Source organism: Gorilla gorilla, chromosome 4, assembly GCF_029281585.2.
Source record: "Gorilla gorilla gorilla isolate KB3781 chromosome 4, NHGRI_mGorGor1-v2.1_pri, whole genome shotgun sequence".
Lineage (NCBI taxonomy): Eukaryota > Metazoa > Chordata > Mammalia > Primates > Hominidae > Gorilla > Gorilla gorilla.
In genome coordinates, this window is record NC_073228.2 from 119393409 (window position 1) to 119465497 (window position 72089).

The window sequence follows — 72089 nt, forward strand, 5'->3', positions numbered from 1 at the left end:
ACTCCAAGGTTGTTCTAAAAAAAACAAAACAAAACAAAAAGCTAAGAAAAATGTATTACATTTAACCATATTCCCAAGTAGATTAAGCATAAGCCTAAAGGCTCAGATCAGCTACCACTAACATGCTCTGTAACTCTGGGGAACCCATTTCCCAAGAATTTTAAGTTACTCCAACTAAGAGAGAAAATACTGCTTAACAGAGTAACAGAAGTCTTTTATCACACTTTTTCAATCTATTACCAAACATCAGAGAAACACTCAACAAAGTCATACTGGAAGACTTACCTAATCAAAACAGGTCTGTCAATGCTGGTTTACTCAACACCAGTGCTTATAATTATGTATCAAACTTCCTGAAAATAAGTGGTAGACATTTAGAAAAACAAAGAAGCTGAACTCACCTTTGACACTTTTTCTATTAACATCTGCCCCCTTTTCAAGTAAATACTGAGCAATCTCTTTATGTCCTTTGTAACATGAAATCATCAAGCACGTATGCCCATGTCGGTTTGACACTTCCAAATCAGCTTTGTGTTCTACAAGGTACTTCACTATTTCCAAATGGCCATCGAAACACGCAGCTCGAAGAGGAGTTGAATTGGTTAAAGTCGTGTTGTTGACAGATGCTCCATGATTTAACAAGGACTGGACCACCTTCAGATGTCCTGCTGCAGAAGCGGCCCATAAAGGGGGAGCCCCCTCAATGGTTTCGCCATCAAAATTGACGGAGCCCCCAACTTCTATGGAGGCACTGCATTGCTCTAGGAGGAATTCCACCATGTCAAGGTGCCCATACCTGGCGGCCATCAAGAGTGGCGTGGCCCCATTTGTTTTTTCAGAGATCAAGGAGGAAACCTCCTCTTTGGATTTGCTTGCCAACAATTTGGTGAGAAGCCGGAGTTTGCCATCCCGAGCTGCGTTAAATACTGCTGTCTTTAGATCCATTTATGTCCAGTTGAGAGGCTGTGCTTTATTTATCTTTCAAAGCAGAGCTCCAGTTTAACTCTATCGACACAGGCAAGAGTCACAGGAACCAAAGTTCAATGTTAATTGCTGCACCCCAGAACGGATACACAACCACGAAGAGTATGTTCCGTCCTATTGCTTTCCAACATCTGACAACCAGGGCACCAAACTAGAGAAAGAAAAAAAAAAAGTAGCAGCATTTAATTTTCTATAGAAGAAGGCAAAACACTTCTTAATTTCCACTTCTGTGGGAAGAAAGGAATAAAAGCTATACTTCAGGCACTACTCCATCCCACACCCCCCCCCCACCCCCAAAGAAAAGGTGGTAAAAAAAAATACAGAAGGATACACAGAGACCCAAATGTTCTGGTCGCATGCAGTCTCCTCCATGTGCGGAAAATTTAAACACTACAGGCAGCCCGTTTTCTCGCCTCCAGCTCTAACCAGCCAAGCTTTGTTCTAGTTTTGCTTTGCACACGCCCAGGGAGAGTACAACCGAAAGAGGCAGGAGACTCGGGTTCAGAAATGTTTCTCTTTCTTGCAACTGCAGGAGAGCTGGCCAAGGGCGCCAGGCTGGAAGGCCTCACTGAGGCCGGGTTTCGAGAAGGAACAAAAAGGTCGGACACACCAAACCCCGGCTAAGGCCAAAACTGTGCCCCGAAAGATTCTCTTTCCTTTGAAACTACTCACGGCTCTCAGGAAATCCGCCTGCCTTTTAGTCATTAACTTCGCCCGCCCCATTTCGATCACCCCCCACCCCCCGCCAAGGGATGATCCGCAGGTTCCTCAAACCACAGTCGCCCCAACACAACCTTCCCCTCTCCCTGTTCCAGACAACGGCAGCCCCCTCCCCAATCTCCTCCATCGACCACAACCCCCTCCCGATGGGCCAAGCTGTGGCCTCCAGCCCGCTGCCCGCCTTCGGCTCCCCCGGCGCCCTCCTTCCCGCCCAGGCCTTCCGCGGGCACCTCAGGCCCCGGCCCGAGCCCTGGCAGGCCGCTGCCGCCGCCACTACCTGCCCGGGGACTAGTCCTCCCCGCCGCCGCTGGTCACTCGGGCTTTGGCCGTCCCCTTCAAAGGGAAACCGTTGTCCCCACCGCCGCCCGGGCCGCCCTGCTCCGCCTGCGGCCGCACAGCTCCTCCATGCTCCGCGCCCCACAGGAATGAATCCGGCCGCGCTGTTCGCCCCGCCCCGCCACCCGAGCTGCCTCCCGCCCTCAGGCGGCTTGGGCTGCAGCGGCTGCAGCGACTGCTGCGACGGATGGTGTAATGGGCTGCGAGCCGGGGGCCGGACAAGCCTGAGCGTCACATCACTGACTGTGCCGCCACGCCATTGGGCCGGGGGAGGGCGGCGGCCGCGGCCAGCAACAGCCTAGGCGCGGGGCGGGGCGTCGCGGCCGGGGTGGGGCGACGGGGAGGGGGCGGGGCCTGAGCTACTGGGAGGACGTGCCTGCGTGCAACGCGCTGGGGGGCGGGGCGCTGCGAGGGGGCGGATCTGTGCCCATGGAAGCGGCCCGAGGCAGCTCGAGTTCTGAGATCTCGTTGGCTCTTCTCCTCTCGGATTTTCGGGGTGCCCCCTTAGGGAATCTTTCGGTCCCATCTCAGAGACCCCGGAAGGGAAGTGTATTAGTGCGTTTTCACGCTGCTGATAAAGACATACCCGAGATTGGGTAATTTATAAAGATAAAAAGTTTTAATGGACTCAGAGTTCCACGTGGCTGGGGAGGGCCTCACAATCAAGCCAGAAGGGGAAAGGCACGTCTTACATGGCAGCAGGCAAGAGAGGAAAATCAGACCCAAGGAAAAAGGGAAACCCCATATAAAACAATCAGCTCTCGTGAGACTTACCACCACCAGAGCAGCATGGGGGAAACAGCCTTCTTGATTCAATTATCTCCCACTAGGTCCCTCCCACAATATGTGGGAATCATGGGAGCTAAAATTCAAATTTGGGTGCGGACCAGTATTACCCTCACACACGTGAAGTCTCTCGGACTAGTCTTCTCTCCTTACTTTGGTGGGCCCTGGAAATTACCAAGCTCATAATTACACCTCAGAACACACACGGAGGAAACTGAAATTTCAGAAAATGTGATTAGTTTTGGAGGCTGTCAAACTGACTCTCTTTCTAAAGTAGCCTCTAAAAAGCATAAAGGCTACGAGGAATGGTAAACCCTAAGAGCAATGTAAAGTCAATGAGGTCAGGTTCTTGAGCTCTGAGTAATAAATCGGGAACTAAAGCTTAAAAGGTTATATATATGAATGAAAAGAATTACTTCTTCATATAGTAGTTGATAAACCTCTGGAATTTGTGATGCTAAAGCCTAGGTTGCATTAAACTAGGATGAAAAAGTTTAAATGTGTTTGGGAAATAACGCCCATAATGAATCCTGATGAGAAAACAGAATTTTTGAAAATGGACCTTCAATCACTTTGTTTGAGGGAACTTAAGCTCACATAATTCCTTAGTACCACTAGGAGAAATAGAATATTACAGTAGGCAGTCTGACCCTCAGCATATGTAATCCATAACGTTATGTTAGAAGTCATGCAGCACTAAAAACATTTATAAAAAATCACAACTTCATTTTTGTATATTGTAGCGTTGTTCAGAAGTTTATGTAGTTTTGCATAATTGAAATAATTTTCATACAACTATATATTTTGCTTTTCCTTTCTATACTCTAAACGTTTCTTATGTTTTTACAGTCTTAATAATTTTTAAGTATAGCATAGTATTTCCGTTAGGTAGTCAGTATCAGACCACACTCAACATCAGATTCCCAAAACTGAAGTTAAGGTAATTTCCACTGAGAAGAAAATATAAAAGAATGGGGTATAAAGGATAAGATTGACCATCCATAAAAATTAACCAACCAAGAGGACTGGCTGTTTTATCCCCAGCATATGTGACAGTTCTATACTCTCCCAGGGTACAGATACCAGTGTACAGTGTCCCAATCAAGGCCTAACCTGAGCTGACCTGTCTCTCTCATCTAATTCAATAAGATGTAAACATTCACATCAGCCATCTTCAAACTGAGCTCTGTATCCCCCATGGGATTGTTAAGGGATAGATGGACACTTAGTTTAAAGGCTATTTCTGCTGTGGCTCACACCTGTAATCCCAGAACTTTCGGAGGCTGAGACAGGCAGATTGTTTGAACCCAAGAGGTTGAGACCAGCCTGGACAACATGGTGAAATCCCAACTCCACACACACGCACACACACATGCACGCACACGCACACACACACACAAAATTAGGCATGGCATGCAGGAGGCTGAGGTGGCAGGATCACCTGAGCTGAGCTGGGGAGATCAAAGCTATAGTGAGCCATGATCACACCACTGTGCTGCAGCCTGGGCCACAGAAGGAAACTTTGTCAAAAAAAAAAAAAAAAAAAAAAAGGCTACCAGTTTCTGAATCTTCGATTTACACCTACGTTCTTTCCTAAAATTGATCTGCTGGTAAAGGAATATGGTCAAGGTGTCTCATTTCCCAACTATTTCACAATAGCTGTATGTTTCCCAATTTGTAAAAGGAAAGACATTTGAGAATCTTACAGGCATTGCTCTGGGTTATAAAAGCCTCAGCAATCTTTGCCAATTCTTTATAAATTTAAAACACTGGTCTATATTAGAAAGTGTATACTTCTAATGACTGGGTAACAAATTCTTTTGCAAGTCAGATGATTTCCAAATAATTGCTTTGCACAAAGTATGACCTAAAGATCACTGATATCGATTAGAAGGAGTTCAAAGAATTAAGTGACATTGATATAATGACAAAACTCCTTATAGACCCAACTACTATTTTTTTTTTTTTTAGACAGGGTCTTTCTCTGTTGCCCAGGCTGGAGTACAGTGGCACAATCTCAGCTCACTGTAGCCTCGACCTCCTGGGCTCAAGTGATCCTCCCATCTCAGCCTCCCAAGTAGCTGGGACAATAGGCATGCACTACTACACCTGGCAATTTTTTTTTTTTTTTTTTTGTAAAGACAGCATTTCACCATGTTGCCCAGGCGAGTGTTGAACTCCTGAGCTCAAGCAATCCACCTGCCTCCCCCTCCCAAAGTGCTGGGACTACACGTGTGTGCCACTACACCCAGCCTCCATCTACTTATTAATGTGAAAACATTTTCTCAGAATTTATAAAAATGAAAAATTGAGAAAACATTGAATCTGAACTTTGTCTCATTCTAGTAAGAAGTAGTATTTAACAATAAATGTGTGCACTTAATTGTAAAACATCACATTTAATAATCAAAAAATTTATATTTTGTATTGTTTTGAATACTTGAAAATTACTAATAAATACAATGATGCCTCAATCTGGAAGAAAATGAGCACCTACGGTCTTTAGTCATAAGAAACTTAAATTTCAACTTATATGTATTTCTTTATATGTGTGTGTGTGTATATATATATATGTGTGTGTGTGTATTTTTTTTTTTTTTTTTTTTGTGACAGAGTTTTCCCTGTTGTCATCCAGGCTGGAGTGCAATGGCACCATCACGGCTCACTGCAACCTCTGCCTCCCAGGTTCAAGCAATTATCCCTGCCTCAGCCTCCTGAGTAGCTGGGATTACAGGTGCCTGCCACCACGCCGAGTTAATTTTTGTATTTTTTAGTAGAGACGGGGTTTCGCCATGTTGGCCAGGCTGGTCTTGAACTCCTGACCTCAGGTGATCCACCCACCTTGGTCTCCCAAAATGCTGGGATAACAGGCATGAGCCACTGTGCCTGGCTTTTATATGTATTTTCATTGCAGAGAAATATAATAGAGTGATTCATAAAACACATTCAGCTAGGCATAGTGGCTCACGCCTGTAATCCCAGCATTTTGGGAGGCCCAGGCAGGAGGATTGCTTGAGCCCAGAAGTTCAAGACCAGGCTGGGCAACAGAGTGAGACCCTGTCTCTACAAAAAACTTAAAAATTAGCCAAGCGTGGAAGTACATGCTTGCAGTCCCAGCTACTCCAGAGGCTGAGGTGGGAGGATCACTTGAGCCTGGGAGGTTGAGGCTTCAGTGAGCTGTGATTGCACCACTGCACTCTAGCCTAGGTAACAGAGCGAGATACTGTCTCAAAAACAAAAACAAAAAACATATTCAAACATAAAAGTACATTAATTAGGATATATTCCTGAGGAATGGGATGTGGAATGGAATTATAAATGCGAAGAGAAAATAAATTATGTAAAAATATCCTATAGGTAAATAATAATTTGTTCATATATTTTTTAAATGGTTGATAGTAAGCATAACTGCTATGATATTTAGATTTCGTTGGATTCATTTAAAAGCATGTTTTATTTAAAAATGTTAATTTTTACATTATGCGGAAAATTGCAACCTTTGCAAATACTTAAACTTATGATGAAAAATTTTAGGTGACATTTGAAAAATATGTAGGAGGGTAGATAGCATCTCATGTGCATGAGTAAAAATGTTTGAAGACTTAATCGAAATGTTTGGAGACTTATTCACAACCCCCTATTGGAGGTCATTTCCATTTCTAAAGAACATTTGTTCTTCCAATCTTTGATTTTTTTTTCTTAAATAGAAAATCAACTAAATTTCCTTTTATATAGATTTTACATTGTGTTTCTAAATGCCCACCTCTTTTCTACCTTCCATCAATGGGAGGGACAACTTTTTTGTTTGGTTTGGTTGGTTTGCTTTGGATTGGTTTGGTTATTAAGACTTTGATGTCTGGTTAAATCAGCAATTACTGTCTTCCTGAAAGCCACAGAATGCTATTGGGTCATAACAGGAAGACTCATTTTTAAGGGGTCTGTAGGTGGGAGCCAAAGACTGGAAAAGGGGAAAGGGACCAGAGATAGCCTCTGAATTACCCATTCAGGTAAGTGCCCAGAGATGACAGACAAAAAGGGGAACCACTTCCGGGAGCCAAGGTGAATATTCAGGCTTCCCCGACGGGGGAGCAAAGTGTTACTTGCATCCAGAGCATTTCCCTAGGCCCAAGGCTTTATAATGTAAGCCCAGAGGAGACATTACCCCTTACCTGAAAGGCTGATGGGGAGGAGGAATTGGATCAGCAAAAAGGGGACACCCTAATTATAGAACAATGAACATTTTCAGGCCTATAAGTTGTTTTCTTCTTCTCACATATTGCCTTGGGATAAATTTCCAAGAGTTGGATTACAGAATGTCTTTTTGGCTTTTCATATACATTGTTATACTGTTTCCTAGAAGACTTAGACCAATCTGTCACCACCAGCAAGGCACTATTGACTTCACCAAACATTGAACCCACTTGATATTATATTTTTTGAAAATTCTTACTAGTTTTGTATGTGTTAAATGATACCGCCAAGTTTCCCAAATTTACCTGGCTACCCTTGGCATTTTTTGGTCTGTGCAATATCCTTGAATTAGTAGAATATTCCTTCTATAGTATTCCTTCTGGGGATTGTCAAACATTTAATTCCTGCCAGTCTATATTTAAACCAGAAACCTCAGTGAAACAGTCTGCTTGCATGGTTTTGGTATACTTTGGTAACTTGTTCTAATTTGAGAAACGGCCAGGATGAATTTTTTTTAAATCTCCAGTTTTTGGTAACTAACTGGGCATAGTTCTATTTAGAAAAGTATGAAAAGAATCTACTTTCATGAATTTAAAAGTTACACAAAAATAGCATAGCAAGGTGTATGCTTCTTGTGCTATTTAGAAATGTCTTTCTCATATAAGTCCGCTTTATTAACACTGATAATTTGCTCAAGGTGAGATATTTTAATTGTCGTAAATTCATTCACCACCTTAAAAGTTATTGAATCCTGGAACCCCAGCACTTTGGGAGGTCTAGGCTGTCAGACTGCTTGAGCTCAGGAGTTCAAGACCAGTCTGGGCAACATAGCAAAACTCCATTTCTACAAAAAATACAAAAATTAGGCAGGCATGGTGATGCACACCTGTAGTCCCAGCTACTCAGGAGGGTGAGGTGAGAGGATGGCTTGAGTCTGGGAAGTGGAAGTTGCAGTGAGCTGAGATTGCGCCACTGCACTCCAGCCTGAGTGACAGAGCCAGACCCTGTCTAAAAACAAAACAAAACAACAACAAAAAAAACCCCAATAAAACGAAGTTATGGAATCCTATTATGTACTATGTTAGATGCTGGATGAATATGATATAATCTCTACTTTTGAGGAATTGATGGTCTGTAGGAGAAATGTAGCTATAAACAGATGAAAACAAAATATGTGTATAAACAACAGTGAGAGCCCAAAGAACAGAGCTGCTAACTCTGCTTGAGTAAATCTGGGAAGGAGGTGAAGGTTAAATGGAATTTTAAAGGATTAGTAGGAGGAAGCCTAGCCAAAAGTCAGCAGGAGGTGGGTAGGAGGGGGCACCATCCAGAATGCTGGAGCTGGGAGAACATGTGAGATGTTCCCTTCTTTCTTCCTGCTTCCCCCGTGCCAGGGAGAGAGTGGTGCCCTAAGCTACCCTCTGAACGACCAAAAATCCCTACTCCCCTCACTCAAAGTGTATCCTAATATTAACACACCATTTCCTATTCCTACAGCTCAACCAGCTTTCATATTTTCTTCATGCAGCTTCTCTCGTGCAGGTTTTAGGAGGAGTGAGACCCCACTTAAGGTTATTTACTTAAAGCAAGAATACTTCCTTGGGGTACTAACATTTTAAAAAGGAAACTTGTGAACCCAAATTAATTTTAAAATTGTAGAAATATGCAGGCAAGAATTCTTTTAGCAGGGGGATTTCCAGGTTCCCTTTGGGTAGTTTGGTCTCATCTTTACTTCTCTGAATGAAGCAAGATAAGGAGGCAGCAACTCAGTCACCAAATTCTGTTAATTTTCTCTTGGCCCAGTCTCCCTCTATAGTATGGGGTTATCATTTCACTCATCACATTATTACAAGCTAGAAATCTTATGTCATTATAAAAGTATCCATTTATTTCCTTTGTTATCTTATTTCCTGAAGTTGTCAGGGCCCTAACTCTAGCTCTCTAGCCACACCCTAAGTGACGAACTCTGGTCCTGAGTTCTCCATCACCACCCAGACTGATGTCAGATGGGGCCAGGTTCTTCTCAGTTTTCAACACATGCAACCCCACCCAAAGTCACTGGATCCACGCTTTATTAGAGAGGGATGAGTCAGATCTCTACTAACCCAGTAGTCTATCTAGGTCTCCATACAGAACGAGGACTCCCTATCGTCTCCCATACCTGGGTCAAGGGCACTCCCACCTCCTCTCCCAGGCCTGGGGAGAATGCCTCAGACTCCACTGCAATGCCCCTGTTGGCCAGGGCTAGACACTCGAATGATCTTCTGGTGCTTTCCTCTTTCAGAACTCACAAAACAAACTTTGATTTTACAGCCTCACTCTCTAGGTGTCTTCACATCCTGGCACCAGTTCCCAACTATATCAAAGCTGCCTTCTCACACACACACCAACACCATCCACACACAAGAGCTCCCAGCCACCTCCTCAGATGCTTAGCTTGAAGGCCCTCTTCCCCCTATTTGAATAGGAACAAATCACTATGGATGATTCTCTCTCTCTCCCAAGGTGATTACTCCAAATTCCAGAGCTGCTTCAACACCCCCCCCAAAGGGCTCTCTGGTCTAGGAACCTCATGCCATTCATCCTCCCAGTGGAATTTACTATGTTCTAGTGTGGAATTCTGTGAGGATCAGCTCCACCTCATTTCCCATCCCCCTGACTTTCTGGGCGTCTAGTGACTGTGTCCACTGACTCTGTGCCTCCCACTCCATCTTTAGGTCCTTCCTACACAGGCACAGGGTGTTCCACTGCTGCCATTCTCTGAAGAGGCCAGTGCCTCAGCAAGGTCACTTTCCCCAGCCCCAATCCCACCTGTTTTTGGCTTCTTTCTCCTGCTGCCAATTGGCAGTTCCAATATGTCTTGTCCATATCCCAGCCCTGAACTCAGTCATGACGGTAGGGACCTTCACTTTGACTCTTTCTTGTTGGAGCCAGCCATGAACCCATCTTCAAACTCCCAATACTTATGATTGGAAACCCCCTGGCCAGTTGTTGCCTGACTTGTAACTGGGGCTACTGTATCTCTTAATAATGACTCCCATTTGGCTCTTCCACTGGCTTTATTCTCTGCACCTAGGTTAGTTCTTCAAAGCCTGTCCCATTGTAGTGGGTAGGTCTCATGCCAAGTCTTGGCCTCTCTTCCTGCCACATGTGGCCATACATGCAATCAAATATTGAGTTACAACTGTTAGTCAGAGAGGATAAGCCCCTTAGTGTATGTTCTGTGAGTTCAGTGCTATTGTGGAGCATGCCTGAGGACCCATCTGAAGACTTTCATTAGTGATAGGTCTGTGCTACCTAAGGTTCTCCCCATGAGAAGCATAGATCAGATCCTCAGAAGCAGGCTGGCAGATGTGTCCTTGACACTGAGTACTGCTGTATATTTATCCTCTTTAAGCTCAGTACAGTCAATCTGTTTTCCATGATTTATTTTATTTTGGCTAAGTCAGTTTACTGTTATTTATTTTAACTAATAAGTAAGTGTTTTCCCATGTGCTTCAGACAAGCTTCAATTCCTTAGTCAGAGGCACCCAGTCCAAGGATACCTAAAACAGCCCTCACCTTCCGAGGCCTTATTGAAAGTAACCCTCTGATTAGCCATTTGTGGAGGGCAGGCATATTTCTTTCATCTGTTCATTCAGTCAGTCGCTTATTCTTTCAACACGTATTTATTGCTGACTGTGTGCATTGTGCAGTGCTGAGTGAGCCTGGAAATACAGCATGCATGAGCAAGATTGTGTCATCTATGCCCTCCTAGAAAATCCAAAGAACCTCCTCTGGGCTGGGGTGTGGTGGAGAGGAAGGCTTTCTAGAGGCAGTAATGATTGAGCAAATGCCTGAAGAATAGGTAGGTGCTTTCGCAGGTGAAAGTTGCAGGCAGAGAGAAATGCTTAGAAGCATTCATTCTAGATAAGAAGAGAAGGGTTGGCTGCTGAAGAACTAAAAGAAATCTCACATGGCTTTAAAATAACCCACAACAGGGGATCAGTGAAAAATGGAGAGTTTTGAAGGAGGCAGATCGGGGAGAATCTTAGGAAGTCATGTGAAATAATTTGAACTTGATGCTATGGCCATAAAACTTCCTTCAGGTGGAACCCAAACCTGGGCACAGGGGGCAAGGCTGGGCCCAGCTTCTGCTAACCTGGAGGGAGCCAAGTCAAAGTCAGCATCTGGTTGTCCTGAGAACAAGCTGGACATGATGTGGAAAACTATCCAGCTAAGTCCCTCACTCCTCAGGCAAAGGGACCCCAGAATCTCACAGTGTCCCTTACCTGGATCTCTACCTGGATCTCACGGTCTGCCTTCTGGATCACTGAGTAAAAGAAGTAATTTGCCCATGTTCCACCTCCACCTTAAAAACAAAAACAACAAAACAAAAAACATAAAAGCAAACAAAAAACAGAACACTCCTAAATTCTAATTCAGTGCGTCTATTCAGTAGGTTCTGGGGCTAGAATCCCTTATTTTCCCTGCCCAGAAGAATCCTGCCTATTAGGGCTCTACTTTATCCAACTTAAGAATAAACAATAATGCCTACAGTTGTTTGTTTCGATAAAATCACCAGCTTGGGTCCCTCAGTTACAATCACATACAGGCCCCACTCACGGTTCCTGGGGTAACATAAAGTTGCTATGCCCTGAATGAGAGGCCAAGGTGGGCAGACTGCTTGAGCTCAGGAGTTCAAGACCAGCTTGGAAAACATGACGAGACCCCGTCTCTACAAAAAATACAAAATTAGCTGGGCGTGGTGGTGTGCACCTGTAGTCCCAGCAACTTGAGAAGCTGAGGTGGGAGCCTGGGAGGTGGAGGTTGCAGTGGCCCGTGACCACACCACTGCGCTCCAGCCTGCGTGATACAGCCAGACCCTGTTTAAAAAAAAAAAAAAAAGGAAGAAAAGAAAAGAAAATGTCAGTTGTGTTGGAAAAGAAAATGTTTTGAGCAGTACCCTAGTTCTGTGGCTAGAGAGAGGAGAAAGAGCAATGTAATTTCCAGAAACCTTTTCTGGAGGACTAGATTAATGGAAGTGTGGATTCACCTAAGCTGTTGTTGGCTCTTAAGTTGGTTTTGTTTTGTTATCATTGTTATTGTTGTTCTTGGAGTAGCTTATAAGGTTTGAAGGATTTAGGGGAGAAGTCAAAGGCCTTGCTTCGGTGAAAAATTATGTGACCCTTACCTTCATATGAGAATATTAGGCTGAGAGCTACAGTCTCCCCAGTTGATCCTTTGCTCTGTCTACAACCTGTTCATCTCTATTTATGTCTTGGGAGGCAAAATGGTGAAAACTGTGCTTTTTACATCTTCCACAGGCTGACAGCAATCTCACACTCAACCTTGTACCTATCATCAGCAGGACACTGACAGTGATGATAATGATGCTAAACAACCACCAATATTGACATTATTTTTAAGAACCCATTGTTTTCCAGGTCCTATACCTTATTTTACATTCATAGCTACTCTAAGAAATATGTATTTTTAAACTGTTTGTAGAGGAAAACTGCTAGGATATACATGCAAGGTTTCTGTTGTCCCGTTTCAAAGAAAAATGTCTACACGTGGACTCAGGGTGGGGGTGGGCCCTGCCAATTTCCCAGCCTCTGTAGCTCCCTTGTTATAACTGGATGCCACATATTGCCCTGCCTACTTCCTCCACTCCCCATAGCTGCCATTGTGCCCTTTACTTCCTCTTTTAGGATCCTTGTGATGCTTTATCTATTTCCTTTATACAACTGGAAGGCCCAGGAGGGCAGGGGCCATGTTTGGATGTTCAATTCTGAGTCACCATAATTCAGCAGAGTGTGTGGCACACAGGTTGTCCTCAGTGAATATTTGCATAGTGAAAATGAATGAGTGGATGTGGAGACTCAGTCCACCTCTGTTCAGGCACAAGCTGGACTTTGAATAGGAAGATTCAGCCTTTCCCCTAGTTTCCAGGCCAAATTAGATACAGGGAGACAGGTTCAAATGTCTTTAGTGCACTCATCAGGCCAGCACCTCTAGAACAGCAGGACCCCCAACCTCGAGGAAGGAATGTATGAGCTGAGATCTGAATGTGGAATACCTTGTGCAAAGACCTAAAGAAGAAAGGGGCATGGCAATTCAGAGCTAGCAATGACAGCTCTTGTGCTGACCATGGGTTTCCAAATTGTTTCTCAGTTTCCTTTGTTGCTAATTAGTATTATAGTTTGCTGCTAATAATAGCAGTGAGCATTTATTTAGTGTTTCTGTGTGAAAGAGGCTGTGCAAAAAAGGTTTAGTATTGCTACGTTAATTTTTATAACAGACATTGTAAGTACTTCTCTACAGATGGAGAAACCGAGGGTTAGAGAAGTTGAGTAACTTAAACAAATTCACATGGCTAGTAAATGGCAGGGTGGAATTTGTCTGACTTTAGACAGTCTGGGCCAGAATGTAGGTACTACGTTGCCTCCCCAATATATTTCCTCAGTAATGGGTCTACTGTCTCCAATTTGCCATTCTCCATACCCCCTCAGTCCCTAGGTCCTGGGGCTGAGCTGCTATGTATAGTTATCTCCCTGAAGGACTCCCATCTATTTGGGACCTGGCCTGCAGCTTATAGCTTGCAGGACCACATCCCCATCACTGGAGAAACACCAGCAAGAATGGGCCCCACCACCTTGGTCTTGTTTTCTATCCTGAGCAGTTTCCTCTAACTTGCTTCCAACCTGCTTTCTTCTCCCATTCCTGACTGCTGGACACCTAATCCCTAGATTCACTGCCCATTTGTAGACTTATTTGCCCTTCAGATCTGATATGTGACCAGATTCTACTGGATCATTTGTGGATGGCTCATGTTGATTATGGTTTGCACTTACCCCTTTTGTTTTGCTGTTTCCAGCTTCTTTGAGTAAACACTTCATCTGGGAAATCCCATCCTCTGAACCCTGCCCGCTATGATAGGCTCCATGAGGATGTCCATGCCAAAATCAACATAACCGAAGGAGAGATGGAACCATGGCATGGTCTGAACCCCTAGATCCCGCCATGTCAGAGGTCAAATATCCCCTGGCCAGTGCCACTGTGTTGCTTGCCTCCAGAATCACTGAACAGTGCTCCCTGGAGTTAGGCAACATGCTAACCCTGTCCTAGCCTCTCGGATAGATGAACAAACACATCCGTCTTCCAACGCTTTTTGTTTTTTGTTTAGGCCAATTTGAGTTGGATTTCATTCATTGCTATCAAAAGATTTCTGACAAATAGTAAACAAACATAACATATACAAAGTGAGGTCAGCACTAGGAAGAAGAAACACATATGCTTTTGAGGGTGTGCAACAGAAGCCCTGACCTATTCTAAGGGGTCAACATGGGCTGCTTTGAGAAAATGTCACTTGATGTGAAAGCCAGAGGAGGAGCAGTTAATTAGGATGTGAGTAGAGCAGGGAGGAGGAGTCCAGGTAGAAGTAAACACTGTTTACTAAGGACATGTCTTGAAGTGAGAAAAAACTCAGTGCACTGTGAAAGCAAATAGAAAGCCAACACGTGTGGAGTATTGTGAATAAGAGGGAGATGTGAACCCCCCAAGCTAGAGGCAGGTAGGAACCAGACCATGCAGTCCACAGAACTCTGTAATCATGGAGTATCCAGACTAGTGATGAATGCAAAGTGTTTTTCACTTGGCAGAGAAATAACTTGGTGGCAAATGTAGGAGTGGTGGTGCCAGGTGACAGGGTTTTTCAGACGGTCCCATTAACCCTTCCAGACTGAGGCATTAGCCTCCTAACAGGCCTTCCTACAACTGCTCTTGCCTCCTTAACCAAATTTCCCCCAGCTACCCAGAGAGAAAGGCACATATGTCATGAGGCTCCTTTAGATTCAGCAGCTTCTCCCTGCTCTTAGGGAAAAGTTTACAAATATTCATGTGGTTTCCAAAGCCCGCCAGGCTCTGGCCTGCACCTGCCCCACATCCTTGATTCATACCTCTCTCCTCCCTGACAACTCCTCGCTGCCTTATTGGTATTGCTTTCTGCCTGCATGTCAGACTCTTGCTGGTTCCTCGGCTTCAGGCCCCACACGCACTCTTTTCCTGGCCGATGCCTACCTTGCCACGCTACCACTAGGCCTCCACTTAAATGCCCCTCATATTTGCCCTAACCCTAAGGACTAAGTTGGGTCCTAGTTTATTCTCATAGTCCCCAGTCTCCTCAGTGTTTTCATGCCTCATTCACTATCTGTGAATCTGTGAGCTCTGTGTGTCCTTTCCTGTCTCTCAGGGCCAGGCAGTAGTAATGCCAGGAACCTAGAAATAACTGTCACATTTCTTTTGTTATTCTGTGTGCTCTGGGAGGTGGGGGTGGGGGAGCGGTGAGAGGAAGTTTAAGGAAGAAAGGTTTACAACAGTTTGTATGTACTGTTCATGGAGACTGTTTTTTTGTTTTGTTTTGTTTTGTTTTTATTGTCAAGAAGTATGTGCATCAACAGAGAATTTTGAGAATGAATTCTTCTGAAGAGAAGGATATAGGTCATTTCTGGACCTTTCAATGTTAAACGCTGTGTTTTCCTTGCCTCCAGGCCCTAACTGTGTCCCTGCCATGTTTCTGTCATGTTCTTAAGGCCACTGAGTTTAGGTAGTTAACACATCATGCCAGGTGATAAGAGCACAGGCTTTAGAAGCAGATAATTCAGTTCAACACACATGTATTGCCTGCAGCAGGTTCAGAATAAGACAGAGTCCCACCCCTCATGACCTCACAGTCTGGTGTGGATGACAGACACATAAACAGGCAATTTCAATTTACTGGGTAAACAATGAAAAAAGTATGCAGAATGCTACAGAGGCAACCACCACTTCCTAATTGTGTGTCCTTGAGCAAATAATTACCTTTCTCAGAGCCCCAGTTTCCTCAACTTTCAAATAGGGCCAAAAGTTCCTACGGCCAAAGGATTTTTTTTTGCGAACTGAGTGAGATAACATTTGTAAAGCAAATAACACAGTGTTTTACACACAGGAGGCACGTGATAAATGGTATCCATTAGATTATCTAATAAGGTCAGAATCTGGAGTACTTATTCTATTTGTGCTGGCTAAATTTGTGTGATTCTCTCACCAAAAACTGAATTTTCACATAACCCTATGCACTGTAGTAATTGTAACAACAATCCATATGATCCTTGCCCTTGTTCATAGGAGAGACTGGACAAGAAATGATGACTATGTTAGCAGAAATCCATGAGTACTACTCGTATAATGCTTCAGAGAATATTCTGTGCTGACAGCATGCCAGGGCCATTGTTTTAATATACAAAGAACAAAATGTCCACATTATCACTGTAACTTCTTCTATCATCTTCTTCTCACTTCTGTTCACTAGTCCATTTTTTATTCTATTGCTAACCTTATCGCTGGCCGGTTGTTCCAACAATATTAACCCCTCTATTCAGAAATCAAAGATTCCCTCTGAATCAAAATCAGACACCTAACTATGTTCTAGGCTTCAAGTACCAGGTCGTCTTTACCTTTGCCCCCGTGTCTGCCATAATTCATTAAAGATTTTCTCTCTCTCTCTCTTTTAATTGATATATAAATAGCTGTAGATAATTTGGAGGGTACATATGATATTTTGATATATCTATAAAATGTGTAATGATTAAATCAGGGTAATTGGGATATTCATCACCACAAACATTTATCATTTATTTGTATTGAGAACATTATAGTTCTTTTCTTCTAGCTATTTTGATATATGCAATAAATTATTGTTAACTGTAGTCTTTTCTTTCTCTCTTTGGTCATGTCAGCCTTCTTATGACTTTGTCCAAGATAGCTTTACATAGAAGCGGTATCCAAGTGTGCATGATTTAAATGCCACTCCCAAAATTCCCCCAAAGAGTCTTCCATGTGCTGGACATTTTACCTAGATGAAGTCTTAGGGATCCCTTTCATATTAAGATCCATTTTATATTAAGAAATTGACTACCAAAGTGATATCTGGTTGGCTTTTTCTTATTGATGACAGTTAACTATTCTTAGAGAAAACTTAGCTTGAAAAAAATGCTAATAGACTTTGTTTAAAAAATTTATTGTGAATTTTTTTCTCAGTTCTTTGATTTCCTCATGCTTAATTATTGAGATCATCATCTATGAGATCACCATTACCAATGGAGGCCCCATAGTTTTAGAAGTCAACACTTATGAGATCACTGCTAGAGAATAACTAACAGACTTATTCATAATGTGGCATCTGGTGGTTGACGTTGTCATTCGTAAAAATTGCAGTGTCATTTCATTAGCTTTATAAACATTTGAGTTATACCATACTTGTCACTATATCATGTGTTCCTATGTATCTGCCATAAATTCTTTAAGATATATGAAACATGGGCTACACAAAAAATAGAATCATTGCTATGGTAGACAAAATTCTAAGAATGACCCCCAGTAACCCTCTCCAGAAGGCAGAACCAAGAGCCTGGGTGGGGAAAGCCAAGAGCCTAGAGGATGAAGTAGAGAGTCAGGGATAATTATTCCCAAGCTTTGAAATCCAATGGAGTTGGTACAGCTACATGCCAAAACTTCTTTGGACTGATAAGTTATTTGTACCTTCTTTTTTGAATTGGAATGCCTGTAACTGTCATCTTATGCCTGTCCCACTATTGTATGTTGAGAGTGTGGGACAGGTAACTTGTCTCTTTAGTTTCACAGGTCCATGAATAATGAGGAATTGTGCCCAGAATTAATTATACCCAGGAGCCACATCAACACCTGGTTTAGATGATGATATTTTGGACTTTTCAGCTGATCATGTTTAGATGAGATTTTTGGACTTTGAACTGATGATATATAGAGAAAAGACCCTTGGGAACCTTTGAGGGGCATGTGTTTTGCATGTGTCACAGGTGTGGATCATTGGGGGTAAGGGGGTGGAGGGTAGCAGTCAGAATTCTGCCCCAGTGACTCTCAACCTTGTACAATTGTCTTGCTTCTGAGTGTGGCAGGAACCTGTAAATATGAAACATCAGCCCAATGAGTACGTTATGTCATATGTCAAAAGGGGAATAATCCAACTAGACTCACAAAATTTAATTGCATGAGCCTTTTAAAAACAAAGTTTTCCCTGGCCCGTGGCAGCAGAGGGATAAATAAAGTTAGAGGGATTCAAACTCAAGGGAGATTCTCTTACTGGACTCAAAGTCTTCTGTTACTGTCATGTTGCAAGAGGGCCTGTGAGAAGGAATGGCCTCCAGGCATAGAGAGTAATCCCCAGCTGAAGGCAAGGAAACAGGGACCTCAGCCCTACAATCACAAGAAACTGAATTATGCCAACAGCTTGAATGAGCTTTGAAGCTGATTGATTACTCCTTAGTTGAGCCAACAGTGGAGAATATAACCCACTAACAATTGATTTTAGCCTCTGAGACTCTGAGCAGGGAGCCCAGTTCTGCTATGCCAGATGTTGACAGAACTGTGAGCTAATAAATGGCTGTCATTTTAAGCCACTAAGTTTGTAGTAATTTATTATAAAGCAAGAGAAAACTAATACAATTCCTAAATATTTATTGACTATTTCAATGTGAGTATGTCCCATGTAAGTGGAAGTCAATTACTATTCAAATCATCATTTGCTCATTGTCTTATTAGTTATGATGAATCAACCACTAACAATTCACGTATCTCAGCTTTAAAATGCAATCAAATCAAACACTTGTATTTTCCTTGAACCCCCAACAGAGATTCTACTTCATTATATTAATCACGGCAATGCAACTGAAACAAATTAGAGTTGTATAGGCAATAAATTTCATGAGGAACTTAGATGATGACAGAACAAGACAGGACAAGAATGGCTGGTGCAGGTAGAAGAGGGGTTGGCAGGCACTGCAAGTCATGCGGGTAGGGCAGGCAGGCTGTAGGTAAGCCCAAGAGAAGATGCAGCCTAAGAAGACTAGCATCCAGGACTCAGGCTCTAGATAAGAGGTCCAGGAATCAAACTTAGGGCACCATAAACAAGAAGGGACTTGAAGCCAGGTGTATTAGTCTGTTTTCATGCTGCTGATAAAGATATAGCCGAGACTGGGTAATTTATAAAGAACGTAGTTTAATGGACTCACAGTTCCATGTGACTGGGGAGGTCTCACAGTGATGGCAGAAGACAAAAGTCACATCTTACATGGTGGCAGACAAGAGAGAAAGAGAACCAAGTGAAAGGTATTTCCTTTTATAAAACCATCAGATCTCTTGAGATTTATTCAGTACCATGAGAACAGAATGGGGGGAACCACCCCCATGATTCAATTATCTCCCACTGGGTCCCTCCCACAACACATGGGAGTTATGGGAGCTACAGTTCAAGATGAGATTTGGGTAGGGACACCACCAAACCCTATCATCAGGCCACCTCAAACTGATCTCAGTATGTTGAAAGATTAGTCCTGAAAGGAGGAACATATAACCCACCTTGCAGGGAGTTCAACAGGTAATGCTTTAAATAATTCCTTTTCCAATAGAGTAATGTTTTCTAAAGTGTGGTTCCTGTATTAGCCGTATCAGCATCACCTAGGAAATAGGAAATTCTCTAGCCTAACTGAGACTTAAGGAATCAGAAACCCTTAGGGGTGGGGCTCAGCAAGCTGTATCTTAGTACATCCTCTGGGTCATTTTGATATGCAATAAAGTTTGAGAACCCAGCAAGCATTTTCACCTTTACCTTCTACTGATAAGCATCTTGAGATCCACAGAAACAAGTCATTAGCCTAGATAGAGCTCCCTCTGTTTTCACACTAGAGCCTGTCTATCAGGACACATGGAGGGGAGCAACAGCCTCCAAATGTTGCTCATCTTGCTTATCATCCTGGGTATATCATAAAGCACTGAGAGTTTTGTGCCTAGCTTGGGTCAGTGGTTCCATTTATCATCTAAGTATTACCTTAATTTTTTCTTCAGAAATGTCATTTACTAAAATACTTTTATTATGTCTCCTTGACTTTTTCCTATGTAGTTTTATTTTTCAGCTAGTAATCCAGAAACTTATTGCAGCTCTTTTTATCCCTACACTTATGTCTACATGGTTTATTATCAGTTTTCAACTGGCCACATGGCATTCAAATATTTCTAGAACTGAAACACAACTGAAGTTCATTTATGACTTATTATCTGTACATTAAGATGCTATTACCATGATATTTTAAAATCTTTTTCAAAATATAGAAATATGAATAGACACTAAGAGAAACCCAGGACAGTCAAAATATTTTTTTTAATTTAATTTACATTTTTTCCTTCATGAACAGTCATATTGCAAAAAAATGACATTTTAAAAAAGTAAATATAACTGGGATTTCATTGCCAAAAGTTAATTGTAGAATGACTAAAATATAGGTGGAAATTATCTTTTATTTGTACCATGATGAAGAACGCAACAAGTCTAAGACTATACCTTTTAAGGAAACATGTTTCTGCTCTTTTGTGGTATTCTCAGTCTAACTTCCTTAAATCATCCAAAGAGAACTATAGAACTTCTCCAGTGAGGACCATTAATAGGAACAACAACATTTTACTTCCTTTATATTAAAGTGCCATCACCTTATTGACTTTAAATATGAATTTTGAAATATGGCAATACATATAGAAAAGCAGATGTGCATTTTATATTGTTGTACTTTTCAATGAAAGGAAAACAAAAATTACAGTCCTTGACATTCAGAATCTCACCTTACACTAGGCCATATTATTCTCCTATTAGGCATAAACCATCACATAGAATACTGACTGCAGACAACATTACTCTAAGACCATGATAAAACAAGACAAAATAAGGACACTTCATAATTTTGTCTATGCACAGAAAAAAAATACAAAGTCAGCATGCAACCCACAAAATATAAAATGTCTCCTCTCTTGGCCAGAATAATTGACTACTACTTATTAACCAACTGCAACTTTATGATCATTCTAACTTCCTCTCCCTATAAATAAGATTTATTGATATACCCAATATACAACTGCCCCTGCTTTCTTACAGTCTCTAATCTAGAACAATCCCTCACCACTTTAGACCATTCCCCAAATCATTCTACCAAAGTCCAACCCTATAATGGGTTCCTTCTCATACCCTTTGCCTGAGGTGCTCCATGGTCTCCCATGGTGTATGTTCTCCCTCTCTGCAACAGGTAATAAACCCACTTTGTTCAGTTACACGTGTGCTTTCAGTGGTCAATTGTAAGCTATTTTAATTTTTTAAAATTAAAGTTTCTTTCATGTAGATGCCTACAATCCTTTAATATACATTATAAAACTTGAATAACTTGAGTGGTTCTGCAAAGCTAATTAATGATTGATGCAGCAGCTCATCTAGTAGTTCAATGCTCTGTGCTAACTCACCTAGCTATTACTTGGCATTATGTTTAATCTCTTGAGAAGTCAAACAGCATCAACTATTTGATTTATATATTACTTATATGCTTAGATTTGGTAAATTTAGAAATGGTGATTGGTATAGTTTGAGTATTTGTCCCTGTGAAATCTCATGTTGAACTGTAATCCCCAACATTGGAGGTGGGACCTAATGGGAGTTGTTTGAGTCACGGGGGCAAATCCCTCATGGCTTGGTGCTATCCTTGCAATAGTGAGTGAGTACTTGTAAGGTCTGTTTTTTTAAGTGTGTGGCACCTTCCCCCAGCCCCTAGCTACTGCTTTCATCATGTGATGTGTCTACTCCTGCTTCATCTTCTGCCATGAGTAAAAGCTCCCTGGCCAGGTGCAGTGGCTCACGCCTGTAATCACAGCACTTTGGGAGGTCGCGGTGGGCAGATCATGAGGTCAGGAGTTTGAGACCAGCCTGACAAACATGATGAAACCCCATATCTGCTAAAAATACAGAAATTAGCCGGGCATGGTGGTGTGTGCCTATAGTCCCAGCTACTTAGGAAGCTAAGGCAGGAGAATCACTTGAACCCAGGAGGCAGAGGTTGCAGTGAGCTGAGATCACACCACTGCACTCCAGCCTGGAGACAAAGCGAGACTCCATCTCAAAAATAAAAAAAAAAAAGCTCCCTGATGCCTCCTTAGAAGCCAAGCAGATGCTGGCACCATGCTTGTACAGCCTGCAGAACCATGAGCCAGTTAAACCTCTTTTCTTTATAAATTACTCAGTCTCAGGTATTTCTTTATAGCAATGCAAGAATGGCGTAACGTAGAAAGTTGGTACCAGGAGTAGGGCATTGCTATAAAGATACCTGAAAATGTGGAAGCGACTTTGGAACTGGGTAACAGGCAGAGGTTGGAAGAGTTTGGAGGGCTTAGAAGAAGACAGGAAGATGAAGGAAGTTTGGAACTTCTTAGAGACTGGTTAAATGGTTGTGACCAAAATGCTGATAGTGATATGGACAGTGAAATCCAGGCTTATGAGGTCTCAGATGGAAATGAGGAACTTATTGGGAACTGGAGCAAAGGTTACTCTTATGCCTTAGCAAAGAACTTGGCTATATTGTGTCCATGTCCTAGGGATCTGTGGAAGTTTGAACTTGAGAACAATAACCTAGGATATCTGGCAGAAGAAATTTCTAAGAAGCAAAGTATTCAAGATGCTCATGGCTGCTTCAAACAACGTATGCTCAGATGCAGAAGGAAAGAAATAACTTAAAGTTTAAAGTTATATTTAAAGGAGAAGCAGAGTATAAAAGTCTGGAAAATGTGCAGCCTAGCCATGTGGCAGAGAAAGAAAAAGCTTTTTCAGGAGAGGAATTCAAACGCACTATGGAGCAACCACTTGTTAGAGAGATATGCATGATTAAAAAGGAGCCAAATGCTAATAACTGAGAAAATAGGGAAAAGGCCTTGAAGGCATTTCAGAGATTGCAGAGGCAGCCCCTCCCAACACAGGCCCTGAGGTCTAGAAGGACTGAATAGTTTCCCGGACCAGGGCCAGGGCCAGGGCCCTGGTATCCTATACAGCCTTGGGACACTGCTTCCCATATCCTTGCCACTCTGGGTCCAGCCTTGGCTCAAAGGACCCCAGATATAGTTCATGCTGCTGCTTCAGAGGGCGCACGATGTAAGCCTTGGCAGCTTCCATGTGGTGTTAAGCCTATGGGTACACAGAATGCAAGAGTGAAGGCTTGGCAGCCTCTGCCTAGATTTCAGAGGATGTATGAAAAAGCCTGGTGTCTAGGCAGAAGCCGGCTGTAGGGGCAAAGCCCTCACAGAGAACCTCTACTAGGACAGTGCAGAGGTGAAAGGTGGGGTTGGAGCCCACACACAAAGTCCTCACTGGGGCACTGCTTAGTGAAGCCATGGGAAGGGAGCCACTATCCCCTAGATCCCAGAATGATAGAGCCACTGACAGCTAACCCCCTGCACCCAGAAAAGTAGGCACTGAACAACCTGTGAGACTGGCTGTAGGGTCTGAATCCTAAAAAGCCACAGCGTTGGGGCTGCCCAAGGCCTTGGGAGCCCATTTCTTGCACCAGTGTACCTTGTATGTGGGACATGATATCAAAGGAGATTATTTTGGAGCTTTAAGATTTAATGTCTGCCTTGCTGGGTTTCAGACTTCATGGAACCTGAAGCCCCTTTCTTTTGGCCTATTTCTCCCTTTTGGAATGGGGATGTTTACTCAATGCCTGTACTCTCATTGTATATTGGAAATAAATAACTTGGTTTTGATTTTGCAGGCTTATAGGTAGAAGGAACTTGCCTTGTCTCAGATGAGATTTTGGACTTTGGACTTTTGAGTTAATGCTGGAATGAGTTAAGTCTTTAGGGGACTACTGGGAAGGCATGATTGTATTTTGCAATGTGAGAAGGACATGTGATTTGGGGGGCCAGGGGTGGAATGATATAGTTTGAATGTATGTCCCTGTCAAATCTTATTTGAATTGTAATGAAGTTGTAATGAATTGTAATGAGTTGAATTGTAATCCCTAATGTTGAAGGTGGAGCCAAATGGGAGGTATTTGGGTCATGGGAGCAGATCCCTTTTAGCTTGGTGCTATCCTTGCAATTATTAGTGAGTATTCACGAGATCTGGGTAAGTAAGTGGCACCTTCCTGACTGCTCCTGCTCCTGCTTTACCTTCTGCCATGAATAAAAGCTCCTTGAGGCTTCCCCAGAAGCTGGGCAGATGCTGGAGCCATGCTTGTACAACCTGCAGAACTATTAGCAAATTAAACCTCCTTTCTTTACAAATTACCCAGTCTCAGGTATTTCTTTATTGCAATACAACAATGCCTTACTAGTAATGATCAAAAGCTACAAAATAAACACCATGCTTGGAAGACTTTGACCAAGAATATTAAAATAGCCTCTATTATTAAGCAGTTACTATATGCCAGTATTGTACTTAGTGTTTTACACAATTTAGCTCATCTAAAACTCAGTACATTTGGTTTACCTAGGAGTAACAGAATGTTCAATTAAAAGTGGCTTAAATACTGAATAAATTTAGTGTTTCACATAATTCCATGATGTTATTGGCTCAGTGATGTCAAAAAGGACTCCTTTACTTACCATTTTTCTGCATCTTATCCTCAGTGTGTTCGTGACATCTTCATTTTAGATTGCAAGTTGGCTAGAGTAGTCTCAGGTTTCACACGACTATATGTAATGAAAGTAGATTTCTAGCATCTCTTTTTATTAGAGAGGAAATGTTTCTCCTGCTGATTTCTCCCTTCGGACCCCAATGGCCAGGACTATGTCATGTTGTATTCAGGCCCTAGCTGCAAGAGCAACTGGGATCATGAGGATCTGGAATTTTCAGCCATAGTAATTGGAGGTGAGCTCCATTGGCAAGGAGTAAGGAGGGCAGGAGGGGTAACTCTTAGGTAGGAAGCCAACAGCATCATGCACAGGGGCTACCGTTATCCTCATTTTACAAAGGAGAAAACTGAATCTTAGACAGGTTATGTAATTTACGAACAATTACTCAGCTAGAACATGTGGTATTACAATCCAAATGCAGCTCTGTAGAATTCCAATGCCCAAACTCTTTAAGGACTTAGACTCCAAGTCAGATGGACCCAGGTTTACATCTCAACTCTGCCTCTTTTCATTGATGACTTTGATTTTTTATTTGTAAAAAGAAATTATTGTATTATCTATTTCATTGGAATATGGTAATGATTAAATTCATAATGTATAGGTAGATCTAAAGTCCTGGCCCTGATATTACTGCTATCATCATCATCTATCAGCAGGAGCAACATTATTACCCCACTCCACTGGATGAAATTTCTAGGTCATCGTTCAGAGTCCAGTTGTTCTTTTCCCATCTTTCATAACACCTCGTACATGGAATTTACTTTGCTACTATGTCCATACTCTAACTTGGATTTTGGTTTTCACTCATATAGCTCCTTGAAGGCAGGGACGATGTCTTATTTATTTTTATATCTTCAGCCTGTTGTACAATGAATGATGCATAGTATGTGCTCAATAAAATATTTTGCATGAAGCTGTAGGTGAGGGTAGGAATAGCACTATAGCACAACAATTGGGAGCTATAAATTCTATTCTCAATATTAGAGGAATCATCACATTCCAGAAAAACATTTGATTACAAATACATTATACAGGAAGGTCTACGATGACAGGCTTAGCATTTAAACAGCTATGTAATTTCTTTTTTTTTTTTTAGACGGAGTTTCGCTCTTGTCGCCCAGGCTGGAGTGCAACGGCATGATCTTGGCTCACCACAACCTCCACCTCCTGGGTTCAAGTGATTCTCCTGCCTCAGCCTCCCAAGTAGCTGGGATTATAGGCACACACCACCAAGCCCAGCTAATTTTGTATTTTTAGTAGAGACAGGGTTACTCCAAGTTGGTCAGGCTGGTCTCGAACTCCCGACCTCATGTGATCCTCCTGCCTCGGCCTCCCAAAGTGCTGGGATTACTTGTGTGAGCCACCACACCTGGCCAACAGCTATATATTAAAAAAAAAAAATTTTTTTTTATTCTCCCCAAACTCCAAAATGAAGGGCTACTATTATATAAACCTCTTTCTTTCATTTTAAACCTTGGTGTACTTTCATTCATTAAAATTTATAGTAAGATGTCAACAAATTCTCAGTTCAAAGTAGTTCATTGTCCAAGTCTCCAGAAAAATCCATGTGTATTAAAAACTGAAATACTTTAAAAATTCAGGAATAACATTTTAAAATTCAGCAATAAAATACTTCTTGGAATAAGAGGAAAATGCTTTCTAGAAACCTTTCAAATAAAACCAAACTTAAAAGAAATGTGCATTTCTTAAATTTGATTTCAAGTTCTCGAGTTTCCTTGTGTCTGAGGGTAGGAAACATAACTCCTCAGCACAGGATTAATAGCAGCTGGCTTATAATACTCACCCTGAGAGCAAATAAATACACTGTGGGAAGCAGATACTGTTCTAGCTGAAATAGATATTTCAGTGGCAGTCAAAACAGGGCAGACATATTGATGTCCTCATCTGCTCATCATCCATATCACAATCATAGAATTAACTTTTCTTTTTGCTAATTTATAGGTGGTTAAAGCTTTCTTTGACAGTAAAATTACAATGGATGATTTCTCTTTTTTGTTACTTTGTTTTGTTTCACAACAGGTGTATACTCATGCTACTGGCAAATAATAAAACTGTCCAATAATTTCTTTCCAACTACGCACACTTAATTTTACTATTTTGCTTCTTTAAAATAATTCTACAAGCCACTATTTTTAAAGTTATATTTTTACATATCAGTCATTCATTAATGAATCTATAATTTCAATAAGAGTTTCTTTAGGAAGAGTAGCTGTATCATAAATAAAATGAAGAAAACATCCAGCATTTGTAGGCTGCTCTGATTTGGGAAAATATTGTGTTTTTAAACTACCAATATACCTCTTATAAATGTCATTCAAACCCAACCTTGTTATGCAGCTAATTTTTTAGAATTTCATTATTTAGATATAAAATTACTGTTACTTGTAGAAAAGTTGGAAAGTACAACAAAACAGAAGGAAAAAAAAATTGTCCACAATCCAACCCTTGTAGATGGCTAATACTAACATTTTAGTTTACTGCCTTCTTGTCTTTTTTCAAAGCATATGTAATATATACATTCCACTTTTTAAAATGAATTCAAGCCATACTAAATATATTTTTGGTTTCTTGTACTATTACTTAACATTATAGCTGGAATTTTTATGTCAACAAATATTTATTTTAAAAAGTTGAATCACTGAAATGCATTTCAAGATAAGGATTACTGTAATTTAACCAAATCTTCACCTGTGGGCATTTACATCATTTCTAATTTTTGTTATTATGCTAAAAATAATATAAGCACATGTATACAATGCTTTCTTCATATCTCTAATTTTCTGGCTTTGGAAGGGAATTATTAAAATATATATTTTTAAGGTTCTTAATATTTTTAAATTAAAAATGTTTACTATTAACTTTAGAGACATAGCCATAATACAATGTCAAAATGTTTTGCTCAAGTCATAAAGTAAAAACTGTTGGTGCACTAGTGCAAGGCCTGCTTTAAACACTTGGCACACATAACATATACGAAAGCTTGGCATTTTTGTTAAAAGCACCCAGAGATGGCACATCTGTGTTGCCCTTTGGCATAAGATGTCTCTAGATGGAAAGACACAGCAACATAAAGATATCAAATCTCCCAGCTAAGCTGTAAATGGAATGCAGCCCTAATAAAAGGATTTTTATAGCAATATAAGCATATTTATATTAATATATAAAATTTATATTTCAGTCATATGCAATAGTAAACAAGCAAGCACAGAAGTAGAAAATTTTGAAAATGAAGAACAATAAGGGTAAACAAGCTTTCTCAGATACTAAAGCATATTATAAAGCTTAGGAAAAAACTCAGATAAAAGAAAAACTGATAAATTCTGCTACTTACAAATACAAAATACCTCCATGGGGAAAAAAATTACCATAAGCAAATCTAAACCTGCACTGTGAAAAATATTTGCAAAACACAGACGAGGGCTAATTTATCCAACATATAAAGAGATCCTATTCTTAGGAGCTCCTATTCATATAATAGTTATATAAAGACTAATAATCCAATAGAAACTTGGGCAAAGGGTATATACAGATATTTCACAGAAAAGGGAATACCAACAGCTCTTGAACATATGAAAAGATGTTCAACTTCACATCTTAAAAAAACACCAATTAAAACTTTGGTGAGACACTGTTTTTTACCTTTAGATCGGGGAAGTTTGGTGACACACTCTTCTAAGGCTCTGGGAAAACAGGCACTTTCATATAATGCTGCTGGGAATGTAAACTGATGCAACTTTTGTGGACTATCTGTAGAAATTTCATATCCACATGCTCTTAACCCAGCAAATTCACTTCTAGGCTTTTATCTTACTGATATATTCATTTATACATGTGCAAAATTTCACACATACATGGTTGCTTGTTACAGGGGCGCTGTAGTATCAAAAGACTGGAAACAATATAAAGGGCCATCCATCAACGGGTACTGGTTAAAATAAGTTATGATACATTGAAACAACTGAGTACTAGGCAGTCAGTAAGAACAAAATGAGGAAGCTCTTCATGCATTGGTATCGGATGACCTCTGAGATAGATGGGGATGGGTAGATTTGTATATATGTACATATGTTATTGATTGTATATGCATAAGGCATCTTGGCAGAACTCATAAGAAGCTTGTAATAGTAAATGGCTTTGAGAATGGAAACAAGGTTGCTGCATTGTACTCTTTGAATTTCAAGGCATTTGAATATATTAACTATTTTTAAAAATTAAATAGAACTGAATTAAATGTTTTAAGTTAAGTAGGCCCTTACAACCACAAGAAATAGCTTGGGTCCTAATGGGGCAGTCCAAAGAAGAATAAAGGAAATATCTCAGCAAAAGGCTAATAAAATAACCAGGACCTATTGTTCCCCTAAGTCCTCAATTGTTAGGTAGCCTGAATTCTCTACTCTCCATGCCAACCATGCAGCAGAGCACTAACCAGTGCCAGAATTTCTTTGGCGGTGAAAATCAGGCCTAGAGCTCTCCTCACCTCCTTCTTCTTGTTGCTGGCAACAGAGTAGCTACTATAGCACACACACAGAACTGACCAGTGAATGAATGGCTGGGAGCTTTCCAGTTCTGGGCAAACATAAAACTCAGGGAAACAAAGACAGTATTGGAGTCGCTGGGTCAGTGATTAGAGATCCTTATGTCACCCCCTTCAGAACACCAGCCCTGAGTTTTCTCTCAGCTGTGCACCAGTGACTGGATGCCTGACTGCATCAGCCACTACGACGAGAAGGAGGCAGTATAGATGAAGCCTACCATAAGATGGAGCTCATCCTTACAGAGATCTTTTCTTTAATTTTTTTTAAGTTAAAAGCAATAAATGTATTCTTAAGTGGTAGATGGATTGTTCTTTGGCTTTAGGCAAATGTATTAGAGGAAAGTAACACATATGGCCTTGAAGGGGAAAAATAGGGCAACTGTCAAGATCTGGATCTAATTGCTTAACTAGTCTCTTAGCAGTCAGCCTTGAATAATAGGCAAGGTCAGGATGAAAGTGACTTCTAAGAATGCCTTACTCCCCCTGTCCTAAGTACTGTATCTCTATTAAATCACTTACTTTCCAGAACACCTCTGAGGTAGTCATTCCTATGATTTCTACTTTACAAATTGAAAGTAAAGAAAGGTTAACTAAATTTGACCAAAGTTACCCAACAAATAAATGTACAACTAAAATTGAACCCAAATAATGGGGCTGCACAGGCTGTACTCTAATCAAAACATACGGCATTCAATATCACAGTAGTTTTACATAAAATCTAAGCATTAAACATAATTTTTGCTAGATCTATCCCACCCTGAAACTCACAAATCACAGTGTATGTAAATGTCAGCATTCGTTTCCTTTTGTTAATGTTTCCTATATTGCTGAACAACATCTTTGTTCTGAAACACAGAAAAGATGCACATGACTATATGCATACAGGAGCTAAGCAACACATTTTTCCTGAAATAAACACTAGTCCCACTTATTATGTACCCCATTTTTCTTCCTCCCTCTAAATCAAAGCAGTGTTTCATTTAACATATGTGTCATCTAGTATGAGCAAATAAACTACATAAAGCAAAACAAAACAAGAGTATTTGGCAACCCTTTAAATTATCATGCCAGACATAGTGGACTCCTTGTTCAGAGCTAAAAGACACTGACATCCTCCTCTCTCCCTAGACATAGACAGGGCTTACTAAGAGAGCATCATTTCCATTTCCAAAGGTCATGGAGTTTGTGACAAAATAGTGCTTAGTGATGCTTGTTCAAAAGCTGAAGTGAAGAAAGTACAACAAAAGAAGGGAAGCATTTTAGAATGGGCAGAGACCTTAGTTTTTAGAGCTCAGAAAAAAATCACACAGCTAGAAAAATATTAGAAATCAGCTACTGCAATACTTTGAGTCTTCTGGAGGAAAGTGAAGATTAGAAAAGTTAGCTCCACAGCAGCACAGTGGAATTAGGACGCATAGTTCCTGAGACTCTCTGTCATGAGTTGTGCATACTAGGCAAAGAAGACTAGAATTATGGCAACCTCACCATGTTATTTCTTTCTCACTTAGAAATTGCTATGGTTTTCTCTTTGTACTACTGGCCTCTCCTAATTTCTCCACCATGAGAAAAGCACACAGGTACATTGAGAAGCACAATTATGAAGCCTAAGACCCACAAGGCTTTGGAGCCAGACCACTGGATATTTCAATGACTCCATCCTCTACCAGCCTGTGATCTTGGGTATATTACATTTCCAGCGTCTGTTTCTTGGCCCAGTATTGGACACTGTATGACAAACCTTGTAGGAATCTGGAGAACACTGGAGATAATGTAAGTTAAGTGCCAAATACAGTAGATGATAAAAAATGAAACATATTATTACAAGCATATATTTCTCTACCCATTGACAGTCTTCATCTTTTTTTAGTTCCTCAAATCATTGTATGTGTAGGAAACATCTACAGCACTTAACATGACTACAAGTGTATGCTAATTTAAAAAATAATTATGGACTTTTTCAAACATACAGGAGAGCATGGAAAATAATATACCATCACCAACGTAAGTATCCATTAAAAATATAGAGCTGTCTTGTATGTTTTAAAACTTTATATAAATGTTATCAAATTGTCCATATTATTCTATAATTTACTTCTCCCCCATATTACATTTTAGAAATTTACCCATATTCACATATGTAGGTTTCCTAGTTATTTTTAATGCCCTATAGTATTGATTTCATGAACCTGCCATAATGTATTCCTGCATCCTCCTACTGATGGACATTTAGATTGTTTCCCATTATTTACCTATTACAAAGAATGCTGCATAGGCATCCTTCTCACTCGTGCTTCTTTGGGTACCTGTGAGAGAGCTTCTTTGGGATACAAATCCAGAGGTAGAATTGCTAGATTCATAAGATATGCCCATCTTCAACATTACTAGTCATTGCTAAATCATGTTTCCAAATCACTGTAGCATTTTATTGTCATCTTTGCTTGAGAGTATTTTTTAGGTTCTTTATTGAGATATATTTTACATACCATAAAATTTACCCATTTCAAGTATACAACTCAACAGTTTTTAGTATATGTGCAGAGTTGTGCAACCAGCACTGCAATCTAATTTTAGAACATTTTAATGTGATAGCGTTATTTATAAATACATATAAAATATATAGAAATCTGTAAAGCTTGTTATGTGTCCTGTCCAATATATACATGGAAAACCTCCGGAAGGAGCTAGTTTGTAGAGGTCCCCTACAAATAATAGAAAAAAACAATTTTCTTGATTTAAACCTGTAGTTTGAGTAGGTAGCTGAAAGCAACATTTCTAATTAGATTTGGAAACTGCTTAAATGCAGGTTCCTGTTATTTGCTAATAAAAGCATTTCTAATTATTCACCTCAGAGTGAAAATGACTCAGAACTCACTCTATCTGAAGAGAAATAGAAGTGTGTTAAACTAACTAAAGAAGTGATTTCCCCAGAACAATTCTTGCTCATGACAGAAAGGAAGGCAACTGTGAAGGAGTATAGATGTTGGAGTAAACAGTTGTGAGAGCAGGTTCATTGGCAGAGGAGAAGAGAGAGCAACTGTCTTTCTTGTTTTCCACAAGTTAATTCGTTGAGCTTTTTTTTTTTTTTTTTTTTTTTTTTTTGAGACAGAGTCTCACTGTATCGCCTAGGCTGGAGTGCAGTGGCCCGATCTAGGCTCACTGCAACCCCTGCTGCACGGGTTCAAGCAATTCTCCTGCCTCAGTCTCCTGAGTAGCTGGGATTACAAGCACCTGCCACCACGCCTGACTAATTTTTGTATTTTCAGTAGAGACGGGGTTTCACCGTCTTGGCCAGGCTGGTCTTGAACTACTGACCTCGTGATCCACCCACCTTGGCCTCCCAAAGTGCTGGGATTACAGGCATGAGCCACCACACCCAGCCTCATTGAGCTTTTAATCAAATAATTTTCATGCTCTGAGTTATTAATTAATGGCACTTTCAAGTATTACTTACCTCAATCCAAACTTAATATGTTAATTGACAAGAGTATTGCCACATACGACATATATATATATATATATATATATATATATATATATATGAGAAAGTTGTCCTTATCCAGCCGTTAAGTGTTCAAAATCTAATAAATTTTTCTACTTGGAATCTCATAAGAAACATCAGGTCCATGGACAACAACATCAGTTCTCTGGTTCATTCCTTCTGGTCATTGGCTTAAGGACATCAACTTCCAGATGCTGTGGTTTTATTTCATCAAGTGCCTGACAGCTTTCTGAAATTTCCTCCTTGCCCTTCAGACCATCCACAGGAGTGGAGGGTACGTCACTTTCTGTGACAGCTTAGCAGATGACCTAAGACCAGGCGGTGTAAGACTGAGAAGAGGAGGAAAGTCACAGAGGCAGCGCAGATTGCTCAGGGCAAACACACGGAATCCCACCTTACCAGCAATGCAGCCATGGCAACAGCTTCTCACTAGCCCTGGGGCCAGCCCCACCACACTCATGGATCAATGGACTTTCTCTACAGTTGGGAATAGCCTGACTCCACAGCATGGCATGTGGTTTCTTTACCTGCACTGAGGTTTTTTACCTGCAAAATGTACAGATAAAGGACCTGAGATCCTTTGTCTGCACTGAAATGATTCTCCTGAATTAGATACTAATATTGAGCCACTCTACACCCGCTGAATACTTGGGCCCCAACTCAGATTTCCTTTGCAACAAGACTGTGAAAACCACTTTGATCTCTTTTTTGCAGGGTCCTTTGCTGGGCAGACAGATGACTCAGTGAAATCTAGTCTATTTATTTGTTACTGGAGAGGAAGTGATTAAGCTTTCCAGGCTGGAACAACATCCACCATCAGGAACTGGGATTGGGCCTTAGGAATGAGCTGTTGCAAATGAGAGGGCCCAGGGAAGTTATTTCTGTTACTAGTGGTGTTACCTTCTTTGCAGTGAAGTGGTTTTGACAACCAATGCATTAGGATCTGCAAAATTGAAGGATGAGGGACTGAAGCGGAAAACATCCCTGACTTGTGCTGGAAAGGGTTAACCCCAGCAAACAGCTTGTTGAATTCAAGGCAGAACTTAAGTTAGTCAGGAAAGAAAGGAGCAGAGTAGACTAGTGATACTCTTACTCCCTTCTCCACCCAACCCAAGGGGAACAGTATAACTAAACTCACACAGCCTATTCCCAAATGAGGCAAGATTGTCTGGGAGTTGCTAAGCCCAGAAAAGAGCTAAATTAAATGGATTACACCCTCTGCCCTCCAAAATCAAATGAACACAAAGTTGATCCACCATTTTTAAGTGTAAGGAGCAACAAAACTCCACTGAAGGCATCCAGGTCTGAGCCATTCTTCCTCCTAACTGGCTTCAAAGCTGGCACTCCTAGACTCCATTTTCCTGCTTTTCTAGTTTATGGCTCAACTTTCTACTTGTTAGAATCATGGCACCACGCTCTTGCATCCTTCATGCCACCAGCTTCCTCCGCACTCATACTCATCATTAACAGCTCACACATCTCTTGCTGATCAAGGGGGCTCCTCTGCTTTTCAGTGCCTGACTGGGGGCTGTACTGCACATGGGAACAAGGCCTGGCATCTTCCCTTGTCTTTGTTTAAAATCTATTCCCTACAAGTTGCGAGGTTTCCAAGGATAGGATTGCGGGTATGTAAAAATGCATATGTGTCCTGCCCGCCAACCCATGCTGCATATTGAATGTGTGTAGGCAACAAAAAATAGTTCTAGCAGCATAGATATGGTAGCTATATGTGAGGCACTAGCTCATTAAATCCTCAAAATGACCTTTCAGGGAGGTATTTATGATCTTTATTTTTAGATGAGGACATTAAGACTCAAAAAAATTAGGTGTCTTGTTTAAGAACATCACTTATAGAGGACAGAGGTGGAATTCAAATCCAGGTAGTCTGACTCAGAAACGGTGTTGGAAGATGTTTGGATGCAGGGAGGCTAGAAGGCGTCCACTCAGGGTAGGGGTAGGGAGAATTTTGAAATAATGGAACCAGCTGGGAGTCAGATGGCTCTTTATTATTACTGGGTATCAACAATTTTCAATAATGCAGTGATGAATTATTTTTTCCGTATGGGTGGACCACTCCTATCATCTTATTGGGCTGGTCACTGTCATGTCTGTATATGGTGTCGGACACTGGAGCAGCCAGGCTACACCTTGGAAGGGAGCTCAACTGAAACACTGAGAATGGAAGAGCAAAAAGATGGAAAGAACCTGGGTTTGTTTTTTTTACCTTTTCTTTTTTTTTTAATTACAAGTTGAGCATCTCTAATATGAAAATCCAAAATCCAAAACACTTCTGGTCCCAAGCATTTTGGATAAGGGATATTCAACTTGTATTGTGGTAAAATATATATAACATAAAATCTATCATTTTAGCCATATTTAAGTGTACAATTCAGTGGTATTAAGTACATTTCGCAATGTTGTGTGTCATCACCATTACCCATTTCCAGAACGTTTTCAACACCCCAAACAGAAACTCTGTACCCATTAAACAATAGCTCCATATTCCTCCCTGCCCTCAGCCCCTGGTAACCTCTATTCTTTCTGTCTCTGTGAATTTACCTTATAAAAGTGGAATCATATAATATTTGTCCTTTCATATCTGGCTTATTTTACTTAGCATAATGTTTTCAAGGTTCACCCATGTTATAGTATGTATCAGAATTTCATTCCTTTTTAGAACTGAATAATATTTCAGTATATGACTGGGATTTTAATGACATATTTGAGCCCCTGTACCTTGGTGGATCTCTTGTTAAGTCGCATAATATTTTTTTCTTATGGTTTAGGCCACGTGGCATGGGGTTTTCCTAACTGATACATGAGGCTCAACTCAGGTTCTCCCCTGTAAAGCTCCAGGGTGGGCAATAAGGCCCACAGAGTACTCAAAATGAAAGCTCCCCAGCATAGTGCAAAATTTCCAATATTTCCTGATATGTGTATGTACCTAGATATGTACGTGTGTGTATGGGTGTGTGCACACGCACATATGTACACAACACACAAACACATGACAAAGCCCACACCTTTACCTGTTTTCATCCTCAGTTTAGCTATTTTGTTACAATTGATAATTTCAACATATATAATAATTCAGCACTTAACATTTTTCTTTATCATAAAAAAATATGGAACTCCAAATTGGGTGAGACATTGTGTCTGGTGCTCTATGAAGTACAAATCGATGCTTCATTTCAAAACACTCTTCCACAATCTTCATTGGAGTTGAAAATAAACAAGTTTAGTCAAGAGTAAAGAATAAAAACATTTATTTTAAAAATACCATTTAGCATCAATTGCCCCAAGTTTGGCAGGCATGAAGAGTGGGCAGTTCATGTTTTATTAGTATATAAAATTGGCTTTACAGGAAGCATTATGGCAAAAAAATGAATACTTATTATGAAAACTGAAAAAGAGAAGTGAGTAGTAAGCTACTATCAGAACGTTAAGGCTAAGAAAATGTCACTATGCAATGAAAACCATCTCATCCTCTAATAAGTACTAATAGAATAGGAGGCTTGACTTACTTGCATGCTCCTCATAGAACGTTTTGGTTCATGGCTATGAAGAGGTAACTGCAAAAAGATGTGTGCAGATCCCGGTACTGGTAGGGGATATACAAGTGGGGAATAAGAAAAAAAGAAATTAAGCAAAATGTCTTTACTCAAGGATCTCTATAAAAATTTATTTTTAAGGAAGCCTGAGTAAGCATGTATATTTTTTTCCTGTGACTTTAAGTGTAATGACAGCATTAAAAATAAATTATGCTGTCAGTATACAAAAAATATCTTTTCATTATAAGCATATATAAAGCCTTCTGCAACTATTATATATCACTTTATCGAATCCAAACTTTTTTGCTTGTTCCCTTTTGTGGTCCCTAGTTTTTCACATCCTCATAGCGGACAAAGGCCTTTAGAGATCCATCAATTCAACCCTTTCATTTCACAGATAAAGGAGGGTAAATAGTTTGCCCACAGTTACATTGATCCTCAGTGGCAGAAATTGGACTAGAACCAAGTCTCATGATCCTGAAGAGGGCTTTTCTCACTACATGACATGACCCATTCTCCACCCCATCCCTGATCTGAAGTGGACGATGCTCCCTCAATCTCAGATGGGCAGAAGGGCTGTGGAGGAAAGAAACAAGCCTGTTTGGGGCCTCTCTGGCTTGTTAGGAGCATGGGGCTCTAGAATAGGAGGTAATAAAATACATCTCCTTCTATCCAAAGTCTTTATAAATAACCTATCACACACACACATGCACACAGTCAGGCTACTTTGAAGACCTAAATGAGAAATACTTCCTGAGAAGAGAATTGTGTGTGAGGGAAACTTTTAAAGCTTCCATAAGAGAGGTTTTTGATTTAAAAAGTGAGTATCTGGCCACTCACACAGTTATACGCCTTTTAGAAGCTCTGCAAATAAAGCCGTAGTTACAAATGATGACTAATAAAAGAGCTTTAAGCCCCAGGGGACGTCTGAACACCACTCCACGAAGTCCCTAACTACCACACTATCAAATGGGCTGTGAATCGGTGGTGGGAAGTGCCTCCAAATATGCAGATTTCAGCAGAAAATACATTTGACTGGGTTCTTTTAAAAAGTTCCACCATTCTCATATCTATTTCTGATTTTATATGCATCAACGCTCAACATGCTAAATGTTCTATTCTGGCAATTCATATTTCTGGGTGATAGTACCCGAATGCTTATTGCAACATCCATGAGAGGTGCCTCAGGAGGAAGTGTGATCAGATCTCCTGGGGCCATTTTTTTTCTGTGTCCTTTGAGATCAAAATTCAGAGAATAAAAGTGTTGTCACATTTTTAAAAATGTCTGTCATACAAGTTTTTGTTCAAGGTTCAATATGAGGAATATGGATTGAGAATTCCTTTTTCATATCCATGAACTAGGAAAATTGTGAAAGAAAAGTCCTTGAAACTCTGACAATGTCAAGTTTACCGAAACATCAAAAAGTACCACAATTTTATAGACTGTCTTGCAGAAATTTATCTTTCTTGTGCTCCATAGGTTTCTTTAAGGCGAAGACTCTCTTTTATTTAAACATTTCCTAGAAACTGCTTTCTCAAGTGAAGATTAATCATTTGGTTTACAAAACAAGAGCCAGCCACATGTTATATGTTTCATCTCAGGCAATAAATTGTCTTTGTACCATATTTCTTGTCTCTTTCCATATAGTTTGTTGTGTCTTATACACAGACTCCTGAAAAATTCTTTCTACTTGTGTAGGAAAGCCACGACTTTCTTCCTCTAAGGCATTGATGGTTTGGAGGGCAAAGGGAGTCCTTTCTCGGGGAAGGGGATTGTTCAGGGGCCGCATGGGTATAACAGAGTTGTATTTATGCTGCCTGTTAACGGAGTTCATTAGGGACGTATAGAACTGGAAATTACACCAAGTATCTCTTAAAAAGTTTTCAGTCAGTAATAAGATTGTCCATGCAGACCCATTTACAGCATCATCTAAATTCTGTAAATGCTGTCTGCCACATGGCATCTCAGCAAAGATTATTCCGGGTTTGATACCAAAGTCATCTTGTAGCAGATTCTGGACTCTGAGGGCTTCATCTGTGTCATCTTCTGCATGCAATATCACAAATTTGAGGAACACCTCTTCTTCAGCTTCTTCTTCAAGCATCTCTTCCACGCTCTGAGCTCCCTCCTCCTTTCCTGTTGGCCCCTCTGTTGTATTGCTGTGCTCAGCAACGTTACACAAGGATAGATCTTCAGACTTCTTGGAATCTGACTCATGATATCCTGGACTTGTATCCACACTGTGCCTTTTACCCCAAGAGAGAGAAAGAGGGCAGGAATTTATTTTAGACTTCCCGATACCCATTATAAATATCCAAGGCAGAAGAGGAAAACTTTATGTATTTCTCAGCATTTCTTTTCAATCTAAAAGAAGTAACAAAACAGAAGAATATTATAAATTTAATCAAAACATTAAAAATGGAAACTTTCATTCAACCTGAAAAGCTCAAAAAGATTATAATAGACAGATCCAAATACATAAATGACAAACAGATAATTGGGAAGCTAAACTACTAATCTTTTGTGAGCTTCACAAGGGCTATCACAGGCAGCGAAGGGAACGTTAAATAAAGGGTCCAGTTTAATATGATAGGAGACATTCGGAAAATGTAAATGGTGTTATATTAGCACTACAAACCTCCAGATTGAAATAAATTATGTTGGTATTTTTGTGATAGGTACCATACCACTTTATCTTTTCATGCAGTTTAAATCTAATTTCTCCATTATCAAATTACCATGTAGACTAGAAACAAGAAAATATAAAGAAACTGAATATTCAATTAAGCATAAATATATTTCTGTATCAAGCACAAACAAAATAGAACACAAATATCCTAACAATGACTGGCAGCATCTCTACTGACAGCATAAACAGAAGATCTGAAATGTCAAGTGAAATGATGTCCAGGATTCACTGGTTCAGAGCTTTTTTTTGTTTGTCTGGAGTCAGGCATTGTGGTGATGGTGAATCTAATGGAGAATAAATTATAATAAGAGTGTGTGAAAAGTAAGAAATATCTTTTTCCAACGAATCCTGTAACTACTGAAGAAAATATATTTATTCACCTAAGGAAAAATTAACATCTCAGTTTGGAAATGAACTCCAGAAACAAAGACTTGAGACTTTCTCCAGTGAAATCAACAAAGAATGATTATAGTCTAGACTCATTCTTGTTTTTGTTGTTATTTATTTATTCATTTATTTATTTATTTTTTGAGACAAGGTCTGGCTCTGTTGCCCAGGATAGAGTGCAGTGGTGTGATCTCAACTCACTGCAATCTCTGCCTCTCAGGCTCAAGCCATACTCCCACCTCAGCTTCTGGAGTAGCTGGGACTACAGGTACATGCCACCACACCTGGCTAATTTTTGTTTTTTTTTTTTTTGGTAAAGATGGGGTTTCATATGTTGCCCAGGCTGGTCTCGAACTCCTGGGCTCAAGCAATCCTCCCGCCTCAGCCTCTCAAAGCTCTGGGATTATAGGTATGAGCTACCGCGTCTGGCCTAGACTCATTCTTTTATTTAAAAAAATTCTAAATTCAGAGTGGAAGAACTAGATCAACTGTGAAAGAAAAGTATACCATGTGACTCTAATTTAAATAAGTCTTCAGAAAACGTTGGCAATATTCCTAATAAAATCCCCCAGACAGGCAGTTTCAAAGGGAATTCTTTTATTAAAAGACAGAACATTTAGAATATATAAATACAGGTTTCATACTTTCAAATGCGAGCCACAGACTATATTCCAGAGCATTTTTACTTGTTCTTTATGGGCAAAGGCCATACCTCAAGAAGAAATTATAACATTCATAACAACATAAGTAACATGGCTACATATGCCTACGTAATTCAGGTTTAGAAGAAACTGTTCAACAAAAGTGGTGAAAACTGTCATGGGAACAAAAACCAAGGAAAAAAACATAGAGAATTTCATTCAATGTATGTGAGTAAAAATGTTTGCAGCTGTCTCTGACTAGTGAGGAAACTGCTGACCACTCCGTCATTCACTCTGTCTGTACTTTAGGTTCTCGCTCCATGGTATATTGTGCTAGTTACCAAGAGGTATTCTAAGGCATAATAACCCTAAAATGTGACATATATCCATCCAAAATAATAAAACCAAATTAATTTGGACTCTCTTCATTGATTAGGATTCACTGCTGACTTTTGTTACTGCATTGTAAAAAAAAGGGTTTTGCTATGCAAAGTTGCAGAAAGAAGTTTCCCCTGAATGAGAAAACAATAGTTAAACCATCCAGAGGCATCTATTTTCTGTCAGTTAAAATGATCTGCACTTATCATTGAATTCAACACCATTATCTTAGTCACTAGCTGGTACAGACAAGTGCTTTGAAGGAATATAACAGCTATTTATAAAGAATATGAAAAACTTCTAGGGTAAGATAGTGTGTCAAGGCAGATCACAAAATCTTTTAAAATAAAAACAAAGAATTACAACTTCGACTTATTTTTCTTAAATACCAGTTAGCAAAAAAGAACAAAAGACTTCAGAAATCTATGATGTGTTCCAACTTCCAAGCAGTGTCACCCACCTAATCAGACCGAGAGAAAAAAACTAGTGGCAATGTCTATAAAACTTTACTATCATCTTCTAATCTGGAGGGAGGGAGTAAGGAGACTGCCAAGGGAACAAGCTGTGGAAAGTTGTGCTGTTCCCACCACCACTGTGACTCAGAGATGGAGAGGTGGTCAGGATTCCTTACTGCACTGTGGTTCCCAGGGCTGGGAGGAAGTGAGAGGACACGACTGTGCTTCACTGTGGGCCAATTAACTCCATCAGTAAAAAAGGCTCTATTGGAACAAAGGAAAGGCATGGTGTGGTGAAGGAAATCTGGGGAAGGTTGGCCTAAGGAACCCTGGAAAACCTCCTTTAAAGTTCTCCTCCTCCATCAGAACAATGAATACCAGGCTTAAAAAATTTAGGTTTCACCTCCTTGCTTCAGCTAAATGGAAGGAGAGTGAGGGTGCCACTTGGGAGACGCATGTGAGACCACTGTTCACAAAAATTAAAATGTGTATGTATATACATTTTCATTTACTTTTTTTTAAAAAAGGTGGTGGTGTGTCTCCATCCATCCTGTTACTTATTCCCATGGTCTCCTGCTGGTGACCACTTTTATCAGTTTCTCCTGCATCTTTCCACTGTTTCTCTATGAATATATATGCTTATTTTTCTTTCCTTTTTTCAAAAATGTCCCAAAATTCAAAACAAGGATATTTTGAAAGAATATTCTTGTTATTCTTTCCTTTTCAAAAAAAGTATGATTATTCATATGTATACATGACATATAAATCCCAAACAGCAGTGGATAAACATTACTATACATTGCTTTTTCCCTTTATATCTTCAGAGCTTTCCATAACAGCGCATAGAGAACTTCCTCTTATTTACAACTACATAATCATGCAGCATGTGGCTATCCCATAATCATTCCCTGTTCTTGGATATGTGAGTTGTTTCCAGTCTACTACTAGGACAAACTATGTTGCAATGGATAATTCTGTACAAAAAGCATTTCATATGTGTGCAAGTTTATCTATAGAACAATTCCCCCAATGGGATTTCCATTTGTAACAGTGATTAATTTGGTCAAATTGCTCTCCGTAGGGCTGAGCCTTTTTTAAAAAAACTTATAACTTGATAGAATGACACCCCAACTCTATCCCTTGCCCCAGAAAAGACATAAGAGAAAAACTACCAATTACTGTTGACCAAAGCCCAACAGAGTGAATCATATCCATCCCCTCAGGCAACAGAAATGCAAAGAAACATAATCAATCCAAATGGTACCCTTAAACTAAAGTTCTGAAGGGAAGATCAATAGGTCTGAGATAAGAAGGAAGGAGAGTCCAGAATTTATCCACTTCATACCTATGCAAAAGAGGACCCCAGTAGAATTCTCTATATTAAACAGAAGAGGAATGAAAAAAACAACATGGCAAATATGCTATGGTGAATATGTGAAATATTACAGGAAATATAAAAGAATATAAAGAAGAATCATAGCGTACAAAAACAGATTTAAAATTCCATTTCATGAAGACTATGCACTCTGGAATCAGACTGCCTGAGTGTAAATCTCCTTCCTGCTATAAAATAACTGTGATTTTGTACAACTTAATCAATATATTTGTGCTTTTATTTCATTATCTGTAAAATAATTATAGTCCCTATCCTTAGGGGTTTTATGAAGATCAAAATGGCTTAGGATGGTGCTGGGCATATAGTAAGTACTCAATAAACGTTAGCAGCTATTATTGCTATTAAACACATAACAAAGAAGCTAAAACATTTATACAACAAATGTTTATATTTTAGGGTGGTGCTACTCAAAGCGTAGTCCATGAACAAGATGCCAGTCTCTGAACTGTTTCTTACCGGTCAATGAGGAGATAAGCAGATTGTGCCAGGATGTAAATCAACTACATCAGTAAGTATGCTGTTTAGCCAGCTGACATTTTCTTCCTAGCAAGACACTCTCAAAGCAGGAAGCAGCATGGTTTACATTCTGGTGCATGCTTCTTAGATTACCATGGACAAGCAGTTTGAATAACCTTGCTCTAGGAGGTACTAAAAAGAATATGCAATCAATGAAACAAAAATAGCAAAGATGAGATAAATTAACAGAATTAGATAAAAAGGGAGGGTATAGACAAATCAAGGATCCAAACACTATAAGTAAAAAATAGAAACCGCAAAGGGGTGCCGTGGGGCTGGAGGGAGCCAAGGGTAGCCTAGAAGGAGATAAGCGAGAGGAGAAGCCAGGGGAGGATTTTGAGCAGAGGAGTGACATGATCTGACTAGTTTTCACAGGATCACTTTGGTTGCTGCACTGAGAATAGAAGGCAGGAAGGGAAGGGTGGAAGCAGGAACACTAGTTAGGAGTCTGTTGCAGAAACCCAATGGTAAAATGATGATGACTTGAACCAGGATGGTAGTAGTAAAAGTGGTGAGAAGTGGCTAAATTTGGGGCATATTTTGAAAGTAGAACTGAGAAGATTTGCTGATGATGTTGACTAGGCATTGAATATAGAGTCTGGAGTGTAGGAGAAAGGTCCAGCAGGGAGATGTATATTTGGCCTTTATCTGTGTATAGATTGTATTTGAAAAAGACAATATGAGATCATTAAAGACTATACAGGATTTTAAGGAGGTGAGTATAGATAGAAAAAGAAAGGCCGAGCCCTATGGCACTCCAACATTATGAAGGTGGAGTTATTGTTGTCATTATTATTAAGATTAACTATTCCTACAGTGATTTTTTATTTGTGTTATGTTACAAATGATTTTTGGATAGTTGATGATCTGTCTTTAGGCTAGATTTATGGCAATTTGTTAGTCACTTCTACCCATTACTGCTATGACAACATGCAATTCATAAATCATTAATGAAACCATTAATAAAGGTAGAGTGTTGGAAAAAAAAAAAAACAACAGAAAGAACTAGCAAAGGAGGCAGAAAAGGACTAGTCAGTAAGGTTGATGGGTTGATGGAAAACCAGAAGAGAGTGGTACCCCAGCTGCTAAGGAAAGAAAACAATTCAAGAGAAAGACAGTGCTTAACCGACTTCAAATGCTTATATGACTAGTCAAGTAGGGTGACCGATGAATGTAGCAATATTAAAATTTTAACATATTTAAAGTAATTTCACCTAGTACTGAATCTTTCAGCCTTGGAGAGCCTTTTCCGTTCATATCTGAACAGCACCATCTTGTGGCAAATATATGTAAAATCAAGATTCCTGTGTTCAATCAATAAGTTTTGTTGTTAATAAATGTTTGTTATTAATAAATATTTTGGTGGAAACTCACTCTGCAGCAAAACATGCTAGGTTTTAGAGATGTGAAGCCAGGATAATTAAACAAGACAATTAGGACTCACTGCACAGGTGCTTTATTCAGAATATCAGGTGCCATGAAAGCACTCAGGAGGGCCATCTGCAGCAGGGGACGCTTCACCCTTGCAAGACAAAGACAGGTGGACATTTTCTAGGCAGTGGAAGCAGCACTTGAAAAAACACTGAGGTACCAGAGGGCAAAGACTGTATGTTAGAATCATTTTGCACCAGACATTTATGGCTCAAGTCCATGAAGGAGGAGGCAGAAGAGGAAGGGAAAGAAGCAAGAGCAGGGGAAAGGTAAAGTAGATTAAAAGAGGTTCCTTATAAGGAACCTAAGGTATTTTGCTCAGGACTTTGGCTTTCATCATGCTGGCAGACAGATAGCCCCTGGTAGGTGTTAAATGCGAGTGATCTGATCTGACTTGACACAGGTTAAAATAGTCCTAAAATTGTTGATGATGAATATTACAGATGATATGGTGACCTATGGGACTTTGAGTTGTACCTTTTAGAGAGAAGGTGAGTGCATTTTTGTTTATATGAAGGAGAGTTGTATTCTATTGGAAGATGGCATACCATTATAACTATTACTGTTGTCTGGAAGTTTAGGTTTGTAAAGAAACTAGGCTACAGGACTGGAAGATGCTAGACTGGGAGAACAATTAGTTAAGAGGCTGCTACAATAGTGTCGGTGAGAAAGCAGAGCCCCAAACAGATGAAGTGACAGTGGAGACAAAGATATGTAGGAGGTAATGGGGATGGCAGAGAGGGAAGAGTCAGGGATGCCTCCCAAGCTTATGCCTTATGTAACTTGGTGGGTGGTGGTGTCATTCACTGAGAAAAGCAATATAATCAGGATGAAGTGGGTTGGGGGTGACCAAGAAATCCAGTCTGGTACCTATGGAGCTTGGGTGCCCATGGCTTCCAAGAGTGATCCAGTAGGCACTTGCACATGTAGGTCTGGGGCATAAAAGAGCATCTTAGATTGGGGATACAAGTTAGTTGCTTGCTTAAATCATGTGAGTAACTGAGAATAGGTATTGAAAAGAGAGGAGAGAGAGAGCTAAAGACAGAACCAATGACTGAAGAGCATATGCAGGGTGAGGGGCCCATAACGGAACAGGAGTGGCCCAGGAACAGCATGAAAATCAGACACAGAATGGCATCTGAAAGCCAAGGTAGGAGAGGGCTTCAGCAGTGGTCAGCACCCATGGCTGCCAAGAAGTCAGCATCCACTGCATTTAGCACCTTGACATTCAGAGGAAAAGGTTGGCTGAGAGGGAAAGGAGAGGCCAATACTCATAACTAAATGCAGGGTCAGGAGAGGCTTTCATTAAGAGAAGATACTTGGAATGCTTACGAACTGAAGGGAATTTGCTAGTAAAGAGGGTGAAATATAGGTGTGGAAGCGTCTTAGAATTAAGGTCTTATCCTCTTGGGCACTGGGTAAGCTCTGTGTCTCCACCACCACTCCTTTTCTGAAGAGGAATAGGCCACTTAACTCTTGAGTGTGCTGGGTCACAGGATAATGTCTGTGATGAATATTACCGATGATACAGTGACCTATGGGACTTCAGGTTGTACCTTTTAGAGAGAAGGTGAGTCCACTTTTGTTTATATGAAGGAGAGCTGCATTATATTGGGAGATAGCATGCCATTACAGCTATTGCTGTTATCTAGAAGTTTAGGTTTGAAAAGAAGAGTGTCCATGATGTTAATTAGCCAAAGTGGTGTTCTGTAGATCTGCTGCAGTATCTACTAAAGAATTGTTCATCGAAAACTTATTCCTGTCTCTTTTTACTGTATCTTCCTGTACTTTCTGTATCACAAGTACTAAAAACTTTCATCTCCCAGACTCCCTCAATGCTAGGTTTCCTAAATGTAATTTAAGTTCAGCATCAGATGTACTTACATGTCTGAGTTAAATATGCAAGGAGGCAGAACATGAAGCACCTGTTTTGCTGGCTAAGATTCTGGTACAGTTGGCATAATTAAGGAGCTGGCTGCTTCCTGATTTGGCAGGAGGCTTCTGAGTATGCCAAAAGCCCCAGGCCAGTAGACAAGTCTGTTATATGGCTTTGAGAGGTGTTTCTAGAAACCCAACCTAGAGTGCAGTTCTTCAACTTTCCCAATGATACTGTACATCTTGTAATATCTCATAAGACACACCTTTCTACTTAAACTAACTAGAGTAGATTCTGTTGTCCACAACTAAACTGTGAGTGATACAACATCCAAAACACACTCTACCACCTGCTTCTGTAAATACATTTTTATTGGAAGGCAGACATGTCCCTTCATTGATGTAGTTGTCTGTGGCTTATTTCATACTACAAAGGCAGAGTTGAGTATTGCAACAGAAACCATATAGCCCATAAAGCCTACAATATTTACTCCTTGGCCCTTCACAGAAAAAGTTTGCTGATCCCTCAACTATAGCACGGGAGTGTGCCAAGCTCTGCCGAGCTGTCAGGACACAGTAGAACAGATCCATGCCAGCCAGATGAGAAACACGTAGACTATTCTTAGACTTCTTAGACATTGGAAATATTAAAAAATCCCAACTAGGGTAATAAGTATTTTCAGGAACAGAATGAGTAGAATTTGAATCCATCTTGATCTTAGATTGAAATAACATTCTTGAGAACTGGCTGTCATTTGTTTTCTTTCTTTGGGGGATTGCAGAGAATCAATAAGGATGGCAAAGGCCCAGCCAAAATAAAAGGATTATCAAATATCAAATATTACCTATTGGCATTTATTTACAGTTAGAGTAAGCCAGTACCTATACTTTTCATTCTTAGCTATTAGAGCTTGCATTAGAAAGGTTAGAGTTATGGGATCTATCAAAGCCTAGCACTCTGTATCTTTCCTTCATGGCACTAATCACAATTAATTACTTATGTGAATGGTTATCTGATTAGTTTCTCATCATTCTCTCTAGACTGCAAACTAGATCAGAACGATCAACTTGTCTTATTCATCACTATATCCCCAGAGCCTAGCATATAGTTAGCATTCAAGAAATGCTTTGTGAATGAATAAATTAATTAGCTCCAAAGATATGACAGAATTCTGTAGCTTTAGAGAGATAGCCAAACAGATAGCTTTTGATCATCCCTATTATATAAATCATTGACTCAACCAGAATAGAAAGTAACCAATCCAAATATATTTTGTTAGATTTTAAAAATGATCACTTATACTACATTTTTTTAAAAAATTATGTGAATATAGGGTCTGGTGCAGTTGTCCATGTCTGTAATCCCAATGCTTTGAGAAGCCGAGGTGGGAGGATCACTTATGGCCAGGAGTTTGAGACCAGCCTGGGCAACAAAGCAAGACCCCATGACTACAAAAAACATTTAATAAATAAATTTAAAAAGCATGAGGATCACTTGAGCGCAGGAGTTTGGGGCTTCAGTGAGCCATGACTGCACCACTGCACTCTAGTTTAGGCAACAGAGCAAGGCACTGTCTCAAAAAAGAAAAAGTTACGTGAATATAAATATGACATATGCATTATACATAATATGGAAAACAGAAAAGATTACAAAGTAGATGAAAGGACCATTATCTAACTATGAAGAAATGAAATATGAAACCTTTCCACAGTGCTTCCCATACCTGGATTCAGAAATTTCTGTACAAGTTGGTTGTCTTATTGATAGAAAGCAATATTAATGTACATTTTCTAAATTGAAGGGAAATCCTTTCAGGGGATACATTGTATTAAAAACTCAAGTTCACTTTCTTTATTACCCATCCATATCCTATCTATTAGCTACAGACGTATACAGATGTCTGAGCTGCTGACAATCAATTTTCTTCAAGATTTTTCAGGTTCTTCTGTTTGTACTTTTGCTCTCCTGCTTTTACTTGCATGTCGTACTTATTTAATATCTTTCCCTTTAGAACTATCATCTAATCTTTCTTTCTCTTCCAAAGATATAGGCTACAAAGGAAAGAGGAAATAACTCCTATGAAAAGTTATTTAACTCTCTATTATGGCTTTAAAGTCACTAAAGGCATTTCCCAAGATCCATTTAACTATATCATCATGTGTCAGTCTCTCTCTCTCATCTCCTCCTTCTCAGTCTCCTTTACTAAATGCTCTTTCTTGGCCTGTTTCTCAAATATCAAAATGTGGCTATTTGCAGCTTCCACTTCTAGTACCGGTGGACTAGGTAATTTGGATCAATGCTACTGCTGAGGATAACTAGAAAAGCTAGACAAAATAGAAAAAAAAAATGGCTTGAAGCATCAGAGAACTAATGACATAGTGAAGAATTATAGAACCCAAATCCAGAATACAGAAACCCAGAGACGACTCTCCCCCTAGAGCATTTTTCAGTTTCAGAAGAGGAAAGCTAGTGCTGTGCTTTTTGCCCCTCATGGTTGATGAGACAAAAGTGTGATTCCAGTTGTGTGCTTTGGGTTGGGACCCTGAAGGCTACACCTAGGTGTAAGAGTGATCTAAAAACAGACTGATCCTCCCAGGAATGGAAGCATTCTTTTTAATAACCGCCATCTCTGAAATCAGATTAAAGTGATCACAGATTGTTACTGCTGCCAGGAACCCAGCACAAGCAAAAATTAAATCCTCTCTGGAAGAAGACAAGAAAGCCAGCAAACGCAGCTGACAACAGAAATAAATCTATGTGGAGTTCAAACTTTTATTAGTAACTATGATTGCACAAGAGAAGGAAAGATTGAGAATTTTGTCAGGTAACTGCAAACTTTAAAAAAAGGCATGGCAGGTAAGAAAAAAATCTGAAATTGAAAAATATAATAGTTGAAATTAAGAATTGAATGGATGGATTTATCATTAGATTAGATCAGCAGCAGAAGGAACTCATGAACTAGAAAACAAGCTAGAAAAAAAACCCTTCAGAATAAGGGAGAGAAACAAAAAAAGAATGTAAAATACAAGAAAGCAGGTAAAAGCTATACAGGACAACTATACAATTAGAAGGTATAACAAATGTGTAAATTGGAGTCCCAAATGAAAAGAGAGAGAATTAAAGCAAAGCAGTAATTTAACAGATAATGTAAAGACTTTGCAATATTGAAGAAAGACATCAGATCACACATTTTTAAAAGTCCTATGAACTTCAAGGAAAATAAATAAAAAGAAAACCACATCTAGCTTCAACACAGTAAAACTGCTAAGAGCCAAGAGCAAAGAAAAAAGTCTTAAAAACAGCAAGAGAAAATAGATTACCTTAAAAGATGCAACAATAAGAATATTTCTCAAGAGAAATAATGATAGCTTTAACGTGATGAAAGAAAATAGCTGCTAATCTAGAGTCATATACACAGTGAAAGAAAGCACAAATAACCAATGTCAGAAATGAAAATGGGATCTCAGTGATGATCTTGCAGACCGTAAAATGTAATAAAAAGATTATGACCAATCATATATAAACAAAAGTGAAAGCTGAGACGAAATAAACACATTCCAAGAAATAGACAACTTCTCAAAACAGGCACAGAAGAAATAACCTGAATTCAACTATTTTTTTTCTTCAACTTTTAACTTCAGAGGTACATTTACAGGATGTGCAGGATTACTACATAGGTAAATGTGTGCCATGATGGTTTGCTGCACAGATCATCCCATCACCTAGGTATTAAGGCCAGCACCCACTAGCTATGCTTCCTAATCCTCTCTCTCAATTATTATTAAAGATATAAATTCATAATTGGAAATTTCCCCAAAAAGAAAAATCCAGGTTCAAATGGTAGCCAAATATGTAAAGAAAAAAATAATACAACTAGAAGATTAAAAAAGAGGAAACATTCCCCAACTCATGTTTATGAGGCCAGCATAACCATGACACCAAGAACTGATGTGAATATTACAAAAAGGAAAATTATAGATCTATCTAACTCATGATTATTACTTCAAAAATCACAAACAAAATGTTAGTAAAATGGATCCTTTTTATAAAAAGGATAATACATCACAACCAAGTTGGGTTTATTTTAGGAATGCAAGGTTGATCTGACAGGTAAAAATTGATTGATGTGGCTGGGTGTGGTGGCTCACGCCTGTAATCCCAACACTTTGGGAGGCCAAGGTGGGTGGATCATTTTGAGGCCAGGAGTTCAATACCAGCCTGGCCAACATGGCAAAACCCCACCTCTACTAAAAATACAAAAATTAGCCAGGTGTGGTGCCGCATGCCTGTAATCCCAGCTACTCAGGTGGGTGAGGCAAGAGAATTGCTTGAACCCAGGAGGCGGAGGTTGCAGTGAGCCGAGATCCTGTCACTGCACTCTAGCCTGGGAGAGAGAATGAGATTCTATCTCAAAAATTAAAAAAAAAAAAATCAATGTAAGTAATCACATTGACAATTAAAAATAAAAATCTTTTGATAAAATTCAACAACCATTCATTATAAAAACTCTTAGCAAACTGGAAATAAAAGGGTCTTCTATCATCCAAAAATTTTAAAAATTACCAAAACTACTAAAAGATAAGCAAGTTTAGCAAGAAAATGGATATAATAAGATCAACATAAACAATTCAATTGTAATTTTGAATACCAATAACAAAGATATAAGGTAAAATTACAAAAAAATGTCATTTTTCAATAGATCAAAAAATATCAAATAGTTGGGCATACATCTAACCAAAAAAGGGGCAAGATTTCCACACAGAAATATTAGTGAGATAAAATATAAAAGGAAAATACTAAATAAATGCACATATATATCATGTTTATTACTTGAAATATTCAATATAGTAAAGATGTCGATTCTCTCTAAATTGATATATAGATTCAATGCAATATCAATCAAAATCTCAACAAGACTTTTTTTGGTTGGGTTTTACCGGTTCAATTCCAGAATTTCTGTGGAAATATAAAGAGTAAGAATAGTCAATACACTTGGAAGAATAAGATGGGAGGACTTGTTCTATTGGGCATCAACACTTACTATAAAGTTACAACAATGAAGACAAGGTAATACAGCAAAATGTTAGACAAATTGCTAATGGGATGGGATAAGGAGCTCTGAAAAGATCCAAACATATATGGACACTTGATGTACAACAAAAGAGGTACTGCAGAGTAGTGAGGAAAAGACAATCTTTAGGAAAAATGATTGTAGACCAGAAAATGGTTACATGGGTGATTGTTTTTTTATTTATTCAACTATATACATTGCTCTATGCACTTTTGTGTTCTATGTTATTACTATATAAAAACAATTTTCAAAAATGAGAGTATCATGCTTGGTCCTTTACTCTTCTGCCAGGATGCCCAGCCTTTCCAGCTCTGTAACTTCATCCATGCCTGAAATGTGTTTCCTCTGACTAAAATGACCTTTGTAACATTATCTACTTACTTATTTTTTTAAAAATGATCAAATTAAAATATATTACAATACTTACAGTATGATCCCAATTCTGAGTTAAAATTATACTGAATATGTGCATCTTTGCATATGCTTGCTTTAAACTGTGTGTATGTACACATACATATTCACATACACCCAAACACACATATGGTTGTGTGCTTTCCTATGCAATACAATTTATGAGAGCACTGTTTGTCTTAGATGTCTTTTTATACTTTCAAATAAATAAATGTATGTAAGTATGTGTGTTTAAATGCCAAATAGCAGAGTTATACATTTTTTGCTAGTAGATCAGTCAGCTTAGGAGACTAAGTTCTGTCATTGGCTCTCAGCCAAGAAATACAAAATTATTCAACTTACTATGTTTTCCTCAGTCTGAATGGCAGCTTGACAAGGTGTTTATACTGTTTGCCAAAATGTTGTTTTCTAGCAAACAGTTTTCATGCATAACAACGACATAAAAGTGACAGTGGCTAGACCTGTTAGAAAAAAAATATATGATAGATGTTTTGGCTAAAAGTACTTTCAGGAAATGACCACAGAAAAAGAGGATACAAACAGCAGGCAATTAGGAATTGGTGAAAATCCTTTGGCATTAAGAAGGCACCATAAATACCCTTGCAGCCTGGGAGGAGGACTGACTCACAATTGGATGAACTGAAATAAATGCTGGCTAAAGGCGTATCATGACTTTAGGAGATTTTTTTTAGGAGACAAGCTCATCCCCATCTGAGATGATGGATACAGACTCAATTCAGTCTGTGAGTTGTTTCCAAACAGCACTCCCTTCTCTAGGTTTGTAGCACCCCTGACTCTGCACACTATTCTGACATGATTCCAATGGAGGCTGGGCCACAAGAACTAATATGAGTGATAGATATCAAACTGGGCTTGGTACAGTCATTCCCTCCGTTGACCAAAGTTTGCTTACTGGGTCAAGCGAATAGTACCTGGGCCATAATAGGTACTCAATAAGCACAGGGTAAATGGACAGATGGACAGACAGATGGATCAATCAATCAATCAATCAGTCAATCAATCTTTCCTCCTCAATCTTCTCTGCCTTGGTCAATGATACTAATATCCTCTCTACCGATTAGGACGGAAACCTAGAAATTATTCTCATATTCTTTCACCCATTCAAACAAACCCTCCCCACAATTCCACCCACTAAACTTTAAGTCCTGCTAATAGATATGTTTAGTCTGTCTCCTAAACATATCTGTCTCTTTTCCCATTCTTTCCATTCCCTGCCTATGCTTTAGTTCAAGACTTATATTATTCCTCCTTAGAGGATTACAAATTCCCATAATATCCAACTAGTTTCATTGCCTCCAGTCTCTTTCCCTTTACAACATTTCTAGATAGATCTTTCTGCAGTGGAAAACTGATCCTGTTTTTCTCTTGCTTAAAGATCCCTTTGATAATACCCTAATGCCTTCAAGAAAAACTCTATCTTATTAGAATAACATTCTAGGCCCTCTATGATCCAATCTCTCCTTTTATCCATAACATTTGCTCCTACCATGTTACTCTTGAGAGTTCTAATATCCACCTATTTACGGTTTTCCAAAATGTCATGTTGTTGCCTCTATGCTCCATCTTAGAATGTACCCTTGCCCAACCATCTACATGAATAGCTCCTCTTTATGATTCAAGACACTACTCAAGGATTGCATTTCCTTTTATCTCCAAGTTGAATTAAGTACTCATCCTCTGTATATCCATAATATCTGGTTCACATCTCTTATAATATGTATTGCCCAGAACTCTTAATTTGTCTTACTTGCTGACCTGGAAGGTAGCTTGCACCTCATTTTCCCAGACTTCTCCATCATGGTAAATGGCATTATCATTTGTCCTGTTATTACCCAAAACCTGGGGTATCCTTGACACCTTCCTCTTACTCTCCTATTCCTGCACTTCCAAGTGATCACCAAGTCCTGTGTATCTAACTCGAACAGATAATCTCAAATTGTTTCAAGTTTCCTCTCTACCACATTTTCATTCTAGATCAATGTCTCTACCCTGGTCTTCTGCACTGCCTCCTAATTGGTCCCCTACTCTCAATCAGTCTAATCCATTCTCCACTCAACAGCCAGGATGATCTTTCAAAACATCTGATTTGAGTTACTCCCATTTATAACCCTGCGTTGGCTTCCTACTGTGCTTGATATAAAAATTTCTTGATATGACAAATAATACCCTGCATAGCCTGGCTCCTTCAGCTCCAACCTCATCTCATGCTTTTCTCCACTTTGTTCCTCCAGCTCCCTGCACATGGGTCTTTATGGGTCTGTAAGAGTTGTCAGAATCAAAATGGAGTTACTAGTGTTAAAAAACCGGACAATCAGAGCCAGGGAAGGCCATGAAGGAAAGGTTCTTATACATAAATGCCTAGTAACCAGAACTATCATAAAAGTCTCCCCAAAAACCAGAACCTTGGCTGGGCGCGGTGGCTCACGCCTGTAATCCCAGCACTTTGGGAGGCCAAGGTGGGTGGATCATGAGGTCAGGAAATCAAGACCATCCTGACTAACATGGTGAAACCCCGTCTCTACTAAAAATGCAAAAAATTAGCCTGGCGTGGTGGTGGGTGCCTGTAGTCCCAGCTACTCAGGAGGCTGAGGCAGGAGAATGGTGTGAACCTAGGAGGTGGAGCTTGCAGTGAGCCGAGATCACGCCACTGCACACTCCAGCCTGGGAGACAGTGAGACTCCGTCTCAAAAACAAACAAACAAACAAACAAAAACAGAACCCTGCACAAATGCCATCACAGTCCTATATAAAAAGTACTTCTGCAAGAACAACTGCCCAGCAACTTCCTGTCCAATTTCAGACTGGTGCCACCCTTGTTATTTATCCACAAGCCAAAAATAATTATCTCAAAACAATTATGTAAACCTCCTCATTTTTACTTTGAAAATCTTTGTCTGCCTTTACTTACCTGAGTACACACAATTTACTATGGCACACATATTCCCACTGCAATGCCCATTTCTGAATAAATACTACTTTCTTTTAGAGAGCCTCTATCTCCCTCTGTTATCTAGGTTGACAGACCTTTTTGTCAGTTTCTCAAACTGGCTTAGCTTTCTCTTGTCATGCAATCTATGGAGATATTTTCTGGCATATTTGAAGTATGAGTTATATGACTATATTTTATTATCATAAGAGATCTTGTACATAGTATCATAAGCTAGTCAAAATTCCATTGGAGGTAAAAATAAAAATATCCAAAAACTGGGGAATGATAATATTAAGTATGTCACATTATTCATATGATCGAATCCTATTAAACCATTAAAAATGTTTATGAATGTTATGAACAATTTTAATGACATGAGAAAACGCTTCTCATGACACGAAAATGAAATGTAATTAAAGAAAAGGAACTGACTGTAAAATAGTATACAGAATATGATCTCAGCTTTGTTAAACAAAATGCAGAGAAAATAGATTAGAAAGAAGTACTGTTGTCTCTTGGTATACTTAAGGGTAGGGAGGAATGATTCCAGGGGTTCCAGGACCCCTGCATATACCAAAATCCAAGAATACTCAAGTCCCACAGTCAGTCTGCAGAGCCTGTGTATACAAAAAGTCAGCCCTCTGTATGTGTGGGTTTTGCATCCTGGAATACTGCATTTTTGATCCATGTTTTGTTGGAAAAAATCCACATATGAGGGGACCCACATAATACAAACCCACGTTGTTCATGGGCCAAGTGAATACCAAAAAGGTAACATTGATCCTCTGTGAATGGTATATGCATAAGAATATATAAATGTGTATATATATGTATTCCTTCATATATATGTGAAGAACTCACATGTGTTCTTCACATGTACACATATATACACATACATGTTCACCTTTTGAACAATGATCACGCAGTCTGAAAAAATAGTTTTTTAGTAAATAAAAATTCATTTTCTAGGCTTTATATTTTTATAAATATCAATTAGGTCAATAATTGTCAACAATTATGTCAATTATGTTGATTTGATTTCCATCTAAATAGTATCTTCCTTATATATATCTTTTCCAACGCCTTTGGTAAGTGTCTTCCTTACATGCTCTATCTCTACATTCCAAATGAGTTTAGCCTATCTCCAGGTTTAGCTCTATTTCATCTGTTTTTTATTTATATGCAAATATTTCAAGAGCATGGGTTTGCTAACTCTAAACCAAATAGGGCTTCTCCAACACTCTTCTTAGTACCAAAGGACAGAACATTCATCTTCATCGTACCTAAAACAGGTCCTTGAGCAAGTAAATGTTTAAAAAAATGCTTCTATCCGATCTTCACCTGGGCACTGCTTTTTCATCTTGTGGACCCTATCTCTTCACTCAGTTGCTAGGAAGCTCCAGGTTAATGAGTGCTCTGGCCAACAGACAGAAGCTTATGGCAAGTGTTTTGATACTATTAATAACTTCACTCCTAGCTTCTGCTTAACCCTCCTACTCTTCTCTCTGTTCGATATTCCAAATCTACTTATTATTTAATTTAATTTAATCTTATATTGGAAATATTTATTAAAGTATCTTAAATCATAATTCTGAAATGAGAAGGAATTTTCTTCTTTTCTTTTAAAAGAAGGGGTGATAGTACATATGCTACTGATAACAGAACCAGTTCCTTGAGATTAAAATGAGAAATAAGGATTATAAATTAAACAATCTTTTAGTTGCTACACCTCTTCATAAAGATGAAAATATTGTTTTTCATTTCTACATAGTCCTCAAAAGAGAACTGGAGCCAGATGCAGTGGTATGTGCCTCTAGGCCCAGCTATTTGGGAGGTTGAGGTGGGAAAATGGCTTGAGCCCGTGAGTTTAAGACCAGCCTGGGCAACATAGCAAGACCTTGTCTCAAAAAAAAAAAAAAAAAGTTCAATTTATATAATATAAAATCTTGACAACTCTGATATTGGTTTAGTCACTGCATAACTTAGAAACTTGTATATTATTCTCTGAACAAGTGTCTTTATTTTTCTTCTTCCCATAAACTACCTGCTGCTGGTACCATTCAAAGAGTCTCCAAATGTTAGATTATTGCTTCCTATTTCCTATTGCCCCTATCGGTCGGGGGAGGGGGGCAAAGTAACTGCCCCCCACCAAATATTATTACATATTCTTTTTAGTGAACTGGATATTTTTCTTCCATTTTCTGTATCTAAAAATGAAAACTGATGGTAAAGGGCAAATCTCCAAATCAGGAAGAGATTTTATAAAAACATAGAATTTAAAGGCAAACTGTCCATCTTATCAAAATTAGGCTCAAAAGAAAAATGGTTGTGCATTTTTAATATTAGGGAACTCAAGCAACCAACAATGTTTTAAAGGTGCCATAAGCTTCATGGAATACTGGAGAGTAGCATTCAGTATTTAATAGCAACCTACCGCACAGGCCCAGCAGCAAAAGAGATCTTGCTGCAATAGCACAGTAACCCCTGAAGCAGCATGCTAACAGAGAAGTGAGGGAGTACAGTGTGCAATGGTCTAGCAGACACCAGCTGCAGGCAAAGGCAACAGCAGCACAATCAGTGTTACTACAGTGGAGTGGATGAGAGGGAAGTCAGGAGATGAGTTCAGAGAAGTAGACAGGGACTAGATCACACAGGGCTTTAAAGCCATTGTAAGTCTGTTTTTTCTTTTCTTTTCTTTTTTCTTTCTTTTTTTTGTGATTCTGATAAGAAGCCACCAGAAGGTTTTGAAGGGAAATGAAAGTTCTGAGTATGTATGACAAAAATCACTGCTATTTGGAAAAGACTGTAGAGGAGCAAGGGCAGAGGCAGAGACTTCTCAATCATGTAGGTAGGAGAGGACTGTGGCTTAGCTTAGAGAGGGAGGGAGAGGTGGGCAGATCTGGGTAGAGTCAACAGAATTTGTTGGATGCTTGGATGCGGAGTCTGACCTAAAAAGAGAAGTCAAGAGTAAATTCCTAGAATTCCGGCCTACCTGAATGGCAGTAACTGAGGCTGTTTATTGAGATAAGGGAGGGAGCTGAGGGGAAACAGAGGGAGAACTTGGTGAATCTGGCATCAGTAGTTCTATCTGTCCATACTAAATTTAAATGCCTATCAGACTTCCAAGTGGAGATGCTGAGTAAACAGCTGGACATACACATACATCTGGAGCTCAGAAGAGAACTAAAGCTAGGAATAAAATTTTGGAAGTCATCAGCTGATAGATATTATTTATAGCCAAGGAATATGGCTTGGGATACAAATTGTCCTGGGGGAAAGTATGGCTAGAAAAATACGGCCAAGAAATGAACTCTGTGGCATACTAAGACTTAGTGGTGGGGAAGCCTGGAGACACAATGAAGCAGAATGAAATGCAGGAGAATATGGTGACCTGGAAGCCAAGTGAAGAAGAAAGAATATTAGTGAAGAACATTAGTGAAGAAGAAAGAATATTGAGGAGGGAGTGATCAAATGTTACTGAGGGGTCAGGAAAGATGAGAACTGTGCACAGACACTGGATTTCACAAGACAGTCATTGGCAACATAGGGACCATGCAGGGGGTAATGGGGACAAAAAGCCTCAGATGAGAGGGGGTAGGAAGAAACAGGGAAAATGAAAATGGAGACTTAGATTAAATCTTTCAAAGAGGATTTTTGTTTGTTATAAAAAGAAGCAAAGTAGGGGAGCGGGACCTAGAATGGGATGTGTGGTCTAGGGGGGATTAAAGACAGAAGATTTAACAGCAGATATTTGTTAAATGAATACATTTTAAGAATAGCATAAGGAACAAATGACTCAACACAGGTGCCCATGATTCAACAGTGTAAACATGGTTTATACTTCAAGTTCCATATAGTAAGGCGTACATGTCACATTTACTTTGCTTCAAATGTAGGTTTCAATATTCTATACCTGCTTATCTATTTTCTGATTTGAATGAGATATAAAGTGGAGTTGCTTAACTCCATTTATAACCAACCTACTACTTCAAAATATTAAAATGTAAGAATTGATGGGCTGATAGGTACAGCAAACCACCATGGCACACGTTTATCTATGTAACAAACCTGCAAGTCCTGCACATGTATCCCAGAACATAAAATTAAATTAAGCAATAAAAAAATAGAAATACAGATTCTGGAAATCAAGCTTACCAAATTAAACCTTCAGAGGTGGGGGAATGCATTTTAAACAAAAGTCCCAAATGCGTCTTACCATCAGGCTTGTTTGAAAAACACTAATCTAAGGAATACTAAACACTTGGAGAAGGACAAGTTCTTCTCCTTTGTAGACGTGCAATGTGGGTTCAGGGGATGACACTTCAACTTTATATAATGGTATTTTTACCTCCAGATCATATAGCCTTTCTCACCCTTGCTTTTCAAAATTAAAAGGATAAATTAAAAAAAAATAATAAATAGAATATTTTAAAATACTTTCTTTAAGAAGTTTACTACCGTGGAAAGCTGGAGAGGTCCTAATATACTGAAAACTAGCTCACAGCTGCCAGTCAAATTATTTTTATCCAAATTAGCTTTGGACAAAAAGCCAAGTAGGAAAACCCATGCCAAAACCTCCAGCACTGGCTCAGTGTGCCTGGCAGGGGCTCATGCAGAGCCTTTAGAGCATTTAAGACTCTGGGCTATCTCCTTATGGTTCTGAGGTGTCTTTTCGAAAATGGGTTTTCTAGTCAAAATGAAACAAAAAGGCAGACAGCTGTGTGGATTTTCCCTTCAGAGTTAGCCAAGTGACGGAAAGGCCTGCCCGCCCCCCTGGGGACAAAAGCGCCAGCACCCGCGCCGTCGGGTCGGGTAGGCTGGGGAGGTAGCGCAGGCGGCCTGGCCCCCAGCCCACCCCGCGCCCCCGGCGGCGGCCCCCGCCCTAGCGCCCGGTACTTGCCTGCAGGCGAGCGCCACCACGGTCAGCCCGCGGCTTTTCTGTCTTCCTTTCTGGCCCAGCGAGCGCGCCCAGGGGGTGGGCGTCTTGCCCCGGGCGTCGAGAGGTTGGGGCCGTCCCGCACGCGGCGCGCCGCAACCCAGTCCCCGCGACCACAGCAGCCTGCTCCCCACCGCGCTTGCAGAGCCCGGACGCGCGTGAGTCGGGGGCCCGCAGAGGCCTCACCCTTGGAGGTCGCCGCTTGTCAGGCCTGACTGCTGTTGGCGCCCACCCCGCCGCCCCCGAGGGGCCGCTCGAGGCCGGACTGCTGCTTTGCCGTGGCGGGCCCCACCCGGGACGTGGCGCTGCGGGCCGGGGCGGTCCAGCTGTGAGTCAGGGGTTAATGTGGCGGGATAACTCTCTGCAGAAGGAAGGAGCTCGCAAAGAAGGGTGGAGGAGGGGAAACCGCAATGGGGAACTGTCACCGAGGCTAGTGGACTCTCCCTGCGCTTTTTTTTTTTTTTTGTCATGTACCCCAAAAGCCAGAGGTCGAGGCCCAGAAAAATCTGGAAAGGAATTCCACCGTGTTTGCTCCTTACAGACCAGACAAACCGTAGATCTTTCAGAGGTACAGCGACTCTCCTGGTTCCCTAAGATAGTCTCGACTTTTCCTGTCCCTTTGCCGCCCTCTCACTTGACTACTGCAGCCAACCATACCCCTGATTAGGGGGTGCAGCACATCAGCCTCTGCCCCCAAAAACTACCCTGCGAAAGATCCTTTTTCTCAGGTTCGTTCTCCACAACCGAACAGATTGGAACTCCACTGAATATCAAGAGAGAATAAAAAAGCAATTAGTTAAATGAAGCGTAAGAAGCCTTATAAAGCCCCATTGCTGCCTCAGGCACCCAATCTAGTCATAACCTAAGAGGTCCAGTTCAGAAATCTCCCCTCCCCTTTTAATTCTCAGGCAATCCCTAATCCCTGCGAAAGGAGAACCCAGTTACTGAACATCGGATGAGACCATGGATAGTAAATTGGGAGTGAAGGTCCATACCTGGGTCTCAGAAGCACAGTACAGGTAAAGCTAAGAGTTATTTCCTCCTTCTCTTTCCCCATCCAACAACAGGATGCCTTACTGAAGGTAGGCACTTCAGGTAGTAATTACTTGGTGAAATGCCGCCAATGTAGTCAGAAATACCGTATTATGTACCGTGTCAACACAATTCATTATTCACGCAGTTGATTCTCCAACCGCTGCACCTCCCAACAATTCTACCTGAACTCTTTGGGTAAGCAGTGGCCTCCTAAATCCAACTGATACTTTTGTTGCCCTCATTTTTCCTGGGAGTCTCTTTGGCGATTGACAAAGTCGACCATTGTTTTCCAACACTCTGTTTCCTTGATGTTGACAACCCTACTGTGCCTTTATGCTCATCCTGCTTGTTAAAATTCTTTCAGGCCTGTAATCCCAGCACTTTGGGAGGCCGAGGCGGGTGAATCACGAAGTCAGGAGATCGAGACCATCCCGGCTAACACGGTGAAACCCCGTCTCTACTAAAAAATACAAAAAATTAGCCGGGAGTGGTGGCAGCTGCCTGTAGTCCCAGCTACTTGGGAGGTTGAGGCAGGAGAATGGCTTGAACCCGGGAGGCGGAGCTTGCAGTGAGTCGAGATCGCGCCACTGCACTCCAGCCTGGGCGACAGAGCGAGACTCCGTCTCAAAAAAAAAAAAAAAAAATTCTTCTTTCAGTTTCCTCTGCCTGTTCCTCTTTCTCTGGCAACCCCTCAAAATCAGAGCTTTTCACATTTTCCCACTGAAATACCACCAATGACAGATTCCATAAACACGTACTTCCCTATTCATCACTTAGGCTGCATACATAAAAGAGCCTGAAGTCACTAGTGTCATGGGCAAATTTACTTGAACTGTTCCATCTTCTTGTAAATTGCTCCAAATTTTGCATTGTTCTTCATAATACAGTCACATGTACTAAAAAAAATCTTAAATTGGTTACAAGTTTAATTGCTTAACATTTTCTCTCCAAATGTTCAAGAAAATGCATCAATCACTTACGCCACATATGTTTAGAGTACATTCTATGTGCTAGACATTAGGGATATTGTGCGAACAGGAGACACAGTCCTAGTTCTCATGGAGATTTTATAGTCTAATCTGGGAGACAGACAGATATGTAAAGAAGTGAGGCAATTTCAGATCCGTGCATTGCTAATGGGGACAGCGAATCTTCCTAGTGGGCAATTTCTGGCTACATACCTGGTTATTCACATTCAAGAAAGGAGGGGACGACATGACAAACTGATAAATATACTGACTTACAGGCAGTGTCTAATGGATTGTCCAGCTTTTAGGTTCTTGGAAAGAACAAAATGGAAAATTTGTAAAAGATTTGTCAGTGAGACTTACAGATAACCCTCTTGGAGTGGTGAGGGCATGTGAAGATATTCATGTCCCACATAAGTGCCTAACAGGATGCATCACGTGGAGAAGATTTTCAATAATAAGGGGAACAAGATGAATTGTCTGGTAGATGTCAGTCTTTTTCTCCAGCCAACCCAGGGCTTGGTTAATAGGCCCATGTATCAAGTGGCTATCAAAGCAGTGACAGAGGTTCAATAGTATGGTCTTCTTACCTACACTATTTGGCTACTATCATTGCTGAATGCCCAACCTGGCAACAATGTGAAGTGTGACTACATTTCCAAGGCTGGGTTCCTAATATGGCATTATTCTCAATGAGACTTGCTGGCAACCCGGTAACATGATGGTTACATTGGGCAATTTCCATAAGAAATAGGTAGCACTTTGTCTTCACAAAGATAATTCACATTCAAGGTATAAATCTGCATTCTCTGCCTGCAGTGTTTCCACTGGCACTAATATTCTTGACATTTCTGAAGGTTTTATCCATTACATAGGAATCCCAAAAACATTTCTTCCAACCAGGTACACAGTTTATGGCAATGGAAGTGAATTCAATGGTTTTAACACATGCTTATCTCCTAAAGTAACTAGCTTGACAGAACAGCTGAGTGGCAAAATGAGAGCTCGGTTACAGAGATATCTGGGAGGCAACATCATGAAAAGGTAGGGTGGTGTCCTATAGAATGTGGTATATTAATTTAATAAGCAGTCAATATATGGAGTTGTCTCCCCACTACCAGGATGCACAGGTCTCAGAGCCAAAGGATGGAAGGAGTGTTTCTGCTCAATAGTATACCTAAGAATCTACATGAATAATTTTTGCTTCCCATTCCCAAAATGTTGGGCTTGGTGGGTTTAGAAATTCTAGAGTCCAAGAGTAGAACACTTCCTTCAGAAAAATAATCATGTTTTGATGATTTAGGAGCCGAGACTGGCCCTGGCCTTTTGAGGTTCCTCATGCCATTAAAGTAACAGAAAAGCAGCTCAATGGACTGGCCAGGGTAGCTAATTCCAGTTATCAGAGGAAAACTGTGTTTCTGTTATACAATGGAAACGAGAAGGCTATATCTGGAAACGAGGAAATTCACTGGAATGCCTCTTAGTGCTAACAGTCCTAGTCAGTGGAAAACTGCAGCAACCCAGTAAAGACAGGCCTATCAATGGCTCAATTCTGTAGAAATGAAGGTTTAGGTCACTTCATTAGACAAAGAATCCCATCTAGTCAAAATCCTGGAGGAAGGTAAGAAGAAGGATTACTAAGCTTGATTATGGTACTTTATTCCCCTAGAAATAAAACCAAAAGATGGTTTACTAGGACGTTCAAAATCAATAAACTTCTAGCCAGATAAGTCAAGAAAAAAGAGAGCAGATGCAAATTACCAATATTAGAAATGAGAGAGGGACATGACATTCCAGTTATTAAAAGGTTACTAAGGAAAGATTATGAACAGCTTTATGCCAGCAAATTCAACAATTTATATGAAATGGAAAAAATCCTTAAAAGACAAACAGTCAAGATGAAACAGATTATTTTAAAAGCCCTAAATCTATCAAAGAAATTAAGGTGTAGTGAAAAATGTTCCAAAAAAGAAAACTTCATGTCCAGGTGACTTCAATGGTGAACTCTACCAAAACATTTAAGGAAGAAATAATACCGATCCTACACATACTCTTCAAAAAAATTCAAAAGGAGGGAATACTTCTGAAATCATTCTATTAAGCGAGCATTAGTATCATACTAATCAGACAAAAGACATTACAAAAACAGAAAACTAAAGACTAACATCTCTCATGGATACAGATGTAAAATTCTAAACAAAATTTGAACAAATCAATGATGGTTGAGAATTTTCCAGAACTGATGTATCAACCCACAGATTCAAGATGCCAAACAAAGCCTAAGTGGGAAAATACAATAAAATCCTCACGTATATACAACACAATGAAACTCAAAAAAAAATTATAATTACAAAGAGAAAATCGTGAAAGCAGCCACAGGGAAAAAAAAAAAATGGATTAGTCTAAATGGAGCAAAAGACTGACAGGTGACTTCTTCCCAGTAACAGTGGAAGTCAGAATACAAGGGAAAGTTATCTTTACCTTTCCAGATAACCATCCATTTCAAGGGGGAAAAAAAAAGTCCTTCAAAAAGAAGGCAAAATAACGACATTTCAAAAAACAAGAACAAAGTAAATGTGCCACCAGGTGACCTGCACTAAAGTAAATTCTAAACATATACTCAGGCAAAAGAAAAATTACTCCAGATGGAAGCTCAAAGACACAGCAAGGAATGGAGAGTAAGAAAGGTGGCAAATTTGTGGGTAAATCTAAGTCAATATTAACTATATAAAACAACAGTAATAACTTACATTTAAAGAGATACAACATATGTGACAACCGCATATATAAGCTGGGAGGAAAGTAAATGGGATTAAAGTGTTCTAAGGCTACTGCACTGCCCAGAAGTCTGGGCGAGTTTAGGCGTTGATAAGTCAGAGATGCATAATGAAATTTCTAGAACAACCATGAACAGAAATATATACAACATCCAATCTAATAGGTAGAAGAAAAAAAGGAGTAACAAAAACAAAACTATCAAAAAAAAAGTAGAAAAAAAGGAACATAGAACAGATAGGACACATACTAATATAATAGTAACAACAATGTGATATAAACAAGAGACACCTCTAAAAACTAAATATACACAAAGGCTGAAAGTAAAACTGTGGAAAATGATATACGACACAAGTGCTAGCCAAACGGTATAGCTACATTAATATCAAATAAAATTAATTTTAAGGCAAAATTTATTAGTGGAAATAAAGATAATTTTGTAATGATAAAGCTTCTTTCAATTAACCTGAAAAATATAACAATTATACATTTGTATCCCAATACAAAATAGAAAAAGAGAGAAATTGAAAGAATCACACAAACACATCTAAAATCATGCTAGCTACATTTTAACACAATTCTCTTAGTAATCAAGAGATATATACCAAAAACAAAAAAATCATCACTAAGGATACTGAAGACTTGAAAATTAATGAACATGACTAAAATGATTAATGAACATAAATAACTGTAGAACTTTCTTTTCAAGCATCCTAAAATTTATAAAAACCAGCCACTTATTATATCATAAAGCAACTGTTAACACATTTCAAAGAATTTAAATCATATAGAGAATATATCCTCTGATCACAATTCAATTATGTTAAAAATCAACAATAAAGGAAAACTTAAATATTCATGTTTGGAAATTATAGTTCCAAATAGTATCTATGGATCAAAGTAGTAATGATAATGAAATAAAAAACTTTGCAGTTAGTGAATAACTAAAATGCTAGATATTGAGACTTGTAGAATGGAGTTAGTAGTAGGCAGAATTCTAAGATGGTTCCTGAAATCCCTTCCAAGCCCCATATCCATACCTTTGTGTGGACAACGCCTGTTACATTTACTAAGAGAATATGGCAAAAGTGAAAGGATTTTGCAGATGCAATTAAGGTGCCTATTTAGTTGACTCTGACTTAATCAAAAGGGAGATTATCCCAGGTGACTCTGACCTAACCAAGTGAAAACTCTTTCTGGCCTTCTCTGAAACAGATTCTAGTCAGAAGTTCTGCTGACCTTAAAAAGGCATGTCACGTTACACTGCTTATATAAAAGAGCAGCCCTAAGTAGCTGAGGACCTCAGTTCTACAACTTCAAGGAACTAAGTTTTATCAACAATCTGATTAATTTAGAAGAGAACTATGAGCTCCAGATGACAATGCAGTTCAGCTGACTTCACTGCAGCCTTGTGAGACCCTAAACAGAGGACCCAGTTAAGCCATGCTGAAACTCTTAACCCCAAGAAATTGTGAGATAATAAAATTATGCTGTTATAAACCAGTAAACCTGTGGTAATTTGTTACCCAGCATAGAAAACTAACGCAAGAGATAAAGTAGCATTTTTATGGAAATCTATAGCTTTAAATACGTAAATCAGAATAGAAAGTTGAAAATTTGAAGAGCTAACCATCCACTACAATAATATGACATATTAACATAGAAAAGAAAAAGCTGAAATCAATAAAATAGAGAAAATATAACAAAGAAGAAAAACAAAAATATTGGCTTCTTTGTAAAGCAAAAACAATAAATATGATAAACCTCTGGCAAAACTAGTCAAGGAAAAAAGATACAAACAATCTCAGATGCAATATAAGCAATACAAAGGGTACCATCCTTACAGATCTGGCACATGTTAAGTGTACAGGAAAAACACAGTGCTAACAAATTTGAAAGTGTAGACATAATGGAAAGATTCATAGGAATATGCAATCTACCAATATTACACAACAGAAAAGCTGAACCTTATTAATAAAAAGAAACTGAATCAGCATCCCATAAAGAAGACAACAGGCCCCAAACACACTTCACCTATGATTTCTAATAAACATTCAAGGAAGAAGTAACGTAAATGTTATATGCAAGCTCTCCCAGAAAACAAGAAAAGAAAGCCAGTTTCCAAATCACTTTATAAGGCTAAAACAGCCTTGATATTAAGCAAAAATCTTAAAACAAATCCAGCTATTAAAAGCAGTCAAACCACATCGTGGCCAGGTTTTTTTTACCCTAGGAAGAGAAGGTTGGCTTAATAATACAAATCCAATTCATGTAACTGACTATATTCAGAGAATAAAGGCAGAAAAATCATGATTTTTCTCAATAGAGCTTTTTGAAAATTCAAAATTTTATATCATTTATGATTATAAAAAACTCTTAGCAAATAAGAATAGGTGGGGAATTTCTAAATTTAATAAAAGTATCATAAAATGCTTAGAGAATACTTTGAAAGCATTCCCAGAGAACAGGAACAAAACAAGAATGCCTACACATGACCTATTCAACATTATACTGGAGGTCCCTGCAAATGTAATTAGGCAAGAAAAAGAAAAGGACAATAGAAAGATAAATTTGTCATTACTTATAGAAAGTCCAAAAGAATCTAAAGATAAATTACTAGACTTTAAAAAAGATTTTTGCAAGGTTGAATAGAAAAATCAATTTAAAAAGTATCCCCACATACGAACAAAAAATTAAAAACATGTATCATTTATGATAGCATCAAAAAAAAAGATGTAAGATTAACAAAATATATGTATGCAGTATTTCTATGAAGAAAATTTTAAGACTTTATTCAAAGATACAATGGGAAGACAACATTAACTCACCAAAAAATGCACTATTATAAAGAATTTGTTCACAGATACAATACAATCCCAATCAAAATCCTAACAATTTTGTTTTGTTGAAATTCTAAAATTTGTATAAAAGTGCAAAGAACTGATCACAGCCAAAATCTTGAAGAACAAGGTATAAAAAGACTTATTTTACCAAATATCAAGACTTTCAAAAGCTTTAGTAGTTAAGACAGTGTGTTACTGATATATGGGCAAATTGATCAATGGAATAAAAGAGAGCCCAGAAATAGACTCATGTAAATATGAACATTTCACAGATGACAGAAATGGCATGTTCAACCAACTGAGAAAGATGACTTTTCAAGAAACAAGGGAAAAAAAAAAGAACCTGGATACCTACCTCACCCACAAAACAAAATTCAATTTGAGTGGAAGACAAAACTACACATATTTTAGAACACAGTACAGAAGATATTCATGACCTAAGGAGAGGGAAGTATTTTTTAAATAAGACACAAAAACACCAAAAAATAGAGAAAAAGATGGATACATTTCACTAGGAGCAGAACGATAAATAACTGTGAGAAGATATTTGAAATAGTTATAACCAAATGATTAAGTAGTCTCAGTATATGAAGGAATTTTATTAACCAAAAAGTCAATAAAATTTTTTAAAATGGGCAAATGATTTAAACAGCAACTTTGCAAAAAGGGGAAATCCAAATGGTAAATAAATTTGTAGAAAAAATAATTAACCTCATGGAAATGCAAATTAAGCAACGAGGTACCATTACAAGCCTAGATTTTCCAAAGTTTTAGTCTAACAATACCAAATGTGGAACCTTTTAATGCTGCTGGTGAAAGCACTAATTACTTTGGAAAAGTTAGGTATTACCTAGTTAATTTGAAGATATACATATCCTATGACCCACCAATTCCATTGCTGGATGTATTCTCAAGAGATCATACACATGTACAACCTGACATATATACACAAGAATGTTCATAGTGGCTTTGTTCAAAATAGCAAAAAAGGTAGAATGATCCAAATGCCTTCATGGAAGAAATACATAGTGGTGGTATGTTAATAATAAACACAGTAACAAAAACTATAGCCATATGCATCATCAGGGATGGCACTAAATGTTCAGCAAGTCACAAAAAAGTGACATTTCTATTTATTAAATAGAATTTAATACTTTATTCAACTTTATTAATGTTTACTTCTACCTGTTTAGACTATTTTTAAGGAATGTCGACATCAGTACTACTCAAAGTGTGGTCCCATATTGATCCCATATTGATCAATTGTCATTGGCTGATGGAGAGATAAGCACATAAAGGGAGCAAACATGCATAAACATTTAGAAATGCTGATAGTAAACTGACAGTGCCAATACATTCAAGTACATGATTTTGTATTTACAAAAGTATCATTTTATGATGGTTTAGAAATCATGTTTTAAAAAGTGTGACAACCAGTATACTTAATTGGTAAAAATACAAAGAAAAGATTATTTGCATTACAAGCAGAATACTGGTTCTCTCTCTTGGGGTGATTCAGGAAACTGACCAGGAAAGGATACATAGGAGCTTTCTAAGGTATTGGCAATGTACATTTCTTAACCTGAGCATCGGGTATATGAGTATCTGTTTTATAACTTTATTTCTCATTAAATTGTACATGCTGAATGCTCTCTTCTATATGATAGATTTCACAAATGTAAAAGTGTAAAAATTTGTTATAGACAGTACAATACCAATTTCTTTAAACAATACACAAATATCTATAAAAATAACTGAAATACACCAAAAAGAATGATGAAATTCTGGGTAGACTTTGTTCTTTGAACCATTATTAATCAAATTCTTATGCTGTTGCCTTTTCAAAATAGTAGTGATCCTTAGGAATCATCCAGCACTAAAAACAGAGTATGCCAGACCAGTGTCACTTTTGTATCTAAATTTCAGCAAGGAAGCTGATTCCTAATGATAAAAATAGGATAACATCCTTGTATTTTCCTCCAGAATTTGGAAACTCCTGAGATGAAGAAGTTACTCAGGAGATCAAACATCACCTTTATTGTTAGCAAAATTAAAGAATATGTCTTTCAATCTGTAGCAACAGGGACTGGTTAATACCCATATCCCTGAACTGGAGATTAAACCACTCAATTACTGGCATAGTCACATAACCAGGACTTCCGCTGTGGGGAGATGATGTAAAACTCCCTAAGAAATAAGTCTTTGGACCTATATATTCTCTTCTTCCTCTAGCACCCTGTAAATATCTTAGGCCCTTAGAGTCCACTCTGCTTCATTACCTGTGTAACATTAGTTGCTCATACAGCTATCCTATCTACACCATCTAGGTTATGTTCCTGGAGGTCAGACTGTCTTATTCATTTTTTTTTTTTTTTTTGAGACCGAGTCCCGCTCTGTTGCCCAGGCTGGACTGCAGTGGTGCAGTCTCGGCTCACTGCAACCTCTGCCTCCCGGGTTCAAGTGATTCTCCTGTCTCAGCCTCCCGAGTAGCTGAGATTACAGGAATGCGCCACCATGCCCCACTATTTTTTGTATTTTTAGTAGAGACAGGGTTTCACCATGTTGGCCAGGCTGGTCTTGAATGCCGGACCTCAGGTGATCTGCCCGCCTTGACCTCTAACAGTGCTGGGATTACAGGCATGAGCCACTGTGCCCAGCCAGTCTTATTCATTTTCGAAATTTCTAGCAGACTATTATGTGCATGACAGACATTCAAACACTATCATATTTGTGTCATGTATTGTTCATGTAAGAGCCACATGAATAGAAACCATAGTAAGGACTTTAGGAACTAAAGAAAGATCAAGAGACCAGAATTAGACTAATGATAAAAATGTAATTACTAAGTGCTTGTATATGCTAGGCACTGATCCTCAGTGTTTAATAAACATCTCATTTCATTCTCATTATACCAGATGGCATCACCTTAGCAGCAGATGGAAAACAGAAATATATAGTTAATAAAATCCAAAGTCACACAACCATGACTTGAACTTGGCTGTGACTCCAAAGCCAAAGCACTGAACTGCTACTGAGCTTTAGTGAAATCAAGATAGCTAAGCCTTCAGAGATCTATCCTTAATTGGTTTTTTGTAAGGCAATATTGCATAGTGCTTGAGAAAGAGGGCTCTGGAGCCAGACTGCTATGGTTCATATTCAAACTCTGCTAATATACTGTGTGATATGAGATTTCTTAACCCCTCTATTCCTCAGTTTCCTCATCTGTAAAATGGAAATAATACCTTTATTTCATAGAATCATTGCAAAGATTAAATGTGTCAATACAAATACTCAGCACAGCACCTAGCACAAGGTAGGCATTCAATAAATGTTAACCTATATTTATAGTTATTTCCCTGTTGTTTTTGGAGAATTGTGCCCAGGAACCAGACTGTCCCCTCTGACTACATTATTAAGAAAAACACTGATACGACTGGGTAATATACAAACTAAAGGTAATTTACTTAAAAATTAAGACCTCTTTAGAGCAACGGATGATTCAACTGCTTTTCACCTACACAAACTTTCAGTAAGGAATGCAAAGAGAAGGTTACAAATTAGGCAGTACAGACGTGGTATTTCTCTTTCACCTTCTTTCTTGGACAGTCCCTCAGATATTTTAATAAAATACCAAATAAATAATCACTCTCATTACAGAACTGTACTCTAGGCTTTAAGTTTATAAGGAGCTTTAGAAAGATTTAAATCCTGACAGAAACAAGTAAAGTCAGTTTGTTGAAAGATTTTTTTTTTATTCTACAAGAAATTGATAGGTGCAATCCTGTTAAAGAAATTTCTTTTCAAAAGTAAATGAAAAACCCCTCTGAATTATTTATATATTAATTTTTTGAAAACAATAGTCATAGGGCCTGCTTTGTCCTATTTAACTATAAATGTTACACATTTACAAACTGAAACAAAAATGCATAGTACAGAGATTTAAATGAAATCTTCGAAAGAATAAATTTGCTTTTCAGTCCACTGTATTTTCAAAATTGATTATCACCAAGCTTGGATGAAAGCTGTGAACCACAAACCATTTGTTTCTTTAATAGAAAAAAGAATGTGTAGATTATTAGCAAAGTAATACCTTAAAATGTATCTTCACACAGTTGAAATTTTAGTATAAACTTGTATATCAAGTTGCTTTCCATTATTTATTCTACTTTAAAAATATATACAACTATGATGTTCAAATATGTATTCTGAGCCATTATGTTCAAACATAAATATTTGGGAAATTCAAACTGCTGCAACAAGTTAGGAAAGGATTAAGGAAAAATGATGAGCTACAAATTATGTAGTTGGAGGAAGAAAAAAAATGTTACTTAGCATTTATGTCTGGATAGGTATGTATTTTCTAATTTACATACACATATCCAGTTGAGTACAGACAACCATCAAAATGTAACCAGTTACACAGAGACTAGACTAAGCCCACACTATTTTCTATAACAGGTAATAGTAGTGATTTCAAAAATTTTAATATCTCAATAGTTTCACCAAAAATTATTTGTGGTAATATGCTAATATTCTGAAGTTTTGAGAGGCACAGATTAAATGAGTGCACTATCTATGCCAAACTCAGCAAGTCTATAACTTACTGTTTAATTATGGTATAAGTATCTGAACACAATAGCATAGAGAGGCAACCAGAAAAGGACATTTTACATATGCCCATGCTGATCAATCACATTAACATCAGTGCTTACAACTTTCAAATTTAAATATAAAGGGACACTTGCAAAGCCGCAAGACAACTTCAGTACAAAAACCCAAATTGATAAATCTGCAAAATCTTAAACTTCTTAATCCATTGATAAATATTAAGGAGTAGCTGGTCTTCAAACATCGTAAAAAGTTAAAGGGTTGAAAACATGTTCACCCTTTGCTATACTGTGGCATCTGAAATTATCAGGCATGACAACTTGAATTTGTTTTGCTCTTCCATGCAAGAAGTATACATATATGCATTTTAAGATAGCTTAGAATTAAGAGTTAACTTCTAGTCAGTATTGGTAAGTGACTAGGACGGCTATCCAATCAGTATTCTGTGGTATCACATATCAAAGTCTCTACAATATGACAGTCTTGTCTTGTTCAGAACTCATCACTTTCGGGTAGGGAAGAGAGGCATGGCAGAAAAGCAGTTGCAATTAAAAAAAAAAAAAACAGCAGAAAAGCTTTAAATATCTATATAATTTTGAATCATCTT

At 39.1% G+C, this 72089-nt stretch overlaps 3 protein-coding genes across 5 annotated transcripts in view; all 3 read right to left on the minus strand.

Moving 5' to 3' along the window:
- Nucleotides 1-2234, minus strand: part of FEM1C (fem-1 homolog C) — a 23773-nt gene extending 21539 nt beyond the window's left edge. Inside the window, exons 1-2 of one of the 2 annotated variants that reach the window (XM_004042372.5) lie at nt 1982-2234; nt 402-1135 (exon numbers count right to left, since the gene is read on the minus strand). In XM_004042372.5, the coding sequence (XP_004042420.1) occupies nt 402-945 (544 nt within the window). In that variant the 5' untranslated portion in view covers nt 946-1135; nt 1982-2234. Of the gene's footprint in view, nt 1-401; nt 1136-1323; nt 1716-1981 lie in introns of those variants that run through there. The other variant, XM_055387462.2, reaches the window with a different exon arrangement.
- A 33579-nt stretch (nt 2235-35813) lies between these two features.
- On the minus strand, nt 35814-59660 carry TICAM2 (TIR domain containing adaptor molecule 2). Of its 2 annotated transcripts, XM_055385903.2 has the most exons (2): nt 59218-59660; nt 35814-38480 (listed from the first exon to the last, which is right to left on the minus strand). In XM_055385903.2, exon 2 carries the CDS (start codon nt 38419-38421, stop codon nt 37714-37716), a length of 708 nt encoding a protein of 235 aa, XP_055241878.1. In that variant the 5' UTR covers nt 38422-38480; nt 59218-59660; the 3' UTR covers nt 35814-37713. The 2 variants fall into 2 exon arrangements, with proteins under 2 accessions (XP_055241878.1, NP_001269274.1); NM_001282345.1 differs by lacking the exon at nt 59218-59660 and having other exon boundaries at nt 37714-38421.
- Nucleotides 59661-70605: 10945 nt separating this feature from the next.
- The window catches only part of TMED7 (transmembrane p24 trafficking protein 7), a 12759-nt gene continuing 11275 nt past the window's right edge, over nt 70606-72089 (minus strand). Inside the window, exon 3 of the mRNA XM_031010959.3 lies at nt 70606-72089. This exon is cut by the window's right edge and continues 1465 nt beyond it. The gene's annotated coding sequence lies outside the window, so the exon portion shown is untranslated.

Bases quoted from the DNA above. Each gene is read 5' to 3' on its own strand.
- TICAM2 (XM_055385903.2), bottom strand. From the start codon at position 38,421: ATGGGTATCGGGAAGTCTAAAATAAATTCCTGCCCTCTTTCTCTCTCT.